Here is a 72089-nt window from a genome sequence, read left to right on the forward strand (position 1 = left end):
CTATTGGAGATAATTAGAGTGATTTATTTTTAAATACTTGTTCCCAGTGACATCATCACCATATTACTGAATATCAAATCTCACTGGCACTAAAAAAAAGACGGCCTTAGATTCAAATGGCTTGATATGTGTTATTTTTCCCCAATATATTTTTAATGAAACGTTCCTCTGTTTTGCATGGTGTCTGATGTAAGAGTGGCACCTTGGATGAAACATTCTGAAAGAGTCAAAGGGTTTAAATCACAGAAGGAGGATACACAAGTTTTTGCTGCTTCTCAAAAGTTTTCTCAAACAGAGAGAGAGAGATGGGAAGCAGCAGGACTATCAGCTGTAATCAGTGTGAACACTGAGCATGTTTCACTGCTTCACTCTTTGTTTCTCCTCAGAGAATCAAGAGCTGTCGCAGGCCTTCCTCTGATCTGAACCTCCGCTGAGTCATTCAGGGCTACGAGAGAGAGAGAGAGAGAGAGAGAGAGAGAGAGAGAGAGAGAGAGAGAGAGAGAGAGAGAGAGAGAGAGAGAGGGAGAGAGGGAGAGAGGGAGAGAGAGAGAGAGAGAGAGAGAGAGAGACAGCGAGAGGGAGAGAGAGAGAGAGAGAGGGAGAGGGAGAGAGAGAGAGAGGGAGAGAGAGAGAGAGAGAGGGAGAGAGAGAGAGAGAGCGAGGGAGAGAGAGGGAGAGAGAGGGAGAGAGAGAGCGAGAGAGAGAGAGAGAGAGAGAGGAGAGAGAGAGAGAGAGAGAGAGAGAGAGAGAGAGGGGAGAGGAGAGAGAGAGAGAGGGAGAGAGAGAGAGAGAGAGGGAGAGAGAGAGAGAGAGCGAGGGAGAGAGAGGGAGAGAGAGGGAGAGAGAGAGCGAGAGAGAGAGAGAGAGAGAGAGAGAGAGAGAGAGAGATGCTGCAGGTGATCAGGACATTTGTGCTCAGGTGAGAATGTGGAAAAAAAGCATCCTGAGATCACAAAGTGACCATAAAGTGAGCAGACCTCCTACCGCTGAGTTCTGTGGTGGCGTGTTTACTTGCCACCAGCATGGAAACACGCCGCCGTAAGGTCCCTGGGCATCTTTCATGCTGCTCACACATGTTCCTGGTTATTAACACGTAGCAGTAATGATTGACAGTTTACATGGCAGACGCTACGCTGGCGGAGGGGGATGTGCCAGACAGATGGAGGGGAACGGGTTCATGTCCATGTGAAAACAGATGTTTTTTTTACATAACTTGTGTTGTTAAGGTAACTTAGGAACGTTCCTTGTGGAGCACCAGTTGTTCTAGTTTTGTGGGTCGCTCCATGGGGCCTGGAGATGGAAATAAACCCTGTGACGCCTGTTGTTCTCCCACTGAAGTCACAGAATGCACATTTTGCGCCAATGAATTTAGATGATTTGATCAGAGGATTCAAGGGCCGCTTTGAGATTCAATCTGCATGACGTGTTTCGTGGCGGTGAAATAAGCTGAAACAAACGAAGACTTTCAGCCAGGAGACAGGCGTCCTGTGACAACTCAGCCTGTTTGCGGACAGAAAACACAACTTTAGACCTTGAAATGACGTGCCATCCATAGACCAAAGTCAAATTTTGCGTGTGTGATGCACAAATCCGTTTCTGTGTTTGCGTTTGGAGTCAGTGGCGCCCTCTAGTGGCTGTGGTTGGAGTCCCTAAAGTAAACCATGTGATACAAACATCATTCAGCTTCCTGCATCATGTTTTTACCAGGCGGAAACCTCCTGGTCTGAGCAGGGAGGCAAACCAGGAAGTGCCTTAAGCTGCATTCTACGGAAAAGCATTTACGTCCATTCATTTCAATACGCAATGAGAAAACATCTCACTTGATTTATTACCTCAGGATTTATTTTAGGACAACACTATGGTCTCAATCGCTAGTAAAAAATGTTCTTCAATTAATATTTTTATTATTTTATTAATTATTTATTTCAGCCTTGTGAGGGCTGGGTGGGATTGATTTGTTGTTTAATGTTAAAGTTCTGTAACCTGAAAAATCTATCAATAAAGTGCTAAAAAAAAAATCTTCTTCAAGACAATTAGATGTTAATAGTGTAGAATAGAAGAAAAGCAATGCGTATCCATAGCACTGTGTCAATAAAGTTATTTCAGCTTATAGATAAGTTTAGCGGTTTGGTCTCATAACTTTGACCCTTTCACTGTATTTTCACTTAATGACAGTTTATTTGAACGTTTTGTTCAGTAAATGTCTTGTTCAGTGTTTGGTTGGACTAACAGACACTCCAAGGAGTCGCTGCTCAGTTTTCTGAGGTCAGAAAGATACATTTTGTTTTTGTTTTTTGCTAGCCAAAACTAACATCCCAGTCAATGCTCCAGCTAATGCTAACAGTAATGATCAGCAGCTTCTCTCAGTCAGGTTGAGGTGTAGAGAGGCTGTAGTCAGTGATCAGATCCCTCTCCTCCTCCACAGTCCAAATATGGTCATGCTTCCTGTATCACAAACAAGATGAAATATCACAAACAAGATGGAGACCAGTATAACGCTGAACTGATGCTTCCAACGGGCCACAAACCAACTGGTGACGTCACCGTGACTACCTCCATTATCCATAGACAGTCTATGGTTTTTACTATATGTCACTTCCAGTAGTCATGTCATAATAATAATAATAATAATAATAATGCATCGGTTTTATATAGCGCTTTTCAAAATATACAAAGACGCTTCATCCTCATAACTACCTCACTTACAGAATTTACATCATTTATTTACTGTCTTTTTTTGTCCTAACCTGAGGGAAGTAGTTTTGTAGCCTAAATTCAGTGAAACTGGATCTTTATGTCCGATGATGTATCGATCTCCTGCGACCATCTTTGGAAACGCTCCCAGCGTATCATATGCACGCAAAATTGGATTTGACTTCATGCATTGCACATAATTTTATGAGGTCTAACCATGTACCTTTTTGCCCTCAGAGGTAGTTTTTATTTGTGAACTGGCCCACATCACCCCGCAGATGAACAATAACATAATAATCATAATAATAATAACTGTTCACAGAAGTAGACATGGAGGCTGTTGGAGTTTAAGGTGGAGACATTGTGAGCAGATAATAACAAGAAGAAGGATCTGTGTATCAGACAGATCTCAGTGTATTAGAGAGGACATGAATGCTCCAACTAGTTTCAATAATCTTATGTTTTGTGGTCACAGCCTTGGAGACATCAACACTACAGTTGCACGGCTGAAATATTGTTGATTTGGCATGAAACATGTTTTGCTGGTGTTTTTTTTGTTATAGCAGTAACTCATGGTGAGACTCACATGAACTTCAGTACTGTGCAGAGTTCACTTTTGGTTTAATTTCTAATTTCTGTCGGTTTATGATAGCAGAAGAGTAAAAGAGTGAAAAATGTTTACAATTGTGTCTCTAGTTTAGTTGCCTAAAGCTACACTGCCACAAACAACAACAAAAAGACTCTTTTTGGTTTTAGCTGCAGCAAATATCCATCTCACCAACTGCTCTGGTGTCTCTGTGTGGTGCCAGGCTGGTGATATACTGCAAGATCAGAGGTCTTATTTCCCCAAAGCTGCTGGAAATGGAAATAGTTATGAGCTTTGAAAATAAAATAAAAAACCCTGTTATTTGTGGTTTATAAAGCCTGAACAATGAGCTGAAATAAAGGACAGCAGAGATGAGAGGAAATGCAGTTTGTCATTCTGAATGACACCTTTCAAATAACATTTTTATATTCATATTAAAATATTGATTATTGCAGGTTGAAATCCAATGAGAAATGAACATATAGTAAAGATAAAAGCATGGTTATATCTATTCAGGTCCTCTCATCCTCTGATCAATAATAAAGGCAAAGCTAAATGGATGAAAGCTTCATTCACAAAAGGCCTGAATGAATCCAACAACAGAAAAAAGGTAACATGTGGTTTTTATGTTGCCTCCAAGCTGCCATCAGCTGCATTTAAGAGCTGCAACAGAACTTATCTTAGAAGAAACTTTGGTCGCTTTGCCCCAATAAACTAACACTCACACAATGGTCCAGGCTCATAAAAGCTGATTTTCCTTAAATGAATGAAGTTTGTTGTTTTCGTTGAATAAATCTGTTTAATTGTGGCCTAAAGGAAGAGGAGGTGGACAGCTCCAACACATTCTGGACTTAAACCTTGAGACTGGTGTCTGTGTCACATTACTGGAAGTTTAGTTTAGTCTTTATATTTATTTAAACAGCGATCGTGACATTTTTTTCGTCTTGACTTGTTTGCAGCATGTTTTTGCAGCTGTGGTCATGTGTCGCCATGGGAACATGTTGCAGAAACCTTCCTATTTAATGTCATTTTGGTTTAAAAAGTGTAGATATTTTTTAACATTATATGTGGTTTGCAGAAACATACAATGCATTACACCAACTCAAACATCCTCTCTATAGTATTTTATTTTATACAGTTGAATGAATAATGGTGCTTACCTTGTGACTGTTTTAGAATCTTGATTTGTTTCCTTTGTGGACTGCAGAACATTTTTTGAATTTGTTGCTATTATTTATTATTCAGGAGAGATTTTTTTTTCTGTAAGAGTTAACACCTGCACAACTTGATTCTTCTTTTGTCTGTTGTTGGGCCTCTTGTTATTATTGTGCAAATAAAATTAGGCGACTGGTTTAAACAGTTTCTTGCTGTAAACAAGAAGTTTTGCACAAATTGAAAGTTTGACCTGATGGTGGTGCTAAATCAAAAGTCAGGAGGTCAACAAAGTCATCACTCCACCACAAGATGATCAATGTTTGTGCCACATTTCACCACAATCTGTTTTACTCAAAACTAAAAATTTGGGGCTGGAGGATTTTTGGATTAAAAATGTAGAGATTTAAGGTTATCTGTGGTCAACATTTATTCTGGCGGCTGTAGAGTCAAATGTTTCTCTCCATTAATCACAAAATACTTTCAATAGCCATAAAACAAAAATCCATTTTCACTATGTTCTAAAAAATAAAATGTCCTATAAATCAGGATGATTTGTTATCAATGATATTTGAACAAACCGCTCTGTAAAAACCTTCATAATGTAAGACAGGAATAAAGAGGAATAAACAGGCACATGGTCCTCAGCGCGTGAAATGAAGGCACAAGCCACAAACAAACACAAACTCAATCAGACACACTCAATCAGAGACTTTCAGCAGCAGAACGACTCAAAGAGTTCCATGTTGTCAGTGTCTCACCTGTTTAACATTAAATGATCTGATCCCGCCATAAACTGTGTGTGTATAAGGAAAAAACAACATCAGACAGCTTACTTTGCTTCTCCGACCGTCTGAGCCCCTTTGATTGATTGATTGATTGATTGATTGATTGATTGATTGATTGATTGATTGATTGATTGATTGATTGCTGATCTGGTGCCCCGGTCATAACATAATGTATGATGTGAAGTAGTTTTAGGCTGCATGAACTGCGTATTGTGTTTTATTTTGAAAGGGGGCGGAAGTGTTTTACGCTGATTCTGAGTCGGACTTCCTGTCTGGTGATCTGCTCTGTTGAGATTCACGCGGTTTGGCAGCGTCTCAAAGCAGAGAAATAGAAGTCCTACCTAATGCTGGTGGAGAGATGACTAATGCCTACCTGAGACGCTGCTGTAACGTTACGCAGCGCCCGGTGGAAACGCTCTCATTGATTAGAGTGTTACCTATTATTGATTAGAGTGTTACCTATTATTGATTAGAGTGTTACCTATTTGCAACGGCCAAACCGCGTGAATTTAAACTAAACCAGTGATACAAAAGTAACAAAAGTCAAGATTTCAAAAACAAACCGACAGAATGGGAGAATCAAACTGTGAGGACATGCCTTCATGATTCTCAGCCTGTAATTTGTTTAATTTGTTGTTTTTTAATTTGTGCTGTGGATTAACAGCTGTTCAAACCATAAACCAGCCACCTGGAGAGAAGAATTCACATTCACGGTTCTGTTTTCTCAAAAACAAACAAAACAAAACCCAAAACATATTTCAATACATTAGTTGATGAAAATATATTTGGAATGCCTGAGCTGCTTTATATGGAGGACAGAATGTCAACAATTAAACTGAAAATGAACAAAATGAAATTATTTTACTCCCCATTTTACTGTTTTCAGCTCTACATAAAAACTACAGGCTCTATTTTCATGAAACTTGGTGGAAAAGTGTAGCAGGGGCCAAGAAAGAGGACATTCACTTTTGACGCAGATGCAAGATGCAATAATAACCTAATATAATATAATAATCCTGCAAAACTAGTGAAAATCTCCAGTAACACATGTTATATAGTGGCAGCCGGTTGAGCACTTGAATGCAAGTTTAAACAGCAAGTACATTTCCGGCCTTACGGTACATGAAAAAAGTGATTTACAGCTCATTTTTAAGGTCATTTAGCAATAAAACTGCAACAACAAATACTCCGAGGGAACGTTACTGTCGTTATGTTGATTCTGATCGATGTGCGTTCCCACCATAGACGAGATCAATAACAGCCTCTCTGACCTGGAGAAGGTTGTCAACAGGAGGAAGGTCTCCAGTTTGTTTTGGAGCATTCTGCTCCTTTAAACTCTTGTCACATGGTAGGGCTGTTATGAAGCGTGTTATCTTTAAAGGTCCACCATTCATCATAGAAAGAAACTGTAAAAACATTACAGACAGTCCTTAACGGCTTATAGGTTACAAACGCTTCCAGTAAAAAAAGTAACAGAAATGAAGCTTAAAATTGTGATATTTCTGTCAAAAATAACTTGGTTCTACATTTATTATTCACCTAATTTCAAACACTGCCAGAAATAAACCGTTTACACGAACCAGATCCTGTTAAAAACATTAAGGATTCTGCAGAGACGAACAGTCACGTGACAAATATTCACTGAAAATCTGTTTACACAGAGCTGAGAGGAGAGGACAGGAGAGGCTGTTTACACAGAGCAGAGAGGAGAGGACAGGAGAGGCTGTTTACACAGAGCAGAGAGGAGAGGACAGGAGAGGCTGTTTACACAGAGCAGAGAGGAGAGGACAGGAGAGGCTGTTTACACAGAGCAGAGGGGAGAGGACAGGAGAGGCTGTTTACACAGAGCAGAGAGGAGAGGACAGGAGAGGCTGTTTACACAGAGCAGAGAGGAGAGGACAGGAGAGGCTGTTTACACAGAGCTGAGGGGAGAGGACAGGAGAGGCTGTTTACACAGAGCAGAGAGGAGAGGACAGGAGAGGCTGTTTACACAGAGCAGAGAGGAGAGGACAGGAGAGGCTGTTTACACAGAGCAGAGAGGAGAGGACAGGAGAGGCTGTTTACACAGAGCAGAGAGGAGAGGACAGGAGAGGCTGTTTACACAGAGCAGAGAGGAGAGGACAGGAGAGGCTGTTTACACAGAGCTGAGGGGAGAGGACAGGCTGTTTACACAGAGCTGAGGGGAGAGGACAGGAGAGGCTGTTTACACAGAGCAGAGAGGAGAGGACAGGAGAGGCTGTTTACACAGAGCTGAGAGGAGAGGACAGGAGAGGCTGTTTACACAGAGCAGAGAGGAGAGGACAGGCTGTTTACACAGAGCTGAGGGGAGAGGACAGGAGAGGCTGTTTACACAGAGCAGAGGGGAGAGGACAGGAGAGGCTGTTTACACAGAGCTGAGAGGAGAGGACAGGAGAGGCTGTTTACACAGAGCAGAGAGGAGAGGACAGGCTGTTTACACAGAGCTGAGGGGAGAGGACAGGAGAGGCTGTTTACACAGAGCAGAGGGGAGAGGACAGGAGAGGCTGTTTACACAGAGCAGAGAGGAGAGGACAGGAGAGGCTGTTTACACAGAGCAGAGGGGAGAGGACAGGAGAGGCTGGAAAGATGATAATACTTCAATATATATAATATGTGTAGGGACAATTTTGTTTTCCAATATTCTTTTGGCATTTGGAAAAGTGTTGCATATATAAATACTATTTTATTCCAATTTTTAAAAAAATTAATCAGAGAAATTCAACTTTTCTTTTTTTTTTTTAAGATTTATGTAATTATAACTGTGTTACTTTGCACAAAGACATGTTGGAGTTGTTCCCACTGCTAGCCATGGTTGTGCTGATTCCAAAGACCTGCAGGACTTAAAGATTTTTATCTAGATTTTATAAATTTCAGTGAAAATGTAAAAAGAGCAAAAAGGCTAGTTGGGGTTTGGAGGGTTAATTCAATTAATAATCATGTTAAAGGAATGTTACATTAAAGGAAAAGAAGAAATTGTTGTAAAATCATGATAATGAGTAAGAAGAAGATTCTGTTTTAAACTCTGTGAAGTCCTTAAATGTTAATTAATTCTATTCTGTCTCTAAATGGTTTTCCCTCCCAGCTGCTTACAACCCAACTCATCCATAAACATGAGCTGACACGTTTGTTCTTCACCACAAGACTGAACACCTCAGTGGAGCTTTATTCTGTGTTGGTGTCCCAGTGAGCAGATGGTGAGGGCTGATCCCTGCTAGAAGTTAATTGGGTTGTTTTCCCTCTCTATGTTAATTCTGAGCGGACAGCCGGACACTTTTGATGTTTCTCTGCTGTCTTTATTGCCTCTGAGCCATCTGATGATTCCACTGATACTGATCAGATGCACACAGCTTTCTGATTTATGACTTTCTTCTCCCTCAGAGGCTTTAAGGCCACCACGTGTTTCAGTCTGAGAGACATTTATTGATGTGAGTGGAAAACTAACGCTGTATTTGGATTGAAGTCAATGAAGTAAAACAAAGGATTTATGAGTTATAAGTTTAATAGAGTAGATTTTTCTTTCCTCAAAATGATCTTTTACTTTTACATCAATGTTGAGCCACCAACAGTTTGACCCTGTTTGGAGTCAGTAATGGGAAAGCCAAAGACCGTTTTTTTTATCACCCGACCGGCGAATTTTGAGATTTTGGGCCGTTTTGCTTCCATGACATGTTCTTCTTTCATACCAGTGGAAAGAAAACTTCTGAAATTCACATTTAGGGTTTTATTTTACAACATTTTGGAGAATGTAGGAGAAATTTGCAGATGGAATTAATCAAAAGTACTAAAGTAAATTACTGGAGTACCTGGACTTTATCTGGATGTTTTGAAAAAAGAATATTGTACTTTTGACTCCACAACATTTGTGTGAAGGTTTTAAAGTACTCGTTCCTTTGAAACCCAGGACTGTAAACTGGAGACCAGTGTTTGGCATCCCATCGCTGGTTATGTCATGTCCAAATAAGCTTTTTCTTTAGAGCCTTAAGCTGTTATTTAAGTATTTTTTTTTAAAACAGCGATCGTCACACTTGCGCCACAGTGCCTTCTCACCAGATGAGGCACCAATCACAATGTAAAAATACATTTTAACCAATTTTGCTCAGTGTTCCTGCAGGGCAATATGTTCAATGTATTCATTGTAATTTCAACAAAAAGGACTGATCTCAACACTCAGACACACCCTTTATTGATTCTACTTTTGGGTCAACAAGCACAGAAACAGTTGGTCATTATCACAGCTGGTACTAGATCATGTTCACTGACGGGTTTCTCCACAAAGGCTTGTTTGAGCCGTCCAAAGAAGTGTTTGCTGCAATTTCATGTGACTTTCTGCTGCAATACCAAACAAAGCAGTAAATTGTGAAAGCTGTCTAGGATCAGCAATACATGAGAAAATATTTTATACTCATGGCAAATGACTACCCATTCATTTCAAACAACAAACCCGAAAAAAGATTTTTGGCTGGTTGCTCCTGTGTCCTTTTCCATCATAGAAAGTACACAACAAATAGCTTTCCATCCACAGGTATTCTGCCTTCATGGTTTAAAAAAGGTAATAATAATAATGGTTTAAATGATAAAAAGTGTTCCTGTGAGAGATGCATGTGACTTCATGTGTCTCGCACTCTACAGCTGCAGGATTAACCTTTTCCTTTCACTTCCTCAAAACTCCCAAGAAAGGAGTTCCTTATCCTCCCTGCCAGCCCAGTCGCTAGCACCAATGTTAGCCATTTATGTTTCTGCAAAACACTGACGACGTTAAAAATTCCGTTAACTTTTTTCTCGCACATTTGCCACTTTAAATCTCACAAATCTGCAACTTTTTTTCTCGTAGATTTGCCACTTTAATCTTGTAAATTTGCTTTTTTTCTCCCAAAATATTACCCCCCTCCCCCAGACCTGTATTTCTTTTCATACTTGGCCCGAATACGCCGTCGTACAGACAAAACATCCAACAACAGGATGCTAAATTCTGCTTCAGTCCTGGGTTTAAAGGTCCTATTAAACATCTTATTGCTTTGTCACTTGATAAAAACAAACATTGGAGAATAATGTATCTATGGAAATGTTCAATGCCTACGTATTGTTGCTGATGACTGGGCTGAACTGGTCTCTTCAAAATAGAAATTGTTCACTAATTTAAAGTCTCAGAATTGTTCATATTTCACATATCTGCAGTAAATCTCGCTGTATTAACCTTTACTGACACTTTATGTAATTTATTTTTCCTACAATATCTGACTGAAACAGAACAAGGATGACATAAACAAGGAAATTAGCTGTATGTAAATGTTATTTCTAGGCGCAGGAACGGTTGAGTAAAGTTTTATTGGTTACATTTGAAACCTTCAAAATGGCAATGCCAATATTTATTCTGGCGACTGGGTTGACAACTGAATTTTTGCAAAATGGCATCATTTTTCTTGGGCACAAAGCTCTGAGTGTCATTGTTCATCTTCCTGATTATGCCAAAGAGGATAAGAGGAGAGATTTTTTTGTCCAAAGAAAGAAAAAAAAAGGAACAGATGCTGTTTGGAAAGTTTGATAAAGATGCATGTTGTTGAGAATTGAACTTTAATTTAAACTTTAATTTAAATATGGTACATATCTGCTGTTTATTGTGAGAAGTAAACAGGGTTTTCCCTAGTTCTGTGAAAGACTTAGGTAGGCATATTTAAAAAGGTTAGGGGTCCTTTCCCAAGACAATGTTTTTTCAAATAGAAAATATTCAATTTCACTTTTGGAGCATTATTACCGTGTGTGTGTACAAAATATTTTAAAAGCTAGTTTAGAGCAGAAAATAACACCCAAAAAAGCTTTAAAAAAACTGCTAGGGACCAACTGCAGCTATAAGATCTTAAGATTAATTCTGCTTTAGTGCTGCACCTCACCCTTAAAATGGGAGAAAAACCCTGCAATAAAAAATACCACAAGAAATACTACAATTATTTTTATTTACTAGAAGTAAACAGAATGTTTCCCTAATTTTGTAAAATACATATTTGGTGAGGGGTCCTTCCCCAAGACAATCAAAAAATTTAATTAAATTAAATTGAAAACATGCAATTTCACATCATTTTGGAGTATTATTATTACCACCATATCTGTGTACAAAAGATGTAAAAGCTACTGTAGAAAAGATAAATAAACATTAGATCCGGTAGAATGATTTCACATTCATTCAGCTCGGTGCTGAACCTCAGGCTTGTTATTTACCAATAAACTGTTGACAGCAAGATTAACCCTGACTAATAAAAGTTTCCAAAAATAAATTATTCAACAGGTAGTACATCTGTTGAATCGGCTCATTTCAAGGTAATTTTGCATTAAAAATGGATGTTGCTGCTGAAAGGCTTCATGAACAGATTGGACCTGGAGCAACCTATCACTGCTGAAAAAAGAGATGATAGCAAGGAAAGATGCTGGAGATGAAGGAAAAATGCAGTTTTCAGGTGTTCAGATGGCCTCATGCTGTGAAAGTGATGATCAGAAGTGAAGGATGTTCATGGCCTGCAGCCTCGGTAATCTTCAGGGTGAGCCGGGTATGAACAGCGACCACATCAAAGATAAATTCTCCGTTAGTTCTGAATCTCTGCCAAGATACCGAGAAGAAATGGCACAGGTGGACTTCAGACGGTGGACAGGATATAACACATTTACACAATGTTTTTGTGTCTACAGCCATGCACATTAAAGGACCTTTAGAGTTCTCCCAGTTCTTTCCAGTTGTTCGTTCCCTGGACAGTTCCCGCCATGCGTCAATGGAGACAATGGAGGGTGAGAAACATTTACCAAATGGAACATCCTTGTTCATTGTGTCATTTTTTCTCTCACTGAACTTGTTTCTCTCTTTTTGGCATATTAAATTAATAAAGGTGAATGCTGCAAAAACGTATGCATAAACCTTTTTTTCTGCCCAAAAACTATCTTATAGGTGTCTCCTTGGTTGGCCGGGTCGCGTGGGTCAGCAGTAGTGTTCCAGACGCCCCTCTCTCCAGAAGTGTTTTCCTGCTCTTCCTGGGGGACCCTGAGGTGTTTCATACCAGATATATAATCTCTCCAGCGTGTTCTGGGTCAACCTCAGGGCCTCTTCCCAGTTGGACATGTGCCAGGAGGTGTCTGGGTCCTGATCACATGCCAAACATCTCAACTGGACCATTTAGCCAAGAAGGATCACGGCTCTCCTCTGACAACTACTACTCATATCAGAAATCCCATTCTTTCAGTCACTACCCAAAGCTCATATCCAGAGATGAAGGTTGGGACATAGTTGGTATGGGCAAGTAGACGCCTACGTTTCCTTCTAGTAGGCCACAATGGTCCGGTGCACCAAACCATCCAACTCCAAAGACACTTTAACTCCTTGGCTCTGGGCAGCATCTCACTCCCGACCTGGAGGCTGCAATCATAATATGCAAACATAGAGGTGCTGATTCTCCCAATTACTACACACTTGGCTACTAACCCCCATTAATGCACGCTTCAGGTCCAGGTCTGATTAGACCAACAGAACCACATCATCTGCAAAGAGCAGATTTGCAATTCTAAGGTCCCAAAGCTGAACACTTTCCTCCCCAACAACTGTGGCTGGTGATCCCGTTGATGACATCACATCTATCCCTGCAGAAGAGGCTTCAACTGATCCAACCTTGGATCCAAAAGGAGCAACACAGATTCTCTCTCTTTTTATATAATGACGTCATTGGGGAAGCGAATACCAAAATATTTCTGGAAGTGAGTTGAATTGAGAATGGACATTAGTGACTAAAACTTTATCATGATCTTCAACACCAATGCCAAATGTCCTCCAATTACATTTAAACTGTCTATGATATTTATATCAGTGATACTCAGGTTACAACTCTGGGACAACAAGGGACATTTTGTTCTATTTTGAATGAAATTAAGATGCCAAAGTCCATAAAAAAACATTCAAACAAAGCTTGCTTATAATTTTTTAAATAAAGGCCTGGGGAGGATACCCTGGTCCCCCAAAAATAGTCCCAGGCTTCAGCCCTGAATGTTCTCAAACCCTAGAAACGCCACTGCACACATGGTCCGTGTGGAGCTGCTGCAACTGGGTTATGTGGCTTTTAATGTTTCTAAATTATATATGACAAAAATGATAAATTATATCTTTATTAATTGGAAAAGTGGCTTGCCTGAGACCAAAAGGCACAGAAAAGCACACCCTAAAGGGGTAAAGCACACCCTGAAGGTAAGCAGGGACAAAACGTCCCTGCTTACCAGAGGGACGTTTAGTGCATTAAAATAATTCAATAGCATTTAAAGTGGCTGAGAGAAGACACAGCACTGAGCATTAAACAAACAGCCTCACTGCACTCACTGCCATATATGTGTAACTGGGGTCAGTCACTCCCATTAAACCAGTTCATCTTTGCCCAGGCTGGAGCACATCTAGTCCAATGCATTTGTAATACCAAACTTGGAAAACAACAGGCGGGAGAGAAGCGGGGATAGATACTGTGACATTTTATCAGGAACTCCCGGTTCTCTCTCGTCACACCATGAATTGTTAATACGACGGGTCACATTTTAAATGTCACAGGCAGAGAGCTCCGGAGGAAACATTTAAACTCTCAAACCTCTCAGTATTTTACCTCATGCAGCAGCATTTAGGCCTCTTTGCTCCCGCTGCAGCAGCAACATGATGTTCAGAGAACGAGTGTCAATAATTGAAGTCAATTTAAATCCCCATAAAAAGAGGAAGTACCATAAAAATCTGAGTTTTCATCATTTACTGGTCCTAGCTTCTAAAATGAAAGGATTTGTCTCTTTTCTTTGTTTAAATGGATCATAAATGAGGAATAGTATGATGGGAGGAGCAGCTGGTGGGAACAGGAGGTATGATGGGAGGAGCAGCTGGTGGGAACAGGAGGTATGATGGGAGGAGCAGCTCAGGGAACAGGAGGTATGATGGGAGGAGCAGCTCAGGGAACAGGAGGTATGATGGGAGGAGCAGCTCAGGGAACAGGAGGTATGATGTGAGGAGCAGCTCAGGGAACAGGAGGTATGATGGGAGGAGCAGCTGGTGGGAACAGGAGGTATGATGGGAGGAGCAGCTGGTGGGAACAGGAGGTATGATGGGAGGAGCAGCTCAGGGAACAGGAGGTATGATGGGAGGAGCAGCTCAGGGAACAGGAGGTATGATGTGAGGAGCAGCTCAGGGAACAGGAGGTATGATGGGAGGAGCAGCTGGTGGGAACAGGAGGTATGATGGGAGGAGCAGCTGGTGGGAACAGGAGGTATGATGGGAGGAGCAGCTCAGGGAACAGGAGGTATGATGGGAGGAGCAGCTGGTGGGAACAGGAGGTATGATGGGAGGAGCAGCTGGAGGGAACAGGAGGTATGATGGGAGGAGCAGCTCAGGGAACAGGAGGTATGATGGGAGGAGCAGCTCAGGGAACAGGAGGTATGATGGGAGGAGCAGCTGGTGGGAACAGGAGGTATGATGGGAGGAGCAGCTCAGGGAACAGGAGGTATGATGTGAGGAGCAGCTCAGGGAACAGGAGGTATGATGGGAGGAGCAGCTCAGGGAACAGGAGGTATGATGGGAGGAGCAGCTGGTGGGAACAGGAGGTATGATGGGAGGAGCAGCTCAGGGAACAGGAGGTATGATGTGAGGAGCAGCTCAGGGAACAGGAGGTATGATGGGAGGAGCAGCTCAGGGAACAGGAGGTATGATGGGAGGAGCAGCTCAGGGAACAGGAGGTATGATGTGAGGAGCAGCTCAGGGAACAGGAGGTATGATGGGAGGAGCAGCTCAGGGAACAGGAGGTATGATGGGAGGAGCAGCTGGTGGGAACAGGAGGTATGATGGGAGGAGCAGCTCAGGGAACAGGAGGTATGATGGGAGGAGCAGCTCAGGGAACAGGAGGTATGATGGGAGGAGCAGCTCAGGGAACAGGAGGTATGATGGGAGGAGCAGCTCAGGGAACAGGAGGTATGATGGGAGGAGCAGCTGGTGGGAACAGGAGGTATGATGGGAGGAGCAGCTGGTGGGAACAGGAGGTATGATGGGAGGAGTTATCTACTTTCACCTCCTCCTCACATGCCTCTTTATGTATTCTCTCTTGTTTTATCATTTTCTTACCTGTGAATCTGTTCATGAGAAGGTTTTTATCCATCCTGCAAAGCTGCTTTAAAGGTGAAATGTAGATTTTTTTTATTTTTGTTGAAGGAAATACTGAGTCCAATCAGGCTGCAGCTGCTTGTGCATATTTTTTTTTATGATTTTCCAAAGAGTGTAAATCTGTCCAGACTGACCTTCATTCCTCTGGGTGGGTGTTTCCCTTTGGCAGTGGCTGAGAGGAGCTACTCACACACATTTTATACTTTAATACATGTTAAATAAATGACCATCGTTGTAAGAGAGCCAGAATGAAACCATTTATAATTATTTTTACAGAGTCTAAATTAAGGGTAAATCTTATTCCAGGTTGGTCATTTGGTCTCTGATTGTAAATATATATATATATATATATATATAGAGAGAGAGTGACTGGCGGGGTCCTTCTGCTTCAGGGAGAGGAGTGATGGAGGGGTCAACATGTTGTCTGATGTCTGTGATGGTCGGGGTCTGAGATCGTTTACTGATCTACAAGCTACTCATGATATACCAGCTACATCTTTTTTCCTCTATTTGTGCCTAAGATCCGCGATGCGAGCGTCTGGTGTGCCCTGAGGTACTCTCCTCCCCACTCAGCTGCAGACGTTGTTATATATATATATATATATATATATATATATATATATATATATATATTCCCCAGATTTTCTCCAACAACTGCAGAAGAGTAACATTTCCCCGACTTCAAAAAGGAATAATAAAAATACCTCATGCTCACTTTTCCAAGAAAAATCCCTCCAGTATTTTGATTGTCATGTCTGAAGGAATTTCTCCAATCTTCTGCTGAATGTTAACACAAGATGTTATATTTCCCATGTTCAGCAACTGACAGAGCCTTTGATTGTTCCCTGGGCCATTTAAAACACCTGTCCCTTCACAACATGAAACATCTGGAAGGTCCTGCAGTACGCCTGTTAACTTTGTGTTCCACTCTGAAAATGGAAACTAGTTAAGCGCAGCGTGCCAACTCCACCTTGGACACCACAAGCTGTTCTGTCAACAGCTGCTGAGCCAGTGGCGGCTCCCACAGTGGTGGTGCTGCTTTACTCACAGCGCCAGCTCTCGTTAGCCTTCAATGTCTCCATTATGGCTCCAGATGTGGTGATGGCAAATTATCCACACATGCCAAAACTCACAGCAGCAAGTACTTGGGATGACTTTGCACTCGTTTACCCCGTGATCCGAATCATGACTCTGACATGAGAGTCTCAGAAAAATGCACAAAGTGCATAAATCACTCTCGATAAAGATATGCAGACTCTGACCGGTTATCTGCGTGTGTGGCCTTTGAAACTGGAGTGATATTACAAACAACTTTAGAGTTTATTCACCAGTAAAACTACAAATGTGCACGGCCACATGGAGAGCACTAATGTCGGGAAAATAACCACCACTGTCTGCAGAACTGTTAACTAAACTTATTTTACTGCAATATCAATGTGCGACACTGTGAATACAGTCAATTCAATGGTGGAGTCTGCTTATTCATCATTTTGATCTTTTTATGACTACTTTACTGTCAACCTGCAACATCTAGTGCTTATTTACTCTCTACTTTACAATTGAATGCACTTTGATTGTTTTCTTATTTAGTCATTATTTGTATCATGCATCACTACTAGCAAAGCTGAGGGAGGAGCCTCTCCACAGCCTGGACTCTGCCTTGTGTTGTTATGATGATGATGATGATGATGATGATGATGATGATGGAGGAGGACCAGTCGGACACGGTGGTCCTTATATTTACGGCTTGGACCGCATTGTGCTTTATTTCTCACAACAGCTGGCGGCTCAACCTTAAACAGGACCAGTAAACAGGACCAGTAAACAGTACCAGTAAACAGTACCAGTAAACAGGACCAGTAAACAGTACCAGTAAACAGTACCAGTAAACAGTACCAGTAAACAGTACCAGTAAAGAGGACCAGTAAACAGTACCAGTAAACAGGACCAGTAAACAGGACCAGTAAACAGGACCAGTAAACAGGACCAGTAAACAGTACCAGTAAACACTGGCTGAGACAACAGGAAGATGATCAGTTTCTGTTACCATGAGGTGTCTGTGGTAGTGAAACAACAATCCCCGTTAACGGGATCATTGTGTCTGGTGCAGGTCTGTGTTATGCTGTTCGTTAACACCTTATCTACTGTTTGGGTTTACCTCTAACTAATGTTGTGATGTGGCGTAGCCAGAAAAAAGACATGTGCACCAGCAATACTGGGTGTGCCAAATTTATTTTCAACAGAGTATTACATCTCCACAAACATTCAAAAGAATGTGTCTCTGGATTACAACATGATTAACACAACAACAACAACAACATATCCAAACATTCTCTTCAGTAATAGTCAACAGTCCACAGCAGGTCTAAACATTCACGTGTGACGTGTTCTCAAATAAATCAAACAAATTAATAGAACAAGCACACTTTGTGTTCTCAAAATAACACCACAAAGACACACACACAGACATTGCGTGCCCAATAGGATGAACATAGTGAAATATAACATTCATGCACGGAGCCATAACGTTTCCACATTACGCGTGATCAGAAACACTATTTAACCACCTGAACACATTGGCCTTAGCAGCAGAGTAAAGGACACTATGCAGCTCTCAGTTTACAGGGCAGGACGGCGTGGCTTGGCCTCGAACGCATTTATTATTTCATCAGTCCAGTTTCTCCACGAGCTCTTTTTCAAACATGAGCAACGAAATGCTGTTAAGTCTCTCTGTGAGCATTGTAGCTCTGCTGCTGGATTAAATCTGGTCACAACTGAAAACAGGCGCTCCACAGAGCAACTAGTGACAGGCAGTGACATCAGAATACGCAGTAAACCGTTCATGTTGGGAAAAACATCTTTGTCACATGAATCCAAGACTTCAGTAAGGGACGGGAACTGATGTCCCCCGTCAACTTTACGCCTGATGAGTTGCCCAAACACAGTGAGTTCAGACCTCCAAACGAAGCCCATAATGCCTGCACGGCGCGCGCAATGCGTCCAGCTGGCACAGCGCGTCAGACGCAGCCAGCTGGGAGGCAGCAGCCTTCATTATTCCATAAGAGTCACTCTGGAAACGGTCGTTCAGTTCGACCAGTCTGTCAAGGATCATAATCCACAAGGAGCGCAAATCAGAATCACTCCTGATTGGTGCACACCTGCCCAGGTGTTGCAACGCATCATCTGATGGAAATTTTTTTGGGTGGCACACCCGTGGCTACGCCATTAGGCAGAAATGATATTTCGGGTGGGCCAGTACAAAAGTGGATGGGCTATCTTTTCCCAGAAAAAGGACTCGTAAAAATGTAGAACTATAAAAATGACAAATATAGACAAACTGGAAAAAAACAGTGACTATTTTACTTTGCAACATTATGTATTACAAAGGAAATGATAACAAAACACTGCCTAAAAAACTGGCTGTACACAATACAACAGTAAAGACAAAACATGCGTATCGGCTCTATCGCACGCCACAATAAATCATTTTATTGCACAAAGTGCCGACTACAGATGAACCCAAACAGTAGATAAGGTGTTAACAACAGCACAACATCAGACAGAATCCTCACATTAACGGCGATTGTTGTTTCAGCACCACGGACAGCTCATGCGTAACAGAAACTGGGCAGATCACAGCCTACGGCAACCAGTTAGTGTGGAAACCAGTAAGGACACAACACCGGCCTTTAATCTTCCTGTTGTCTCAGCCAGTGTTTACTGGTACTGTTTACTGGTCCTGTTGTCTCAGCCAGTGTTTACTGGTACTGTTTACTGGTACTGTTTACTGGTCCTGTTTACTGGTACTGTTTACTGGTACTGTTTAAGGTTGAGCTGCCAGCCGCTGTGAGAAATAAAGTACGACGCGGTCCGAGCCGTAAATATAAGGACCACCATGTCCGACTGGTCCCTCCTCCACCCTTCATCATCATCATCATCATCATCATCATCATCATCATCATCATCATCAACACAACACAACGCAGAGTTCAGGGTGTGGAGAGGCTCCTCCCAAACGGGCTAAGGGGCTCCGTAGCATTCCTATTGTTTTCTTATTAGTTTGTGATTTATATCTTGCATTGGTAATTGCACTATCCCTTTTGTTGTGGTTTCAGTTAACACAGTAACCTATTAAACCGTAACACTGGTCGTTATTTTAACAGGATGAAACACTTTCCAACACTGGCATGCTGTGTGCTGCCAATCACAGCGTGAGCATTAAAAGTTAATGTTCACGCTCATTAGTTGCTAAATGAAGCATGCACGCAATCTTTTACTGCCTTCATCCACATTTAAACACTTACAGGTGGCTTATACTGTGGGAGTGATTATGGAAAACTTGCTGCATAAATGAGGGTTAGGGTTAGTACCGCTAATACTAGATTTATTATTGTTGTTTTATTTTTAAATGTATTAACCTGTAGAAAAACTTTATTTTGATATTTAAATCAGAAGGATGCAAATAGAAAAGAGGCATACGATTTTTATTTATTTTTTATTTAATAAATTAATGACATTGATGTGTTTTTTATTTGAAATTTTATTTTGCATGTCTGCACTATTTAGTTATATATTGTATGTTTATAAGCGTTGTTGGTTCCATATTTAATGTTAAAGCAAAACATGTTTGGTATATATTAAAAGGTTTATTTGTTCAATGTTGGCCCGCGATTTTATTCAAGTTTTAAATTTTGGCCCATTGTGTATCTGAGTTTGACACCGCTGGTCTAGGTCATTAATGGGAAACCCTTATGTCACTACATCAACAAGTAGGAATGTTACCAATATCATGATATGCATTTTTTTAACCCATAAAAAAATATACTGGTATAATTGTGAACGATACGATATGGCACACCCCTACTCTCACATTCACAATAAATGTGAGAGTAGGAGTGATAAACTGTGAATGTGAGAGGTGTTTTGGTGTATGAACGCTAGTTCTTCCGGTCATGTGATGAAAAGTGTCCGGAAGAATACATACAATCAGGAACCAGGCGGCAACCTCCTGGTCTGAGCAGGGAGGCCAACCAGGAAGTGCTTTAAGCTGCAATCCACCAAAAATTCCAGCAGGGGGCGCTAAATTTGGCTGGAAAGAAATCTGCCCATTCATTTCAGTGCAAAATTTGAAAACTTCTGACTTGATTTATTACTTCAGAAATGTTTTTCAGGACAACACTATGGCCTCAATCACTAGTAAAAAATCATCTTCAAGACAATCTGATGTCAATAGTTCTAATAATGGCCCCATTTAGAAGAAAATAGAAGATAAAGAATGGTATGATTTGGGGCGGGGCTACCTTTGATTGACAGGTCACTGACAAGGCGAGCCGTCACCAGGAGAGAAGCAGAACAATGCGTATCCACGGCAACGTGTCAATAAAGTTATACATAACGTTATATAGGTAGAAAAGAGGACGTTTAGCGGTTTGGTCTCATAACTTTGACCCTTTCACTGTATTTTCACTTAATGACAGTTTATTTGATCGTTGTACTGTGATGTATTAACATTCTTTTCTGGCAAATTGCATTGCAAAATACAGTAATACTGTTCAGATTCTACTGTAAATTTACATCTAATAATTACAGTGCAACATTAAGGATACTGCTTGTCAATAAACCACAGGACGAAAAGGATATGGTCCCCAAAACAGGAAAGGCATTAGTTCAGCTCCAGATATTTCTGACCGAAGCAAATCCTTTAAAAATAAGAAGAACACTGTGATCCTTTTCCTCCTCTCTGCCCATTCACTCCCACACACACACACACACACACACACACACACACAGCTTCTCCATTTCCTTCTGCCTAACGCCTCTTTCAGCACCTGCCTCTTTCATGCCAATTGGCATTCTCCATCTCCATCTTCAAAATGTGTTATTCCCCTTTTTTTGTTATTAATTTCATGGATTCTCTGTTCATTCTCACTCTGTTTCCTGTTGCATAATGAGTTAAGTTTAACCTCAGGATCCATTAATGATGCTGATGGTTGACTGGGACCTGAATGTAAATCACACACCAGTGTCACAGTGACTGACCTCTACACATGAGAGGAAGCAGAATATTTAACCAAACCACATCTGAATTCAAACGTCTTCCTGTTGTGTAACTGATCTCATCACAGCTCCAGACGCTTTAGGACGGGACAACATCCAACAACATGCACTGCTCAGTTTTGAGATTTACGGCTATTTTTCTTTCGTCCTCGTTACCGGGGATTTCCACCGGACGCGTTACAGCCGCGGAACGATTGTATGATGTTCCACTTCAACAATCAGTCTCTTGTCGTCCGTGTCTCTGATCCTCTGAGACCCTTTGATTGATTGATTGATTGCTGATCTGGTGCCCCGGGCATAACATAATGTTGATGTGAAGTAGTTTTAGGCTGCATGAACTGCGTATTGTGTTTTATTTTGAAAGGGGCGGAAGTGTTTTACGCTGATTCTGAGTCGGACTTCCTGTCTGGTGATCTGCTCTGTTGAGATTCACGCGGTTTGGCAGCAGAGAAATAGAAGTCCTAGCTAATGCTCGCGTAGAGACGCTGCTGTAACGTTACGCAGCGCGCCCTGTGGAAACGCTCTCATTGATTAGAGTGTTACCTATTATTGATTAGAGTGTTACCTATTATTGATTAGAGTGTTACCTATTATTGATTAGAGTGTTACCTATTATTGATTAGAGTGTTACCTATTTATTGATTAGAGTGTTACCTATTATTGATTAGAGTGTTACCTATTTATTGATTAGAGTGTTACCTATTATTGATTAGAGTGTTACCTATTTATTGATTAGAGTGTTACCTATTATTGATTAGAGTGTTACCTATTATTGATTAGAGTGTTACCTATTATTGATTAGAGTGTTACCTATTTATTGATTAGAGTGTTACCTATTATTGATTAGAGTGTTACTTATTATTGATTAGAGTGTTACCTATTATTGATTAGAGTGTTACCTATTTGCAACGGAGAACGCGGCGCTGACGTGACGCTGCTGTAACGCGCCCGGTGGAAATCAGGCTTTAGGTGGTAATTTTACCACACTTTGTCTATTTGCATCAGATTTTTCCAAAATTCACCAAAATCAGCCCAATAACCAGACAACCAATCAGGATGACTGACATTGAGTTCAACTCATTAAACTCAACTGTCAAACTTGGCAGCGCCGATCAAATATGAATCAACATGCTGTCACTGCTTTGCTCATTGACTGGTAGCTTCCTGAAAACAAAGCAGTTACATTTAGTTAAAAGGCCAGTTTCCTTCAGATTACGCTACAAAACAACTTCTATAGTTTGAGCAAAAACTGCCATGGTAAGGTGTTATGAAAGAAAGGTAAAAAAAAAAGTAAAATAAATGCTGGAAGTTAAGTCTATGACAGCACTAGAAGTGACATAGTTACATGAGTAACATAAACACATAAACCACTGAAATTAAGAGATGTTATTTTAAATAACATTGTTGACTTTTGTCATGAAGGCTGGCCTGTTGCTGAACATCCCAATCCTCCTCCACTCCTGCCCACTAGAGCAACTTCTCAAGCTTTATACTCTGATCCCTTCACTCAGCCGTCACATGTTAATGTAGCATCTTATTGAATGGGCTGATAACAACCTGTTGGAATACCAGCAGGTGGAGCAGGCCCTATCTTTATAAATACCTGTTCATATATGGCCATTCAATCATATGATAACATTTGAATTGGGTGTTAATTTGAGAAAAAGTGAAATGTAACGAAACAGCAACCAGCCTTTAAATGAGCTGATAACAACCTGCTGGACCTGCTAGAAGGTCGTTGGGATGATAAACGCATTCAATAGTCTGATAACGCCCAAAAAAGCTGCCTGATGCACTTGATAATGGATAAAAAATTAGTTTGGAAGAAAAAAAATGACCTTTAAATGTAGCCATTTTCACAGACTGAGGTGTAAGAATATGTGTCATAAAGTATTTCTGAAAAAGCAACATCCTCCACACTGTCTGCATTATAAACTGTTAAATGCAGAAGAAGTGCAGTCATGTATTAAATATTTACCTCCTCCAAGAACTTGTTTATTGGTGTGATCTAGCCTGTTAAGAAGAAATCTTTCTCAACTTTTTATTACTTTAAATACTCCTCTCTTAACTTTTGAAATATAATCTAAATTATATTAATTTAAAAGTGAAAGTATAAACAAATTGCATTAAAAGATTTTGCTTTCCTTCACAGCTTTAATTTGGTTAAACATAAAAGACATCTGCAGTAATCCAGACAAAATACGCTTTTAAACGTGCATAAATATGAATAATGCCTCTGAATGATTAATCGGAGAATAATGTGCATTAATTGAATTTGGAGTCTAATAATAATAATTATAATAATGAGCAGCAGATAAATGGCTCAGGGCAGATTGTATTTATTGCAGCTTCAGTTTCAAAGGACAGTGTCTTCAACATTTCATTGTTTTTTGTGCCAGTGACAAATTTCTGCCTGATGGACAAACTGAAATCAGAAATGTTTGTCTGTGGAAGCAGAGAGCTGAGAGCTGATCTCCTGGTGGCTCCGCAGCACTAAACCACCTCATCAACTAAAAGCTTCGGGGCAAGTTGAAGCACCTGTGGTTGCTGACCATCCAGCCATTTATCCATTTATCCAATTATCTAGTCGTCGAGGCCATAAAAAACAAATGAACTTGATTTTATTATGGCACAAATCTGCAGTGCAGCCAAGATTTGAATGTTGACCGCAGCAGAGAGTCTCAACACTGAACTCCACCAATAACTTCACAGAGCATGCAGATAAAATAACGGATTTATGATTTTGTGCCCTTTGGTTATTTCTTGGTTATAATCTTTAGTTCTTATTAAGGAACATTTATTTTATGACAACAGAGAAGATAATGATATGATATGAAACTGGAAGAATCCCTGACCAACCATGTCTGGCTACCTTTCTCCTTCATCTTGTCAGAAAGAAAATAAAGCTCCAAAGTTAGGCTAAATTTTAGCCAGGGCAAAACTAGCATGGCCATTTCAAAGCAGTCCCTTAATCTCTGATCTCAAGATATTTAAATAAAAATTGCTACTATGAGTACCCACAAGTCTCACCCTAACAAACATGATGCCAATCCCATGCAGTTTGAGGCAAAAACCATGCAGTTTTTCTTATATTTTAACCTGTTGTATGTGAATATTTGTGCATCCTGGAGTCCCTGAACAGTCTGAGAGCTGCATGAATCAGGTCTGACTGAATATTGGATGTGACATTTTATACGTACAGAAATTAATTTACAAATGAACATTAAACAAGGGACAAGCAGCATGTGGCAGCCCGTAAACTCATTCACCACTCCACTTCCAATCAACCAAAAAAAGACATTGTCAGTCTTTATACTATGTTAGCCAACGTTCTCCTTAACTCCCATTATAGATACAACAGCCACAAAGAACTAGTTTTATGGGCTTAATGTGGAAGAACTTGATCAGCCTGCACAGAGCCCTGACCTCAACCCAAATCCAACCAGTGATTTCAGTGGAAATACTTCTCTAATGCTCAGCTGTAGCATGGGAGGAAATACAATCTCCTCAATATGTGTTAAAAAAAATGCTTAGGTTGAAACAGCATGTCAGGCTTTGTTGTGTTATGCATGTCTGAATGTGAGCACAAAGTGTGCAGATTAAGTTTCTCTTTTTTCTGCTCACTTCTAGGGTATTTATGACCTTGGTAACGTTTTTCTCTCTTTCTGTGTGGCTCAAAACACTCTTAACATGACGTATTTGGAGAAAATGTGTGAAAAAAGCCAAACCAAAGACAGACTGTTTTTAAAGCTAATATATATAACAACATAATCCTCCACTTCTTGACACATGACAGAGACATAACCTGCGAAGAAGTACACTGAACCACAAAAGTAGTTCAATATCAACACTTCAAAACGAGTGTTCGTTTGAAGATCACTGGCATGAAAGCATCATAAAAATCCTTAAGCCAAACCACAATAAAAAAACAATAAGCTCAGCTGCAACAAGCACAATTAGCAATGCAAATTCTGCACAGAGAGGCAACAGCAAGGCAACATAATGACACTGCCCAAAAATAATCACTGCCAATTCATCTCAAGCAGCACATACTTGAAGTGAAGTGAAGCAGAAATCCCCTATAAGAGCTCAATAATCCTTTAAAGTGTTTGCAGCTGAAGCTGCTCATGAATGATTTTGCATGAAATAAAACATGAATGAAAACTCTGACTCTGTGGTTTGGAAGCCTCAGGTGCATGGGTTGTGGTGGTCACCATCTTGGTTCATGATGTCACCAATCAGCTGTTATTGGCCCATCAAAGGCAGATCAGTTTGTATAGGAACTGGCTCAACTGTGGTCTGATCTGCACGAATATAAAGAAATATTACTGAATAAATAATGCAGAAAACACTGCTTAGGGTGTTCCTATTGACTTAAATACAAATCGACTTCTTTTTGCAACCAGTGGAGTCACCCCCTGCTGGTGATAGGAAAGAATGCAGGTTTAAGGCTCTTTAACACTGCATTGGTTGCAGGCCTTGAGGTTGCTTGTTCCATCCATTATGCAATCCTTTGTAGTTGGTTCATGGCTATGAGCAGTATGGAAAATAGGGCTAAACAAGGACAACATTCATGAAAATTAGATTGCAGTGTTATCTCAAAACAGAGTAGAGTTATTGGCCATGGCATCTTGGATGCAGCCAGCACAAACCCTGGCGCCGGCGTCCCAGCGGGCTGGTGGGTCTAACCAGCAACAAATTGCTCGTTTGGCCAGGGCAGGCCAGGATCAGACGGCCGGCACTGTGGTTTGTGCTGGCTGGATGTGTGTTGTTACAGTGGTTGCAAAGGTTGCATTGAATACATGTTGCTGCAAATATAAAAATGTGTGAGTAAAGCAGTTTTCTGAAGTAAACTAAAGGCTTGTTTCCCTTGAAGCATCTCACTGACACTGTGGAGTTTTGAGAAGAATCACTTAAAATGAACAAGCTTTGATAATAAACTAGTAGTGTAGTTCTCCATCCACCTGTGATTGAGTCAGCCAGTGGTGGAATGTAACAAAGTACATTTACTCATGTACTGTACTTAAGTACTTGTACTTTACTTGGGGATTTCCATTTCATGTAGCTTTATACTTCTACTCCACTACATTTTAGAAGCAAAAATTACATTTAGCTGACAGCTTTAGTTACTTTTCATGTCGAGATTTAACATGAAAAAATCTCATCTATTGAAAATCATAATGCATGTTTATAAATTTAACCACATAAAGTATATTAAGTACTTAAAATTAGCCCTACCTTGAAGACAGTCAAACACTGCTTACATAAATGCATCAAAAATAATAATACAACAATGTGTTTGGAATATATAAAACAATGGAGCCATTCTGCATAATGAGTACTTTTACTTTTGATACTTTAAGTACATTTTGATGCTGATACTTTTGTACTTTGTACTTTGTATTGAATAAGTTTTTGAATGCAGGACTTTTACTTGTAGTGGAGTCATTCTGCACTGTGGTATTAGTACTTCTAAATCTAAATACTTCTTAAACAACTCAGCTGTTTCATTCAGACTGAAACCTGAGTTTGTCTGCATCCACCCTCCAGTCCAAGAGGTGATTTCCGAGGTGGTGTAGCACCACAGGTACCGTGGTGGGCAGCTGATAGCAGGCTGGAGAAGCCTTATGGAGGCAGGTCACAAAAGGGACAAAGCAGACTGTATTTCCTAAGGAGGCTCAGGTCTTTCAACATCTGCCAACCCAATGTTGTGCCCTGTCTACCATACAATGGTAGACCAGGAAGGCTGGCTCTGAACTAAAGACGGTCCAGCAGGTGGCAGAGGCCAGAACCTTCAACAAACTGGGTACAACCTCACACTCCACATCCCAAAGGTTCAACAGCAGCACCAATGTGCAAATCAGAGAGATACGGGAGGTTGTTATACCACCTGCTATAAGGCTTTATAATGCACAAAAATAACTTTTGACTTATGTCTGTCGTGAAGCTGCTGTGACACTGTAATTTCCTGTAAAGGATTAATAAATGATCCATCCATCCACCCATTCCTCCATCCATCCACCCATCCATCCTTCCATCCATCCATCCATCCATCCATCCATCCATCCATCCATCCATCCATCCATCCATCCATCCATTCCTCCATCCATCCATTCCTCCATCCATCCACCCATCCATCCATCCATCCATCCATCCATCCATCCATCCATCCATCCATCCATTCCTCCATCCATCCATTCCTCCATCCATCCATCCATCCATCCATCATCCATCTACCCATCCATCCATTCCTCCATCCATCCATTCCTCCATCCATCCACCCACCCATCCATCCATTCCTCCATCCATCCATCCATCCATCCATCCATCCATCTACCCATCCATCCATCCATCCATCCATCCATCCATTCATCCATTCATCTACCCATCCATCCATCCATCCATCCATCCATCTACCCATCCATCCATCCATCCATCCATCCATTCATCCATCCATCCATCCATCCATCCATCCATCCATCCATCCATCCTTTCCTCCATCCATCCATTCCTCCATCCATCCATTCCTCCATCCATCCACCCACCCATCCATCCATTCCTCCATCCATCCATCCATCCATCCATCCATCCATCTACCCATCCATCCATCCATCCATTCATCCATCCATCCATCCATCCATCCATTCATCCATTCATCTACCCATCCATCCATCCATCCATCCATCCATCTACCCATCCATCCATCCATCCATCCATCCATTCATCCATCCATCCATCCATCCATCCATCCATCCATCCATCCATCCATCCATCCATCCATCCATCCATCCATCCATTCATCCATCCATCTACCCATCCATCCATCCATCCATCCATCCATTCATCCATCCATCCATCCATCCATCCATCCATCCATCCATCCATCCATCCATCCATCCATTCCTCCATCCATCCATCTACCCATCCATCCATCCATCCATCCATCCATCCATCCATCCATCCATCCATCCATCCATCCATCTACCCATCCATCCATCCATCCATCCATCCATCCAAACAATATGGCCGCCCTATCAGCTCCCTGTGTGTGCTGCTGTGTGTCTTTAGCCCTTCTGGCCTCGGTTTAGTGGCCACAGAGAGAGGAAGTGCCAGGAAAGCTGTGAGTGGCGCCTGGTGTTGATGCAGACGGATCAGAGACTGAAATGCTTCAGTAGTGACATCACCACTGGTGAGTGTGTCCTCTATCAGGTAATAGTGAAGCAGCGTAGACAGCGTGGCTTCTATGACCTGCACCAGCTGATCTGACAGGATAGAACAGGACTTCTTCCTGTCGTGAGCTCATTGTTTTCTCTGGTCCACACTCTCCTCATGTTGCAGCTCGGTACATTTCAGGGATGAAGTGCCTCTTCTGAATCTGCTACAATTACTAAGTCACGACTATTACCAAAATTATCTTTGACAGCCTCTCGGAAACATTTCCTAGCTCTGGGTTTTTATCTGGTTTTCCGGAGAAATTAAATTACACCAGAGGCCTTGCAACCCAGACAACCACACAGCGTTAGAAGCAGGGCAGGGACGCATCCGTCATGGTTTCATTCCTGTACTCAAGTACACTTCTGATTAGCCAGACGAATTAATTCATTGACTCTGTCAGCTCAGTGATAAAAAACTTTACTGGATAATTAGTTGAAAATGTTTTTTCATTGCACCATTATCTAACCAGGCAAGTCTCAAAGAACAACTTGTCATGTTCTGTGTAAACTTTGCTTGTGTGCCTTTAAGGGTCATTTCTTTTTTCTTGCTTAAGTCTTTGATGTGATAGGTGGATTAAGTCACATGATTTGAGGCTTTGATCATGAAAGCTTTTGATTTCTTCATGCCATGAGGTCAGCTTATACTTTCCAGTTTGCTCTATAATTTCAGACTAATCATTATTATTATTGTTATTAATAATAATAATAATAATAATAATAATAGTGCTGTTAAAACAATCATGATAAATGACAATATCTGGTTTCATACATGAATGCTGTAAAACTGTTACATTTAGGAAACAAAAATTCACAAACAAATGATGAAACAACTGCTTATGTGATAGAAAATAGCAGAAAGTTCAGAGGGCCAGCTCTCTGTCACTGAAGGATGAAACTATGTGCTGCAAATAATTACAATAAATTGTAAACAGACACTTTCATTGTGTCCCTGTTGTTACTAATATCCAGTGCATTAAATAAAAACAGAGAAGTGACAGTTTAACTGGACCTTAGTGGAATGACTGGACGCCCTGCAGCCAATCAGAGATGAGCACGATAGAAAGCTCTTATTGACAACAGCACATCTGATTATCTTCACATTAAACGAGCCAAAGGGAAACGAAGCCAGCTCGTCCCTTTAAGGCGCTGATGCCATAATTCATATTCTCACAGCGCCTCGGACCTTTCATGTTGTTATCCTGGCTGAACACATCGTTTGATGCACCGCTCGCCAGTGATGATCTCTTATAACGGCTGTAAACGCAGCGTCTGTCTGCCGTTTGTGGGCTCGTTAGGTGTAATGGAGCGTTTGGTTTCATTATTAAAAGCTGCCACCTGACTCACACATCTGTTAACTCTGTTTACTCACTTTAATACATCACAGCAGGCTTTAAACACTATTTTCTTGATCTACGTATAGGCCTACTATATATTTTTACAAAATATATGCATTTTAAAGCATCACTTTAGCACTGATGAGTTAACAGTTACATGACATAAGTAAGGTCTCCTAAGTCTATTCATTGTTCATTTTCAGGCTGTCCTCATGAACGCTTCCTATAATTTTCTGCATGAAGTAATGAAGTGGAATTCTGAGGTAGTGTCCTGTTGTTTTGTTTGGAAGTAGAGTTTTTAAGCCTAAACCTGTTCCTTTTTCCTTTTTCCTAACATTTGGATAGTGTTTTTTATGGAAAAAATATATTATCTTTATTCAAGAGCGTAGATGGAGGAGGAATAAAATCATGCTCTCAAACTGAAAATCTACGCTCCTGAATAAAGATAGAATATTTCTTCCATAGTTTTTGGTACCTAAACCAAAAAAAAAAAAACCAAAACCAAAAAGTAAGTCTCCATACCTTGTATGTCAAATGCCCAAAATACCTGCTGCAAATAATCACATTTTGCAGCAAGCGTGTCAGCAAACTTTCCTGGCTGTTCTGACCCACAATCCTTTGCACCGTAAATAAAGTTGCATTAAAATGTGCAAACCCTTTGAAATGACCTAACTTTCTGCATTAATTTGTCATAAAATGTGATCTGATGTCTGTTTGTTTCTGCTGTAGAGGAAATGTGAGAGGAACACATTGATCCATTTTTGTGCTTTGTGTAGAGACATTTACACACCAAAAAGGCAACATAATAATAACAATAATAATAATAAGCCCAGAACTGAAGAACATCCCTAGAGCTGAAACCTGATAAGAAACTTGTTATTAAAAATGTCTGAAGCTTTTTATCTCCCTGTCACACATAAACAAGCATATTTATGCAGCAGAATGCATCAAAGCCAATTAAAACAGAAATCCAGTTATTCTCTGCTGTTATGAATCTGCCGAGCAGGACACAAAAGCCTTCAAAGAGGAAAATCTCACAATGGGATTGCCACTACGGGCCCTCAGTGATGTCCCCGTTGCCACGGTTACCAGTGTCACAGTGACATGATGCTGAGGCTCTTCTGGCCTCAATGAGAGCCACAAGTCCAGGAAAAGGAGACACAAAGGGCTGAGCAAGAGAACAGAAACAAGTCAATCAGTGGATAGTTTATATAATATATGAATAAGACACATTTACCTTGAGAACGGAGGAAAGAAATGAGAAAATATAATATGACGATGACTTGTGAATGACTCACAGATATCCACATAAAGATGTTAAATAACACTCATTCTGTTTCTTGAGGCGTGAAAAGTGTAAAATTTGGCAGTGGCTTTTTCCTTTAAAGTTAACACAGCATCTTATATCATCCAGGTGTTTTATTTGCTTGTTTATTTACTGATGCACACTATTATGTGTCATTTGCCACCATAAATTAAGTTTGTAGTTTAATTTGTTTTACCCCTTGACATGCTGCTCTGCTTTTATAGAGAACTGGAGCTGGAGGACAAGTGGGATTTTTAGGGGGAGATAGCAGGTCAACAGTAGATGTCACAGAACTTTAATGCAGATTAATGCAGCTGCAGATCAAAGCTATGTGTCAAGTTTAACAGTTTTAAGATTTAAACAAAAATGGTTAAATATGCCCAAAATATCACAACAAGATCTCGAGGAACACCAGAGAAAAATCCTTGCTGTGATTCGGTTTCAAAAGCTTTTGATAATTTGATTTCTGCAAGAATTACATTTTTCAGCAATTGAATGGGGAGCCCTTGTGTTGTGTTGCTGCTGAGAAATCTCCTTATTGTTAATTAACAATAACTATATTAATATAGTGTAGAGCCATCCATCCTCTGGATGCTCCAGGTTTAGTTAGTTTAGTTTAGCTTTAGTTTGAGGTTGTAAAGTCTCATGAGGCTGTGATTATCTGGAGGTCCCAGCATCACACATACAGGTGAACAGGATCAAACTTGATGAGATCAGCATGTCTGTAAAAAGGAGCCTCCGGACCCATAGAGCCCGTTTTATTTTGTTGTTATTATTTGTTATTTCAGATATCTTGAGGTCTAGGCCCTTTGGGAGGGTTATGGAGCATTATTTATCAGGACGTGGTATTCAGGGATTTCTTTGGTCTTCAGGTTCACGATGCCAGGATCTTCTCTGCAGCTTTAAAACTGTATCTTTGTTTTCTCTTATAGGGTATTATTATTATTATTATTATTATTATTATTATTATTATTATTATGTATAATGCTGTTGGTTCTTTTAGTAAAAGTTGGATACATTGGGAAAAAAAACTTCAATGTAATCTGTGTCTTGTAATTTTCTATATAAGAGGAAAGTGGAGTAAAAATAAATAACCGTTCTGTGTTTGTGTCTGATTTTCTGTCTGTTAAAAGGGGAGAAAAAAAAACAAGTTTTGTTCAACCAAAGGAATATTTTATTTTCAAATGGTTAAAAAAATGTAATTTGACGTGTAAGGTTTCCAGAAAGCAGGTACAAACATTTATATTTTCACAAAACAGCCTCTAAAAGGCATTTTACTGCCAGCTGCAGCTGTAATTACTGTTCCAAGCCCAAACACTCTCTCTGCTCACACACCAATAATAAAAACTGCTCATCACTCCATGAAAGACCATATCTCATGCTCTTAATAACGCATTCACACAACTTTTTGTGCAGAATTTAATTCACAGAGATACAAATAAAATATATAAAGAACTTTAAAAAAAATGAAAGGAATTGTTTTACAGTGAGAAATCTATTTCTGCACATGAAAACAAAAAAGCATATTTATAAAAATGCCAAACTATTCTTTTAAAAGTGAAATGAAGACAAAACAGTTATTGAAATAAATGGATTATGTTCATTTTTAATGTTATGAAGACTATTGTAAATTCTATGGTTATTGACTGATTTGTAAATTGTCTCCATGCATAGCTTATTCATTCATTCATTCATTCATTCATTCATTCTCGGTAACCGCGGGGGGCTGGAGAGGCCAGATACATCCTGGACAGACTCTCATTCACTCCTACGGGCAATTTAGAGTCACCAATTGAAGCTAAGTTCATGTTTTTGGACTGTGGGAGGAAGCCGGAGGACCTTAGCTGTTGCTTCATCGTCTCAGGATTGTTTCCTTGTCAGCAACTTTTCATGCTGTACAGGTTTAAAAATAAAATATAAACAGAACAAACTGTGTTTCTCCACCAGAGGGCGCTCCATCAACGTGGCTTAAGGAAAAGCCTGGCTTTTTTTGATAAGTCTCGCTCATTTAAGTGAGAGATGCGTTCAATCAAACCAAAATGACTTTATTTATTTATTCAGTTAGTCTGGTAGAATCACTTTATATTCTTCATAAAGCGAGGAAGAATCAGCTGTTTTTCCAGCTGGTTCAGTAGATATTCTTCATGAAGCTCCTTCAGCGCTGCTTTTAGTTTGAGACATCTTATTGGCTGCTCCACCATCCATTAATAGGGCTGTTCTCTACTCTGAGCTGGAGCCGGTGCTGCTAGTCTAGCCTGGTTCAGTTAGTTGACTAGTTGACTAGTTAACGGCTGGTTAAAGTTGCTCTTAATTCAACCAGCGTTGATGGAACAGCCCTCAGGACAGATCCTATCAGATCAGACCGTAAACATTAGAACAAATAAATGAATATGATCTTTATGAATAAATAAAATGTCTTGGTTGATGGTTAACATGTTGTCTTGGGGTGAAAGTGACGGCAGTGACCCTTTAATGATAAACCAGCAGCAGTCCCTCCAACGACTGCTAAATAAAACTAAATGAAGCTCAGAGAGTCAAAGGTTTTCTGATGCCCAGACTGTTAATGATGACAGGGAGAGTCTCCATGATGTCAGAGTCTCTAATGAACCTCCTGTTAGAATGCAACATCAACACCTGATAACAGGAGATGATGCTCATGATAACATGCAGAATCTGAGCTAAAAACACACGTATTTGCTCATTGGTAAATCAGATTGTAAGGTTTAATATGATGAAGAGAAAAAAAGTTTTTATGAGTTTTTTTCTCATAAAGTTGCGTCTCTTTTCTCAAAAAATGTACCACTTCGAACTCAGAACTTCTGAGTTATTTTAATGCAATTTTGTGACATTACATTCTAAAAATAGTTTGATTTCTTTTCACATTTCTGAGGGTTTTTTTTTTTTGCAAATTTATTTATGAGAATATTTGAGTCTTTTGCTCCTGAATCTGCCAATTTAATCTCAGAATATCCACATTTTCTTCTCTTAAATGTATGACCATAATCTCAGAGGTTTTTTTCTGGTAAATTTATGATTTCATATTCTTAGAATATTTGAGGGTTATTTTCTTAATTTCAGAATATCCTATTCTTCCCAAAAATATACGCCCATAATCTCAGAGATCGCAGATTTTTTCTGGCAAATTCATGACTTTATAATCTCCAAGATCTACAAGACTCAGAGTCTTGTAAATTTGCTGCTTTAATCTCAGATAATTTGTTTTTTTCTCGAAAAAAAAAAAAAAAATATAATCTCAGAGAATATTTCTTGTTAAAAAATGCTGTAAAAAAAGTTTATTACAACAGTTTTCGTTGTGACTTTAATCTGGGGAAATTCTTGTTTTTCCTCAGAATATTACTTCCTGGTTCCATATTTATTTATTCTTTTTAATTTGAACTACAATGTGACGAGTACTGCTTCTTACACGGCAGCCTTTGAGTCAATATGGATCTCAGAAGTATTGATGAATGTGTGTGTTAAGGCTTTATGACGTTTCAGCTCATGTGTTCCTCTTCTCTTCGGTTCTTCTTCTTTAGCTTCAGTGTTTGTTTCCGTACACACTGAGTCCCTACAGTTCGTCTGGAGGGTGTGAGTCCTGCAGCCAGTCTCTGTAGACCACCAGAGGATCTACGTTCCAGTGCTTGTGGAAGGAGACGGCCTGCTGCAGCGTCTCAGAGTAGTCACACGGCCGCGCCTGCAACACCAACAACAGGCTGTCTGCCTGCCTGCTCTCAATGTGTCATCTTTCATTTAGTCAACATATTTCAACTGTTCTACTGTTCTGTTCTTATCATCTTATTATAGCTGCAACCACAACACAGACACCATGTCTTCTCCCAGCGAAGGGACACACACAGGGACCACACATGGGGACTGTGTGTGTGTGTGTGTGTGTGTGTGTGTGTGTGTCCTACCTGGTGGAACAGGGGACTGTGTGTGTGTGTGTGTGTGTGTGTGTCCTACCTGGTGGAACAGGGGACTGTGTGTGTGTGTGTGTGTGTGTGTGTCCTACCTGGTGGAACAGGGGACTGTGTGTGTGTGTGTGTGTGTCATACCTGGTGGAACAGGGGACTGTGTGTGTGTGTGTGTGTGTGTGTGTTACCTGGTGGAACAGGGGACTGTGTGTGTGTGTGTGTGTGTGTGTGTGTGTGTGTGTGTCATACCTGGTGGAACAGGGGACTGTGTGTGTGTGTGTGTGTCCTACCTGGTGGAACAGGGGACTGTGAGTTATGGGGACCCCCAGCGAGGTGAAGCAGCGTCCCAGCACCATGTCATCAGGAGCGTCATCAGTGTAGCAGCGGCAGCTGCTGGCGAGCAGCCGGGACACGGCCACGTGACTCAGCACCATCCTTCACACAGCAAACACAGAAATACATAAATAATAATAAATACACAACATCTACATGCCCTGAGGGATATGGAGGAGCTGTTTTTTAATCATCACAATACTAAAAATGTTAAATTTCTTGACTTTTAAAGAGGCAATGCTTCTTAAATGTTGTTGTGAATATTTTATCATGTTGATGAATAATATCCAGCCTGTCTGTGCATTAGTGGATTACTAATTACAGTTTTAATTAGGGCCTCGGGGCAATCTCCCCAGCACTGGTCCATACTGGTCCCATCCAGCAATATCTGCAGGGACCAGTGCTGCACTACTGTTATACTGTGGATTTCTTCTTCTTCCTCTTCCGGACGCAATTTCGTCCCGCTACTAGTCCTACAACTTGAAGAGTTGCAGGACAAATTATATATCAAAACGTGCGGTTTGATCGGGATCGGTGTGCTATTACTTTTCTCTACGGAATACGAATTTTTTGCGACGTAAGTAACTCCATTTAAACTTTAAACAGTAGACACAAGTCTTGTGTATCGGTGTATTAATCCACGTTTCGATAGGTCATATAGTTTTTTATCAATCCCTGTTCAATGACCATGATCATTTTTGGAGAAATTCTGAGATTATAATGGGTGTGTATTGCACGGAATGTTCGTGTCACAGTGTGTGACATCATCACCAGAGTGTAGAGGGAGAGAAAAAACTGTCAAAAAATAAATTTGAAAACTGCGCTCCAGGCCGCAAATTCCACTCTACAGAAATAATTTATACATAGAAACGTAGGAAAATTAGTCTTCTCCCTCACAATCCTCTGGTAAAGCTGTCAGAGTTATAGTTTGGGCGTAGGACGCACAGATGATCCACCAACACCACCAACAGCCTCATTGGCTCCCATATTAAAAACGCAGGAAGATTTCGGAAAAAGGGAAGATAGAACAGTTTTTTTAGATCGCTCTAACAAAGCTATTTTTCTTTTTTTTTTTCTAAACACATATGTAGACGTTCAGGAAGCCCTTTCAGAATTTCCCCAGAGGAAATTTTCTAGTTTAGAAATGTATCATCTAAATCAAATTATTTTTTCTCTTAATATAAGAAATGTAACCAAGCGTTGCTGCACCTGCTGAAGCCCTTTGATAAAACCTTTAATAAAACCTTTAATAAAACCTTTCACAGCAGCTTAATTCCCTGTGACTGTGTTCAGACACCGAGCCAGACGGCCGTGTAGAAAGTCAATGGAAAGACATAAAGAGAAAAGTTGAGAGAAACTTGACTGTGCAGGTATCCTCGGGTTTTTTCCACAAAATGTGCTCAGTAAACGTGTAGAATGGAGATGAAGGAAGAGGGACTGGAAGGAAATAATAAGAAAGAAGCAGAAGTTTGAGTCTGTTCCTGCAGGATGAGATCAGAGGTCTGAGGGTTAGTCCAGCCTCACCCGGCTCCTCCGGTGGTGTAGCTGTAGCCGCGGTGCAGCAGGCTGTAGCCGTAGCGCTCCCCCAGCACCACCGCCTCCTCCGGGTCGTAGCAGCGCAGCAGGCGCCGCAGCCTGGACAGACTACAGGCCAGGATCAGGAGATAAGACTCATAGTTTACAGAGAAACAGACAAAAGCTCCTCACCACTATATTATAAGACTCATAGTTTATAGAGAAACAGACAAAAGGTCCTCACCACTATATTATAAGACTCATAGTTTACAGAGAAACAGACAAAAGGTCCTCACCACTATATTATAAGACTCATAGTTTACAGAGAAACAGACAAAAGGTCCTCACCACTATATTATAAGACTCATAGTTTATAGAGAAACAGACAAAAGGTCCTCACCACTATATTATAAGACTCATAGTTTATAGAGAAACAGACAAAAGGTCCTCACCACTATATTATAAGACTCATAGTTTACAGAGAAACAGACAAAAGCTCCTCACCACTATATTATAAGACTCATAGTTTATAGAGAAACAGACAAAAGGTCCTCACCACTATATTATAAGACTCATAGTTTACAGAGAAACAGACAAAAGGTCCTCACCACTATATTATAAGACTCATAGTTTACAGAGAAACAGACAAAAGGTCCTCACCACTATATTATAAGACTCATAGTTTATAGAGAAACAGACAAAAGGTCCTCACCACTATATTATAAGACTCATAGTTTATAGAGAAACAGACAAAAGGTCCTCACCACTATATTATTCACCACTATAAATCACCACAGCAATACTCTCACTAAGAGACTTTACAGCAGTTTAAAACTATTTCACAAGAGTCTGTGCTGCACCAGAACTGCTTCAAGGCTCTGATCTTTCCTCAGAGTTTAACGTTTAACTGAACATGCACTATAATGTTCATCAACTGCTCAATATATATATATATATATATATATATATTACTCACTGTGCAATATAAACACTTTTCCTAATGTCATTTTTCAGCTGTCTATATTGTTTCTATTGTTCCTAATTTTACATTTCTTATTGTTTAAAGTGTTAATACTTGTATATTTCTTGTTGATATTGCTTGTATTGTTTTATTGATGCTTCTTTCTATTTTTGCTGCCGTTACCCTGAAAAGTTCCCCGTTGTGGACTAATAAAGAAATATATTATCTTATCTTGCATCTATCTCTCCCTCCTGCAGGTTTTGTTGGAGATGTCAGTAAGTTACACCTTTATTATTGTTTGCAAAAAAACACAGAAAGAACTTATTCCTTATATATATATATATTAGTAAATATATATATATTAGTAAATCACTAAAATTAAAATCCAAAAATGTATTTGGCTGGCATGATTTTCTTGGTGCTTTAAAAAACTAAAGTTAGCAGTAGTGGAAGAAGTATTTAGATCCTTCAGTAAAAGTACTAATACACACAAAACTGAACAAAACTTACTGAAGTAAAAGTACAAAAGTATCAGCATCAAAATGTACTTAAAGTATCAGAAGTAAAAGTACTCGTCATGAGGTCTCATCACCTCCAGCACCAAACTGAAACCTTTTTGAAACGCTGCCTCCCTCTCTGGACATTTTCTAAAAACTTCTTCATCACTTCACAGAAGCTTCTGGACTCACTCATCCGTCTCGGGGCACCATTATTATTATTATTATAGACATCCTACTGGATTTATTGTAAAGCGTCCTTAGGTTTCTTGAAAGGTGATATATAAATTTAACTTATTATTATTATTTTTATTATTCAGAATGGCCCCACTTAGATTGTTATATATACTCCAAATATGTTATTGTATTGTTATTATTGATTCATTTATGTACGTATCATTTTACTGTCATTATTCATTTTAACTTCTTAAATATTGTTAAATAAAATAAATAAATAATAATGTTTAATTTGTAAAATGCATCATCATTTTAACATGTTAAATCAGGACCTGAAAGGTAACTCAGTAGTAGAGTAAAAGTACAATATTTGCTCTAAAATGTGGTAGAATAGAAGTATAAAGTAATGAAATGGAAGTACTCAAGTTAAGTACATGTACAACATGTTACTGAGGTAGAGTACTGCATAAATGTGATGAAGTTAATCTGATGAGTCAGCGACCTGATCAGAGTGTCATCATCAACGATCAGGATCCAGTCAGCCGTCGGCGCCGCTCGGCTCAGGAAACGCCGCAGGATGGCAAACGTCTTCCCACAATGCCCTGCAGCGAGAGAGACAGGTTATAACGAGTTATAACAGCAGGATGGATGTTATAACAGCAGGATGGATGTTATAACAGCAGGATGGATGTTATAACAGCAGCATGGATGTTATAACAGCAGGATGGATGTTATAACAGCAGTATGGATGTTATAACAGCAGCATGGATGTTATAACAGCAGGATGGATGTTATAACAGCAGTATGGATGTTATAACAGCAGGATGGATGTTATAACAGCAGGATGGATGTTATAACAGCAGGATGGATGTTATAACAGCAGGGTGGATGTTATAACAGCAGGATGGATGTTATAACAGCAGGATGGATGTTATAACAGCAGCATGGATGTTATAACAGCAGTATGGATGTTATAACAGCAGCATGGATGTTATAACAGCAGGATGGATGTTATAACAGCAGCATGGATGTTATAACAGCAGCATGGATGTTATAACAGCAGCATGGATGTTATAACAGCAGTATGGATGTTATAACAGCAGGATGGATGTTATAACAGCAGTATGGATGTTATAACAGCAGGATGGATGTTATAACAGCAGCATGGATGTTATAACAGCAGCATGGATGTTATAACAGCAGTATGGATGTTATAACAGCAGTATGGATGTTATAACAGCAGCATGGATGTTATAACAGCAGCATGGATGTTATAACAGCAGGATGGATGTTATAACAGCAGTATGGATGTTATAACAGCAGCATGGATGTTATAACAGCAGTATGGATGTTATAACAGCAGGATGGATGTTATAACAGCAGCATGGATGTTATAACAGCAGCATGGATGTTATAACAGCAGCATGGATGTTATAGCAGCAGTATGGATGTTATAACAGCAGGATGGATGTTATAACAGCAGTATGGATGTTATAACAGCAGCATGGATGTTATAACAGCAGGATGATGTTATAACAGCAGCATGGATGTTATAACAGCAGGATGGATGTTATAACAGCAGCATGGATGTTATAACAGCAGCATGGATGTTATAACAGCAGCATGGATGTTATAACAGCAGGATGGATGTTATAACAGCAGTATGGATGTTATAACAGCAGCATGGATGTTATAACAGCAGGATGGATGTTATAACAGCAGTATGGATGTTATAACAGCAGGATGGATGTTATAACAGCAGCATGGATGTTATAACAGCAGGATGGATGTTATAACAGCAGTATGGATGTTATAACAGCAGCATGGATGTTATAACAGCAGGATGGATGTTATAACAGCAGGATGGATGTTATAACAGCAGGATGGATGTTATAACAGCAGGGTGGATGTTATAACAGCAGGATGGATGTTATAACAGCAGGATGGATGTTATAACAGCAGCATGGATGTTATAACAGCAGTATGGATGTTATAACAGCAGCATGGATGTTATAACAGCAGGATGGATGTTATAACAGCAGCATGGATGTTATAACAGCAGCATGGATGTTATAACAGCAGCATGGATGTTATAACAGCAGTATGGATGTTATAACAGCAGCATGGATGTTATAACAGCAGTATGGATGTTATAACAGCAGGATGGATGTTATAACAGCAGCATGGATGTTATAACAGCAGCATGGATGTTATAACAGCAGTATGGATGTTATAACAGCAGTATGGATGTTATAACAGCAGTATGGATGTTATAACAGCAGCATGGATGTTATAACAGCAGGATGGATGTTATAACAGCAGTATGGATGTTATAACAGCAGCATGGATGTTATAACAGCAGGATGGATGTTATAACAGCAGTATGGATGTTATAACAGCAGGATGGATGTTATAACAGCAGCATGGATGTTATAACAGCAGCATGGATGTTATAACAGCAGCATGGATGTTATAACAGCAGCATGGATGTTATAGCAGCAGTATGGATGTTATAACAGCAGGATGGATGTTATAACAGCAGTATGGATGTTATAACAGCAGCATGGATGTTATAACAGCAGGATGATGTTATAACAGCAGCATGGATGTTATAACAGCAGGATGGATGTTATAACAGCAGCATGGATGTTATAACAGCAGCATGGATGTTATAACAGCAGCATGGATGTTATAACAGCAGTATGGATGTTATAACAGCAGCATGGATGTTATAACAGCAGTATGGATGTTATAACAGCAGGATGGATGTTATAACAGCAGGATGGATGTTATAACAGCAGCATGGATGTTATAACAGCAGCATGGATGTTATAACAGCAGCATGGATGTTATAACAGCAGCATGGATGTTATAACAGCAGGATGGATGTTATAACAGCAGCATGGTTGTTATAACAGCAGGATGGATGTTATAACAGCAGTATGGATGTTATAACAGCAGGATGGATGTTATAACAGCAGCATGGATGTTATAACAGCAGCATGGTTGTTATAACAGCAGCATGGATGATATAACAGCAGCATGGATGTTATAACAGCAGGATGGATGTTATAACAGCAGGATGGATGTTATAACAGCAGTATGGATGTTATAACAGCAGCATGGATGTTATAACAGCAGGATGGATGTTATAACAGCAGTATGGATGTTATAACAGCAGCATGGATGTTGTAACAGCAGGATGGATGTTATAACAGCAGGATGGATGTTATAACAGCAGCATGGTTGTTATAACAGCAGTATGGATGTTATAACAGCAGCATGGATGTTATAACAGCAGCATGGATGTTATAACAGCAGTATGGATGTTATAACAGCAGGATGGATGTTATACCTGCAGGATGGATGTTATAACAGCAGGATGGATGTTATAACAGCAGTATGGATGTTATAACAGCAGGATGGATGTTATAACAGCAGTATGGATGTTATAACAGCAGCATGGATGTTGTAACAGCAGGATGGATGTTATAACAGCAGGATGGATGTTATAACAGCAGCATGGTTGTTATAACAGCAGGATGGATGTTATAACAGCAGGATGGGTGTTATAACAGCAGCATGGATGTTATAACAGCAGTATGGGTGTTATAACAGCAGTATGTACCTCTGAGGGTGTTGGCGACCCCGAGGCTGACGGAGGGGACGGAGGCGTCCTCCACGTCGCTGTAATACTCTAAGAACGCCGCGTCCTTCTCCCAGGTCGCCTTCACCACCGGGACTGGACCACACACACATTTACAGCTCAGAGCTTAAACTGAAAACAGTTTGGACACACCTTCTCATTCAATGCTGTTTCTTTATCTTTTATTATATTTTCTATATTGTAGATTTATATTAAAGACATCAGAACTATGATGGAACATTATGTAGTAAACAAAAAAGTGTTAAACAAACCAGAATATGTTTTATATTTTAGATTCTTCTTCTGTTCTTCCCTCAGCAGCTTCATGAGCTGCTCACCTGGATGTTTTCATTAAGGAGCATCTTAAAGAGTTAATCTGGGATTTCTGGCCTCCTTCATGTGTTTGAGAGCTCAAAGCTAAAGGTTCAAGGCTGCTGTGAAGAATCTAAAATATAAAACATATTCTGGTTTGGAGAACACTTTTTACATCTTCTTTAGACTTTAAATGATGAACTCAAAACCCACTGGTGGGTTTAAAAAGGATGTTTCCTTTAAAAGAAAATTGCCCAAAACTGGCATTACTGGCAACTGTCATAATGAAAACATTATTATTATTATTACTATCATTTTAACGAGCAGCCGACATCAGGAACACGGTGCCTGTGTCAGATGGCAAAGAAAAGAAAAGAAAACGAAAAGAAAACGAAAAGAAAACTAAAATGAAAAGAAAAGAAACGATCAAAATAAGCAAAAGGTTTTTCACATGGTTGCTTTACGTACATTTGATTTGAGTAAGTTCCAGTAAAATACTCTTTATCAACTCAAGTTTCTCTTCTTTCTTTCAGTTTCTCAAAAAATTACATAAATTTAATTTATTGAGAATCAGTAACTTATCTCCTTCTTTTTCTTTTAACCAAAAAGCTGCTTTTTTTGGTTTAACTTCAGAGTTTTTGATTAAATTTGTAATGATTCGGCTGATGTATCATTGCTCAGAGACGACTCAAGGCCGGCCAACCAAAGGCTGACTGCCAGTTTACTACATGACTTAATATGTTTTCCATCATAGTTTTAATATCTTTATTATTAATCTACAATGTAGAAAATATAATACAAATAAAGAAAAAGCATTGAATGAGAAGGTGTATCTGCATGGTGATAATTATCATACGTGGTGATAAGAAAAGACAAAAACCTTCTTTTGATCAACTGTTATGGTTTTTAGCTCAGCAGAGTCATCAAGTGACTAATAAAAGTCATAAAATATCTAAATATCTAAGAATGTAGTGTCACGTCATCAGAAGTCTTTCCTCTCGGCTGCAGAAATAAAGAATGTTTTAGTTATTGTGTTTCTTATTTTGCCTGTTTCTATTAGACTGATTAAAAGACAATGATGAGTTTAAAAAGAGGAAAGTTCCTCTAATAACAGCTCGTCACACACTCTGCTGTCTGCTTCTCATTCTGTTAATTACTTTAAAATAGTCAAGTAGAAAACTACAGGCTCATTCTGACACTAAAAACAGACACCAGTGTTTTGGATAATTACACTAAGTGAGCAGACAGCAGGTGAGGTTGTGAATTTAAACAGGACCGTTTCCACCTGGCAGGTTAACAGGACTGGATGGACCAGCGCTGGCAGGAAACAAATAGTCTGGGCTAAAATTTTCCCATTTAATTTCCATTTATTATGTGATAAAGAAACTCAGAGAGTTCATTTTGACAACAACATCACCTTGTCTATGTGTTGAATATCGTTTATGAATCAGATTTGGTTTCAACACACTCACCGCGCTCCGAGTGGAACTTCTGGCAAGTTTTCACGGCAACAAATACGTCTTTCTTGGGCACAGGGTCTCCCTACGAATAACAAGAGAGAAAGAAAAGCAACGTTTAAAATGTCTCCAAAAATAAACCCTTGGGAGGAATCAGATCCTGTTCAAACATCCTGCTGAGGCGAACGCTCACGTGACAAATATTGACTGAATATCTGCAAACAATACTTCAATATGTAGAATATCTGGAGACCCATCTGTTCCATGTTCCTGACACTTACACGGTCACTTGGAAAAATCTTTATATATAACTTTCATTCTATTCCAATTTTAAAAACAATCATTTATCAAAGAAATCAAACTTGTTTGCTTGTCCATAGAGCTGTAGGACTTATATATTATATTATATATATATTTTATATTTAGTAATGAAAGATAAGGCTACAGTGATTAAAATGTAAAAAGAGCAAAATAAATCATATTCTTACTGAACGATAAGAGGTGAAGTATTTATATATATATTTTATTTCCTGTGAGAGTTTGTTGAAGAGAGAAATGTTGCTTCTATACTTCAGGCATACAGAATGAAGATGGTTTTATGTTTTATCTACCTTTTTCTTCTTCCTGCATCAAACGAATGCAGCAGCACTCAGTTATGATTCCTGACAGACTCACCAGCTGCTGCTGCTGGAGGATGACTCAGATATCTGTATTCCTGCACACTAAGCCTGGCATAATGTGCTCACTGTTTGATATTCTACTCAGTTCTAAACACTATTTAAGATGATGGATTCATAAAACCACCCTGATAATGTCCTTGATAATTACCTCCATATAAAACTGGTCATGCTGATGTGAGCTGTCGTATTCAGATAAAAACACTTGTCACAATGATGACAAATGTGTTTTTCCACTAAATGCGCCCTTCTGTTATTACATTTTATGTTTTGCCTGTTGTGATTTCCCAAATTTTACTTTTTTTTTACAAATTTTAATATCATCCAAATATGCACCTTATTCTCAGGGCTCTACTAAAAAATGGTTACTGGTTAGAAAGAAAGTAATCCGCCTTCAACTGAGCAAATACTGCTTTGATTTTTAACACGATTTTAAAATGGATAGGTTTTAAAAAAAAAGGCCCACTAATAAATCAATATCAATTTAAATGTGTGCTATATTTGGACTATTTCCACTGCTTCTTCTTGGCCTTTCTGATGGGAATCTGAAGCTTTCTTTAAGGTTTCTTTAAAGCCACCAGGAGTCAGTTTGTTTGTGTTGTTGTGCACCTTTTGTGTTTTTAAAGGGCTTCGGATCAACACAAATAACAAACTATAAGTGATGTAAGTCAGCCTCTGAAAAAAAAATGTCAAAAAGGAAAAAGTGTAACATTAATTTTAGTATTGCCTGTTTCTTCAAGCTGACGTCATTATTCTGTAGCAGCAGAGTGAATAAAGTAGCTTCTTCTGCTGCTCTACATTATCTGAGGCCACTCAGCTTGGGATAAATAAAGTATGTATCTATCTATCTATCTATCTATCTATCTATCTATCTATCTATCTATCTATCTATCTATCTATCTATCTATCTATCTATCTATCTATCTATCTATCCATCTATCTATCTATCTATCTATCTATCTATCTATCTATCTATCTATCTATCTATCTATCTATCTATCCATCTATCTATCTATCTATCTATCTATCTATCTATCTATCTATCTATCTATCAGTAGAGGTGTAACTGAGGTGTTTCCACAGGTTTAGTTTAGTTTAGTTTAGTTTAGTTTGGTTTAGTTTAGTTTAGTTTAGTTTAGTTTAGTTTAGTTTAGTTTAGTTTAGTTTAGTTTAGTTTAGTTTGGTTTGGTTTGGTTTGGTTTAGTTTAGTTTAGTTTAGTTTGGTTTAGTTTCTCCGTCGCTCCATGAAGCAGATGAGCTCACTGTTCTGTTACCATGTTAGTGTAGAAGAACCTTTCCGGTTTAAAATCTGAATCAGAGTTTTATTGCAGGTTTTCATCTGTTCCTTGTTTTCACATACAATGAATTTGCTGTGGTGTATTGATGTATAAGAACAAACAAAGTACTAAAAGTATAACTAGAGATTAATCAAAAACAACAATAAACTAACAGTAGAAACAACATGTACCAATGTCATATTATCTGAATAATAATTATTAATCATTGGGGCTAGGAATGAGGTCAAAGGTCATATCATGTAATATAATAGAGTCGTACATACACAGTAGGGCAGGTAGGATGTAAACGTGGTAGCACAGTTGTTTTTCCTCTCGGTGCAGAACTCTGTCACTGCCGTCAGCTTTGGACCGTTTCCTTCCTCCCAAATATACAACGCAAGCTACAAAACACAAAGAAGACATGAAGAGATCAATATATGTTGATCTTTTTATGCTCGTGGGCTGTAACAGTGAATATATAATAATATATAATATGAACTGTTAATAACTCAGTCATATAAACTAACTTACCCTGTGAATTACTTATTCTGTGAAAGTCATTTGGGGGAAATAAACCTCAAGGTATCGTTGTGCATTTTAAATACATTATTGACTTTTTACGAGGAGTAATGTTCTGAATTAATGTCTTTTCTTTGTTTGGACTCCAGAAAAGTCAAGCAAAACTTTGATTTTACCTTGAATTTAATCTCATATTAGGCCTAATTTAAAAGAACTTTCACAAGCAGCACAAGCTTGATGTCCACATTCAGTCTCTCATTCTTGGACCCATTCAGAAGTCGAGCTTCTGCATTAAAAATATAATAAAAGATCTATCAGCAGGGAAAGCTGCAGGGTCCTTTTCAACAAAAGAGCAGCCAGAAAGCTGTCCGCCATCATTTCTCTCAGCAGGACGTCTGGAAGAGGACATTGCCGAGGCGGGAAGTAGAGCTGAAGCAGAGCTGAACAGCAGTTATCCCGTTATCATGATTTATAATGATGCAGAGAGGAACATGTCTACGGTACCTCGTGCTTCAGGTCGATGGTGAAATCTGACTTCAGCTGCTCGTGTTGGATCCGCTCTGCAAGTCTGAACGATGATGATGAAACAAAAACAACAAGGTAGAAGTAGAAAGTTTATTATTAAAGCATAGATCAGAGAACAGAATGCATTAAATTCAATTCAAGTTTATCAGTTTGAACTTCAGGCTCTTAAAACCCACCAGTCATAGCAGGTTTATAAGATAAGACCCAAAACGTTTTAACGTCACATCTTCTTCTGTCCCAGTGCTGCTGCTCAAACTAAATCTGTTAAAACTACCCGGCAGATGAGCATTAAGAGTTACATTTTCTTTCTTTCTTCTTTTCTTTGTACAGTTTTTAATTTAATATATGTCATAAAGGATTTGAAAATAACCGTATTCTGTTTTATTTAGTTTTTAGACAGCATCCAGACTGTTTCTGTGTCCATGTACATTAGTTATGATTAGTTATGGATCTCCTGAGTCATTCAGCAGTTAATCTGACTCCTGTTTTGTGTTTTTACTGAATAAACTTTTCTTTAAACAGCTGAATAAATCCCTATCAGTATCTCTAAGTAATCTCTGTCTCTACATTCTACTATTGTGTTTTACTTCGGCATACTTTTACCTGAAGACTTCACTAAAACTTTGAACACAAAGTAAATATACATTAAGCTATCAAAACATTTTGCTCTTTAAAGGAAATCAATGTTTGTATGCAACTTTTTTTCTCCCACAGGTAATGCAGTTCAGCTTCCAACTGCACGTTTTTAGCTTTCATGCATTAAAACTTTCACATTTTTAAGACAAATCTGCATTTTGTGATTCATTTCAGCATTCCCAGACTTCTCGTTTAACTTTGTGTTAATTTCCCCTGAAAACAGATTGTTTCTTGCTACCATAGAACAACTCTTCCTTAAACAAAGAAAGGAGAGATGACATCACCTCTGCAGCAGCGGCGAGCTGAGCGCCCAGCCTGCCGCCGGGTCGGGGTAGCTGAAGGACCCGGGGTCCTCAGAGAAGGCGTAGTGGTGGATGATGGAGGCCTCGCGGTCATGGAGAGCTTTACCCAGAAACCATTCCTGGAGCCGGAGGAAGGGAGAACGTTTCTCAGTTCATTTCTTGGCTTTGCATGAGCACAGAGGGCTGTTTGATGCAGATAATCAGTCATCAAGGTGTTTGCAGCTCAGAGTTTGTACCAGTCACCTGTTGGACCTGTTGGACCTGGTACCTGAGGAGAACCTGCAGCAGAACGGGCAGAACCACGCTGGTTTCCTCCTCCAGGAACACAAACCAGGACGCTGACTGGCTGTAAGCAGCTGCAAGACTGGAAGGATCCACAGATAGATTTATGGCATTGATCTCCGCTCCATATCAATCATTACATTACATTTTTATTAAATCTAAATTATTGATTTGTTTATGATTTCCATATTTGTGTGGAAGACTCACAGAGGAATCACGGGCAGGATGCTCCAGTCTCCGTCGTACTCTGAGAGCTGGTGGAGCAGAAGAACCACGGGAACGCCCTGCAGCAACACAACAACACAACAACAACACAACACAACAACACAACAACAACACAACAACAACACAACACAACAACACAACAACACAACAACACAACAACAACAACACAACGATATGATTAAGAAATGTTTGTTTGTGTCCCTGAGGGACGCAAGAGAAGAGAGAAACAGAGGAAACAACGCTGAGATCAAATGTCATTTTAAACACACACAAAAATATGATTCACACTGTTTAAATAAAGTTACATTACATGTCATTCAGCTGACGCTTTGTCCAAAAGGACTCAATAAGAGATCCAACCTGAAGGAACCAAGTCAGTACAGAACTTTAAGAGCCAACTGGGCTTTACGCTGAAGAAGAAGAGCTTTTTATATATATATATATATATATATATATATATATATATATATATATATATATATATATATATAGTCTCCAGCTGATTGGCTGATGGGAGCGGAGAGGACTAGAACCACTGATACAAACACATTTAATCTCAAGTGGTTTGTACAAACGACCTCAGAGATTTATTACAGAATTTACCAACTTTCTAATATTTGGGATTTTCTCTCAGGCAGAAACACAATTTTTGGTCCAAACCTGTTTTATAAGCCATGTGCAGGTTTCCACTATTTTTATTTCATTATTTTGAAGCACTTTAAAATCCTGCAGAAATTATAACTTATAGTTAAGTGAGAGAAAGTTGAGATAAGAATACAAAAATGTTCTTGAATGGAGTCAGATGTCTTGATTGCAATGTTGTTTCCTCAAATATATGGCAAACTTTCTTTGAAATGGAGGAATTACATTTTCAATTTCCATTTCCAAATACAAAGCACTGACACCAAAACCACATCCATTAATTTAAAATAAACTAAATCCTCATCATCATGATCCTCATCACCTCAGTCTGTTAAGGAAAGGCTGTTTACACAAAGCAGAGGGGAGAGGACAGGAGAGGCTGTTTACACAGAGCAGAGAGGAGAGGACAGGAGAGGCTGTTTACACAGAGCAGAGAGGAGAGGACAGGAGAGGCTGTTTACACAGAGCAGAGAGGAGAGGACAGGAGAGGCTGTTTACACAGAGCTGAGAGGAGAGGACAGGAGAGGCTGTTTACACAGAGCAGAGAGGAGAGGACAGGAGAGGCTGTTTACACAGAGCAGAGAGGAGAGGACAGGAGAGGCTGTTTACACAGAGCAGAGAGGAGAGGACAGGAGAGGCTGTTTACACAGAGCAGAGGGGAGAGGACAGGAGAGGCTGTTTACACAGAGCAGAGGGGAGAGGACAGGAGAGGCTGTTTACACAGAGCAGAGAGGAGAGGACAGGAGAGGCTGTTTACACAGAGCAGAGGAGAGAGGACAGGAGAGGCTGTTTACACAGAGCAGAGGGGAGAGGACAGGAGAGGCTGTTTACACAGAGCAGAGAGGAGAGGACAGGAGAGGCTGTTTACACAGAGCAGAGGGGAGAGGACAGGAGAGGCTGTTTACACAGAGCTGAGAGGAGAGGACAGGAGAGGCTGTTTACACAGAGCAGAGGGGAGAGGACAGGAGAGGCTGTTTACACAGAGCAGAGGGGAGAGGACAGGAGAGGCTGTTTACACAGAGCTGAAGGGAGAGGACAGGAGAGGCTGTTTACACAGAGCAGAGGGGAGAGGACAGGAGAGGCTAGAAACATGCAAATAATTCAATATATATAGTATTTATATAGCACCATTTTTTTAATTTGTGACACTTGAAAAGTGTTTATATACAAATTCCATTTTATTCTAATTTTTAAAAATAATTTACCAAATAAATTTAGACGTTTTTTCTTTTTGATGATTTATGTCATTATAACAGTTATTCTGCACTAAAGTAAAATGTAAGAGTAAAAAATGAAACAGCTTGTTGGGGTTCAGTTGATATATTGATGAGTTAAAGTTTTTGCCGGTACTTAGTTCTCATTTTATTTTACTTAAAGTAGTAAATATATTGAATTAATCACTGTTTGTTTAATCAATTTTATAACATCCTCATAAAAACTAAAGTGAAAAGTTGGCAGTCGTCATACGAGCTTCCTGTTTGTTTTATTGTCATATTAATAAAAAGGCTTTGGGAACACCTAAATCTTCCTTTACAGATGTTTAATAGCTGCACAGTATTTATTATACAGTTCAGTCTAATTCTCCTTCAGGTGAACATCGTCTCCGTCCCTCAGAGAGACAACCAGCTGTCAGTTTACCAGCGTGTTCACCTTCCATAAGAGAAACAAACAGACGTCAGTCAACAAACACATGACGCACAACCTGTCAACAAACACATGAGGCACAACCTGTCAACAAACACATGACGCACAACCTGCCCTCACCAGCAGCTCGCTGCCATCAGACGAGATAAACACGTCTAGAGGAAGATTTCTCCATCAGAGACAACCAGACACACACTCAGAGATGATTGCTCCTCTAAATGCTTCCAGAAGCTGCTGGGGCCAACATATCATTTTATGCGTTTTTAGTATTTGACAAAACCTCTCAATCTTTATTTGCACAAAAAAAATAATTCATCATTCAGCTGAGAGACTGAGGTGTTCCTGTGAACCTGCAGAACAGAAATGTTCTTCCCTGAGAATAAAAGTCTGAGTGTTTTTGTCAGGAGGGAAATATCCCTCCAAAGTTTGGCTAAATTTAATAATTCACCATCTCATTTTCAAGTGGTCTTCTGACTTTTAAACCATTATTCTCCTCTTGACAGACATGCTACTTTATGCTTAAACCCATGTAGTTCCTTATATTTCCGCCTAATGCATAAATCTGCATCCTGGGGACCCTAAACAGTCTGACAGCTGCATGAATCAGGTCTGAGTGTAAAGCTGAGACTCTTGTGGACTCAATGAGTCCAGTTTTCTTCATGTGTGATGAAACTTGATCTCAGATCACACAAATTGCTGCAATAGTTGAGCCTGGTAATGGTCATATACTCATGTCATTATGCTCTAAAGCCTTAAACACAATTTAATACAAAGATTAATTCATGAATTGACTTGTTTTTATCACATACTAAAGGCTAAAAACAGCTGAAATTAATCTTCAGAGTATGTTCTCTAACCTAAAACATCTCTAAAAAATGTTTTTCCCAAACAAGACTTGGCCAGTAAGATGATGCTGATTAAAGAGACTGAGTGTTTATAGTGAATTATTACTCATGGAGGAAGTTATGAATAACACAGTGATATTTTGTATATTTTATATTTTGTGATATGAAGCCAAGCTGATGTTCCTCTGCGTTCTCACTAGCTGCATGTTCTCTCTGTTGTTAGGCAGAAACATCTCAAACCACCGACACAAACAGAAACAATCAGCGAGCTGTCAATCACTGACCGTTTCCTCTACGACTCCCTCACTAATGTATTCACAGACTAAGTGATTGAGATTAAAGCTTTTTCCAGCTGCTGGTTGTTTACAGGACTGTAAAACATTATTATTATCAAATCATTGCCAAGATAAAAACACGCCTGGAGCCTCAGAGAAAAGATGATCGTAGACAGTTGATATTTTCAGTAGTTGAGGGAAATAAACACTTTGCCAGTCTGGGACATTGTTCATTAGCTCGGCCACGGAGGTTATGTTTAAGGTTCAGGAGGATTACAGAACATCTACTGGCTGGTTTTATTAAACTGGGAGGGAAGGTTTTATTTCTCACCACTGACAGAGATCTACACCCTCAGAGCTTCTGGTTTATAATATGTTGCTATAAATCATTCCAGCCCTTCTGCTACTTCTCCTATCAGGGGTTCTGGACTGAAAATTAGTTTGGATAAAGAATCAAAAGACTGCAGAACCGATTCCCATCAAAGGAAAAGCATCAAGACTTCTGCAGGCTGTTGGTCCATATTCCTGTCATCTCATTCACTGACTGCTGACACGTTTGTTTCCACAGCGACCCTGCAGCCATGCATCAGTAAAGTTACCCTGCAGCCATGCATCAGTAAAGTGACCCTGCAGCCATGCATCAGTAACAGTCACCCTGCAGCCATGCATCAGTAACAGTCACCCTGCAGCCATGCATCAGTAACAGTGACCCTGCAGCCATGCATCAGTAAAGTCACCCTGCAGCCATGCATCAGTAAAGTCACCCTGCAGCCATGCATCAGTAAAGTCACCCTGCAGCCATGCATCAGTAAAAGTCACCCTGCAGCCATGCATCAGTAAAGTCACCCTGCAGCCATGCATCAGTAAAGTCACCCTGCAGCCATGCATCAGTAAAGTCACCCTGCAGCCATGCATCAGTAAAGTGACCCTGCAGCCATGCATCAGTAAAGTCACCCTGCAGCCATGCATCAGTAAAGTGACCCTGCAGCCATGCATCAGTAAAGTCACCCTGCAGCCATGCATCAGTAAAGTCACCCTGCAGCCATGCATCAGTAAAGTCACCCTGCAGCCATGCATCAGTAAAGTCACCCTGCAGCCATGCATCAGTAAAGTCACCCTGCAGCCATGCATCAGTAAAGTCACCCTGCAGCCATGCATCAGTAAAGTGACCCTGCAGCCATGCATCAGTAAAGTCACCCTGCAGCCATGCATCAGTAAAGTCACCCTGCAGCCATGCATCAGTAAAGTCACCCTGCAGCCATGCATCAGTAAAGTCACCCTGCAGCCATGCATCAGTAAAGTCACCCTGCAGCCATGCATCAGTAAAGTCACCCTGCAGCCATGCATCAGTAAAGTTCCAGCGGGAGCAGAGAGCTCGGCTCCTCTCAGCGATACGAGGAGCTCTATGGTGAGGAGGACACCTATTGGTGCCACAGGAACACCACACACTTCTGATAGTAGTTTTTGTTTTTTTTAATATCTAGAAAATTGCAACCAAATAATTGCATAATTTGCATAATCTGTTATCTTTTTTTTACAAGAACAACAAAACAAAACAAAACAGATGTCATAACAACCCGTAACACTCAAAAGACTTGTTCAATTAACTATTTTATCATTTTTGTTTTTAAACCAAGAACAAAGATAACGTCCTGTTAATAGAAAATAAGTGGAAGTTTAGTCAGAGTTTATCTTGATAACTTTTAATGCTCTCTGCTGGGTGTTACCTCTCTAAGGTCAGATTTAGACCCAGCTTCAGTTTTAATGCTCTGCTGCTGCATGTTACCTCTCTCAGGTCAGATTTAGACCCAGCTTCAGTTTTAATGCTCTGCTGCTGCATGTTACCTCTCTCAGGTCAGATTTAGACTCAGCTTCAGTTTTAATGCTCTGCTGCTGGGTGTTACCTCTCTCAGGTCAGATTTAGACCCAGCTTCAGTTTTAATGCTCTGCTGCTGGGTGTTACCTCTCTCAGGTCAGATTTAGACTCAGCTTCAGTTTTAATGCTCTGCTGCTGGGTGTTACCTCTCTCAGGTCAGATTTAGACCCAGCTACAGTTTTAATGCTCTGCTGCTGGGTGTTACCTCTCTCAGGTCGGATTTAGACCCAGCTTCAGTTTTAATGCTCTCTGCTGGGTGTTACCTCTCTCAGGTCAGATTTAGACCCAGCTTCAGTTTTAATGCTCTGGATGCTGGGTGTTACCTCTCTCAGGTCAGATTTAGACCCAGCTTCAGTTTTAATGCTCTCTGCTGGGTGTTACCTCTCTCAGGTCAGATTTAGACTCAGCTTCAGTTTTAATGCTCTCTGCTGGGTGTTACCTCTCTCAGGTCAGATTTAGACCCAGCTTCAGTTTTAATGCTCTGCTGCTGGGTGTTACCTCTCTCAGGTCAGATTTAGACCCAGCTTCAGTTTTAATGCTCTCTGCTGGGTGTTACCTCTCTCAGGTCAGATTTAGACTCAGCTTCAGTTTTAATGCTCTGGATGCTGGGTGTTACCTCTCTCAGGTCAGATTTAGACCCAGCTTCAGTTTTAATGCTCTGCTGCTGGGTGTTACCTCTCTCAGGTCAGCTGCCTGCTGCAGGATCTCCTCCTTCCTCTGAGCTCCGCGGCGGGCGTGGAAGGAGTTCCTCTGACTCTGGATCACCAACACAACCTCCTCCAGTCCTGAGGAGAGACATGCACAGAGAAGAGACATGATTATAGAAGCAATCGAGAGCAAACATAGGTCCCTTTGACCTCAGGACGGCTGAATGAAAGTGGGTTTTACAAGTCTCACCTTTACAAACATGCCCACTTTATGCAAAACTCATGCACTCAAGTTTTTATTTTTTTTTTGTCTGGTGTATTCGATATTTCTGCATGGGGTCCTAAACAGTCTGAGCTGCAGGAATCAGGTCTGAGTGTAAAGATGAGACTCTTGTGGACTCAATGAGTCCAGTTTTCTTCATGTTGATGATGTTAGTCAGTGAAACTTGATCTCAGAGTATAAAATGAGCTGCTGAGACCTCTAGGAGAATCACAGACTCATGAAACTTCACAACACAATCACCAAAAAATAAAATTCTTGCAGAAATCTCCAAAATGTCAAAAGTTTTTTTAAACCAAATCACACCATGGATTTCTCTGGTGTTTCTCTATGTCTTGGTGTCTTAATGTACAGTTTTGGAGGGATTTATTTCTGTCAAAAACAAAAAGCACCAAATCTGTGTAACAAATTGTATTAGAAAATATTGGTGAAACAACTTTGGATACATAGTTGAGCATGAGAATGGCCTTCATATATTCACATTAATCATTTTTAATTACTGAATTTATTACGAATTAATAAATTAACAAGTTATGCACCACTTCTATGTGGCATCTACTGTTGACCTGCTATCTCCCCCTAAAAATCCCCTGTCCCCTATTCCCGTTCTCTTTAAAAGAGGCAGAATATTAAATAAAGAGCTTCAGAGATGCTGTTAGGGAACTTTAAATAGAACCATGCAAGCTGTTCCCTCCTGTTTCAGTCTGCCTGCTGACTACAGCTTCATATTTACACAAGATCAATCTTCTCATACAACACTGTCAGTAGAGACAATAAGAATATTTCCTAAATGTAGAGAAATTATTCCTTTAACTCCTTTAACTCCTTTTCTTCCCCTGATGCTCCAAATGTTTGACGTTCTGCACTCACCAACAGAGCTGCGTCCTGTTTGCTGCTGATCTGCTGCTGCTGCAACCTGCAGGAGGACAAAGGTTCTCCTTAGATCAGACACACACACACACACACACACACACACACACACACAGACACACACACACACACACACACACACACACACACACACACACACACACACATACACACTCACACACACACACACACACACACACACACACACACACACAGGCAAACTCACACACACACACACACACACACACACACACACACACAGGCAAACTCACACACACACACACACACACACTACACACACACACACACACACACACACACACACACACACACACACACACAGACACACACACACAGACACACACACACACACACACACACACACACACACACTCACACACACACACACACATACACACTCACACACACACACACAAACACACACACACACAGGCACACTCACACACACACACACACACACACACACACACAGCCCTTACCTGAGCTCGGTTTGTGTGTGTGTCTCCACCTGAGAGACGTGAGAGAAGAAGAAATTATTTTCATCAACTGTGCCAATAAATCTTTGATCGTTGGATTAAAAGAGATCAGGAAGAAAACCCTCTGAACCAGCTGTTTCATCACCTGGTGGCCTTGTATTTCACTGGAATATATTAAATCTATATAAAATATTTAAGTTGTGGAATGGAATCAGCGTACTGGTTAGAAGTGGGAACAACTCAAAAAAACTGGGTCTCCACATGCTAAACACAATGAACTCAGCCTCTCCTGTCCTCTCCCCTCAGCTCTGTGTAAACAGCCTCTCCTGTCCTCTCCTCTCTGCTCTGTGTAAACAGCCTCTCCTGTCCTCTCCTCTCAGCTCTGTGTAAACAGCCTCTCCTGTCCTCTCCTCTCTGCTCTGTGTAAACAGCCTCTCCTGTCCTCTCCTCTCTGCTCTGTGTAAACAGCCTCTCCTGTCCTCTCCTCTCAGCTCTGTGTAAACAGCCTCTCCTGTCCTCTCCTCTCTGCTCTGTGTAAACAGCCTCTCCTGTCCTCTCCCCTCAGCTCTGTGTAAACAGCCTCTCCTGTCCTCTCCTCTCTGCTCTGTGTAAACAGCCTCTCCTGTCCTCTCCTCTCTGCTCTGTGTAAACAGCCTCTCCTGTCCTCTCCTCTCTGCTCTGTGTAAACAGCCTCTCCTGTCCTCTCCTCTCAGCTCTGTGTAAACAGCCTCTCCTGTCCTCTCCTCTCTGCTCTGTGTAAACAGCCTCTCCTGTCCTCTCCTCTCAGCTCTGTGTAAACAGCCTCTCCTGTCCTCTCCTCTCTGCTCTGTGTAAACAGCCTCTCCTGTCCTCTCCTCTCTGCTCTGTGTAAACAGCCTCTCCTGTCCTCTCCTCTCAGCTCTGTGTAAACAGCCTCTCCTGTCCTCTCCCCTCTGCTCTGTGTAAACAGCCTCTCCTGTCCTCTCCTCTCTGCTCTGTGTAAACAGCCTATCCTGTCCTCTCCCCTCTGCTCTGTGTAAACAGAATCAATCATGTCTTCAGTGTCTCTGAGGAGAATTTATTGTTTTAACAGGATCTGGTTCGTGCAAATACTTTATTTTTGGAGACCTTTTAAATGAGACATGTAAAATAAAGTGATTTTCTCATTAATATCACAATTTTAAGTTTTGTTTTCATTCATGTCATTAATGAATTAATGACATTTTTTCATTGGGTTAATATCTTACAGATTGAAGATGCTTTGGTTTTGGAATATGTCAGCTGGAGCGCTGGGATATTTTATAACAGACACATTATCATGGAAATAAGCTTACTGTTACTTGAAGCCTGTAAATAAGAACATATTTATCAATGTATCGCCTTAACTTCTAACATTAGAGCTCATCCTGAAACATCTGGAACAGCAACATCTGGAACAGTAACATCTGTAACAGTAACATCTGTAACAGTAACATCTGGAACAGTAACATCTGGAACAGCAACATCTGGAACAGTAACATCTGGAACAGTAACATCTGTAACAGCAACATCTGGAACAGCAACATCTGGAACAGCAACATCTGTAACAGTAACATCTGGAACAGTAACATCTGGAACAGTAACATCTGGAACAGTAACACATGTAACAGTAACATCTGGAACAGTAACATCTGGAACAGTAACATCTGGAACAGTAACATCTGGAACAGTAACATCTGGAACAGTAACACATGTAGCAGCTGTTTCTACAGCAGCACGTCTTATCTGAACAAGATAAACTGAGACTTTCAGTCCAAGAAAAGAGACTTTGAAACTAGGCCAGCTGTGCTTCTGCTCAGTGTGTACGATCTGTGGTTGTAAATATTACTTTTACAACTATAATGTGCATGTAAGCATGTGGATCTATGCCAAGGGGAGAGATACGGAGGGAAAGTGCCATTTGTGGAAATACATTTATTTGACTTGATGAAGCTGTAAATGATTGACAGTCAGCGTGACTCACTTGCTTAGTTTTCAAACTATAAAGAAAACCTGTAAAAATGTAAAAAATATATAGATATAAAAGCATGCGGTTGCTCAACACTCATGTGTTTTGTACTTCAGCACGCTGCGACTCACACAGGTGAGTCACACAGGTGAGTCACACAGGTGAGTCCTGCAGGTGAGTCACGCAGGTGAGTCATGAGTCATGCAGGTGAGTCCTGCAGGTGTTTTCAGTGAGTCTGTTCAGTCTGTTGTACTTTATGTGCAACAGCAAGGAGCAAAACAAACAACAGGTGCTTCATTTAAACGCATAAACCTCCATTACTAGGAAGATTAAAAAAAATAATTTGTTGAAAAACTAAACTTCATTATGGCTATTCTGTATTTCTTACAAATAAAAATCCAATATATTATTAACTATATCAGCCAAAAGTCATCTAACGGCTGTAGATATGGTGCAGAAAGCACAGATTTCATTAACAACATTAATTATTGTCCCTGTAACATGAGGGGAAAAACATGGAAAAAGCTGATATGAAGGCCTGTCAAGACAATTACAATATGGACTTATCTCGTGATAAATGGACATGATATGATAATAACGATAATGATGATAATGATGATATGATAATGATGATATGATAATAATAATGATAATGATGATAATGATAATAATGTCTGACCTAGATATCTCCCTTGTGTTTCCATGCAGGTTTGTTGAATTAATAATAATAGCAACCCTTTGAATATTTTTTTCACATGTGAATACTTTGAATATAAGAATTAACAGTGCATTGCTCATTATATCAGAGGCATAAATTGGTCTTAAAATTACAATAATATATTTCATCGCAATAACTTCTGGGACACTATATCGTCTAAATGTTTTAGGTGCACAAGGACTTCTATGAATATCAAATGACTGCAGGCTGATTTCAATGATACAGAAATATCATGCTGCAAATAGCTTGCACGCTTCATTCAGAGGAATAGGAAACAATTAGGCGAAAAGGAATGCATACAAATAAATATGAAATTTCACTACACACTAAAACAGGATGAGCTGAAATGTCATTAGTCATCTCCATTTTCCCCATAAAAGCTGCTATGTAATTGCATTTGTGCATACTTTTTATATATTTTTTCGGGAGGCATATTTGCAGGTAATCAATTATATTTATCATCATATATTTCACTACCTTGACGTGCACCACAGCAGCATTTTTACAAGCCCCCTGTAGGATCACCTGCATTTCTTTATGTTGCGTCAAGTTAGCCAATATGAAATCACCAATTCCTGTTTGATTTCAAAATAAAACAACAAAGTCAATATTTTTGAGGCAAACACAGTATGACGCGGTCTCTGACTAATATCTAGCGACTTGTTTGCCATTAAGTACATCTATAGATACGATTTACTAGCTTTAATGCCTGCTGTGTCTTGTTACATTTAATCGATAAATTAATTTTGAAGGTGAATTGAAGACAACTTCCGGTTAGCCGTTAGCTCAACCGCTAACTTAGCGCTAGCGGTGTAGCTAGCCCAGTAGCCGTCTCAGCGGGCTTTGACCCACTTACCGAGCCAGAGAAGAAGCGCAGCGACCAGTTTACAAACGTTCACCGCGTTATAACGTGTCATGGCTCCCCTAGCTGCTGCTTTTCCTCTCAAATCATCGTCTTTTCATGGCGAAGTGGAGAAAGTGGTTAGCTACATTCCTGTACTAGCAGGAGTCTTCTGTAGCTGTTGGGGCGGAACTTTAGCGCCCTCTAGCGGCCACGCGCTGTAATTCATCTAGTGCTCCAGAATAACAGAATAATAAAGAAAGAAACAAGAAATACTTTTATTCTGATATAATATACTGGTGGAGGAAGTTTTCACACCATATACTTCAGTAATTACACACTGTAAAAACTCTCTGTTACAAATAATAGCCCTTTATTTATTAACGTTGGGAAAAGATGGGACAAAACAGCCCTGTTTAAGTCAATTTACTGTAAAATTAAAACATATTTGGATATGATTTTAACATGTGCAGGTTGATGATGCATAAACCAACAGTTTGTTAGGAGAAACATACTTGTAGAGTAGCTAATTTTGTTGTTATAGCAGAAAAATTAAAATGCATATTTACACATTATGCCCTCAGTATTTGGGCCCCCAAACAAAAATCCCAACCATGATGGATTATTTAGAAGATTGTAGCCTTTTTTTAATGCAAGTAGTTCTTATTTCAGTACGTATTCCTCCAGTAAGCTTGCTGGGGGTAAGTTTTTATTCTAAAGAGATTCTAAAGGGTTTTATTTTAAATCATGTGCAGGCTGCCTATTTCTTAGAGGGTTTGGACTATGGGGATGTTGTAAAAAAAAAATGCATACCGCGTTTTGAACACTTCTGCTGAGTAAATCTCCAGTCTGCTTCTACATAATGTGGTCAGCAGGTGTAACAGCATGCTAAAAGTAATTTAATCGGGTAAAAGCACCTGTTTAATTTGGTTTTAGTGTCTTCCTTTGGTGTTTGATGTGTTTTTGCCTCTTTTGAACTTTAAGGTCTCACGGGACTTCCTAATTAAATAGGTTAAATTATAACAAAAACAAATGCCCATTTTTGCCAGTTTTGTAGCTAGATAGACCTACTATATGTAGCTATATGTCCTATTTAAAATATGTATATAATGGAAATATTTTGAGGCAAAGAACAATCTAAAACATTTCAACAACTCTCCTCACAGACCCCAATCATCACATAAAAGCTTTAATATGTATCTAAAAAGGTCTATCTACTCATTATTACCGAACAAAAACATGTTTACATAATGTAACTTCACTTGGTTCTGGTGGAATAAATATCAAGAAGGCAGAAATCTTCTCTGTCTTGTCACGTGTCCTTGGCTGAAAACAGCTTGAGCAACTGTGAGGTCAGAGGTTACAAAAACAAAGCAATAGATGCTGAACAACAGAGATAAACTGGAGTCCAGAGCTACAGGGAGTGTTAGTGATGTCATCAGCAGACTGCTGCAGGTTTCCAGAGTTCATGATGAGTCAACAGCCTGCTGACCGCCGAGTCTCAACACGGACGTCTCAGGAATCAGACCGGCTCGTTCTGCTGCAACCACAGCTGTGACTGCTCACATTTTACTGCTGATTGAGTTATGGAAAGAAACCCAAATGTTGTTTTCCACAGCGGCTTGAACTGTCTCTTTATCAAACAGAGTAAAACGTGCAGCTGAGAGCTTTCTATGCTCTGTTTTAGACTCCATGTGGGTCAAATGCTGAACAAAGCTTCAGTAAATACACACATCCATCATATAGACAGAGCAAACAGCAACAGAATGTAATCTGAAAAGGTTACAGGCAGACGTGTTGACATAAACTGCAAATATACAGCACATGAGTGTGTTGTTGCACCAGAGAGGCTCTCAGGTGAGTCATTGTTCTGCTTCAGGTGAGTCATTGTTCTGGTTCAGGTGAGTCATTGTTCTGGTTCAGGTGAGTCATTGTTCTGGTTCAGGTGAGTCATTGTTCTGGTTCAGGTGAGTCATTGTTCTGGTTCAGGTGAGTTATTGTTCTGGTTCAGGTGAGTCATTGTTCTGGTTCAGGTGAGTCATTGTTCTGGTTCAGGTGAGTTATTGTTCTGGTTCAGGTGTTTTTCAGTTCCAGAGTCCGTCACGTGCTGCTGTTGTTCTCACACGAGGTCAAACGCTGCTTCAAGTGGCTGCAAATAAAGTCAGACGTTCCAGCATTATTAACCTTAAAAGTCTCTATAATATGGAAGTTTGACCTCTTGCTCAATTCATTTTGAAATTTATTTTTAAAAAGGATGCTGTTTTGTTGGGAAAGATTGTTTTTTTTTAAAGTTTATAAATGTTTGTTTTGTGTTTTTGTTAATACTGTAATGAGCAAAATTTGCTTATATATATGCTATATAATATGCTTTTGAAAATAAAAAAAAATACTTGAATGGAAACCTCAAGTGCAATATGATGACACTCTTTTGGATCCTATGCAATAACTAATAAATAACTATTTATACTATAAATATATATATATATATATATATATATATATATATATATATATATATATATATATATATATATATATATATATATTCTAGTGTGTTTTTTCAACCATTTAATTTTGAGAAATCCTTTATGTGGGTCAATGGGTTATGTACAATTGCGTTACGTTTGAATGATTTTATTCTTTTTTATTATTATTAGAAGGTGTGTTGCAAGCTGTAATGTCGCTCTAATGTTTAGTTTTTGTTTTTTTCTGTGACTTTTGATTGATCAGTTTGTTTTGTACAATAACAATAAAAGCTTTTCCTTCTGTGAATGTTCCGCCCTGCTTATGTGTGTCAGCGTGTCTGTATGCAGGGAAGGGCTGCAAGCTCAATAAAATCATAAAATCCTCAAATGTTCCTGGAAGAGTCGTGTCCCACCTACAGCTGAGGTCATGCAAACTAAAGCAGGAAGTGCAATACATTGCCTTCAAAATAAAGTTTTAGGAAAGGAACAATATCAATAGGGAAACCTTGGAAATATAAGACTTTTTAATTTTATATTTACTTTGTTATTGTTAGATTTGTTTCCATTAATTATTTTAATATTTAGTCAACTAAATTTTCCTTAGTCAAGCTGATAAAATATCTCATTACAGTTTATAAACAAGGCACACAATCAACTTTTAAAGTCAATGAAAGAAAAACAAAGATTGACTGCTCACATCAGGACCACTAATTAATGCACTTTGATTATATTATAAAATATGTTGCATGTTTAGGTTATTCTGGCTCAGTTAATATTCCTGTCAACAATACAAGAGAAGTAATGTGAATAAATAAGCTTAATGTAGCATTACAGAATTAATCAGTAAATAAAAGATATGCATCCATAGAATATCTATAACAATATAAACATTATACCAAAACACTACCTTATTATAAAATACAAACATATGATAATATACTGAATTATAAATGTGCACATTTGTTTTTCTTATTTTAAAATGATGACATGAGATAATGATTTTGATATTTTATTTAATAATGTTTGTAGCAATTGCAATCTTAAACACAAAGTGCTTTCCAGATTAAAAAAATTAAAGAATAATATGTTTTAATAAAAACCCATGTATGATATACAAAATGATGAACACTGACCCCATAAATACAGATGGAGGTGGTGCAAAATAAAACGTAATAAGAACCGAGAAATAAGAGAAATAAGCTCCACAAAGGCAAGTGAATGATGAGTAAACACAAAGACAATTTAATAAAAAGTAATATAAGAGAGTAAGTTTAAATATGTGTAAATGTACAGTAATAAAGAACTAAATGGTGAATGATTGGAGGTTTATTTTGTCCAGAGGAGACCGGAAGTGTTGGTGTGTAATGTGTAACTTGACGGTGGTTATTAAAGCTGCAGAGCGGGTATAAAAACAGCTGCAGGAGGAGGAGAAGGAGAAGGAGAAGGAGAAGAAGGAGGAGGAGAAGAAGAAGAAGAAGAAGAAGAAGAAGAAGAAGAAGAAGAAGAAGAAGAAGAAGAAGAAGAAGAAGAAGAAGGAGAAGGAGAAGGAGAAGCAGAAGCAGAAGAAGAAGAGGAGTTAATCCAGGAGAAGCAGAAGGAGAAGGAGAAGAAGGAGAAGAAGGAGAAGGAGAAGAAGAAGAAGAAGAAGGAGAAGAAGAAGGAGAAGAAGTAAAGAAGCAGAAGAAGCAGAAGAAGAAGAAGAAGCAGAAGAAGAAGCAGAAGGAGAAGGAGAAGCAGAAGGAGAAGGAGAAGAAGGAGAAGGAGAAGAAGAAGAAGAAGAAGTAAAGAAGAAGAAGAGAAGTTAATCCAGGAGAAGCACCATGACCGTCACGCTGCCCCGCGCCGCGGTCACCGTGACGGAGGTGGAGGAGTTCCTGAGGAACCCTCCTCCCGGGTTCTCCGTGGAGGTTCTCCGCTGCGGGTCCCGGGTCCACAGCGACCCGGAGCGGAGCCTGGTGCTCATCGAGGACTTCGAGTCCTGCAGGAGGAGGGTCGTCTTCCACAAGTCGCTGGGGAGGTGAGGAGGATCCTCCACGTGCTCATTTAAATATAAATATAAATATAAATATAAATATAAATATAAATACTAAAACACACATGACGGCTCTGACGGTTTGATTCTTCCACAGGAAAGTAAAAATGCAGAATTTATGGGAGTACACGAGCCTGAGGAAGAGTCTGCTGTCCAAGAGGATCTACCTGCTGACGTCACTCTGCCAGGAGAACCCCTCAGAGGACCACAGGAAGCCGGCCAGTGACGTCACAGGTACGTCAGACTCACTGCCATCTCACCAATGACGCCTCAGCAGGACCACGTGCATCATTATTAATTATTATTAATTATTATTTATACAGTCTATAAAGTAAATGGTCCTCAAAGGCACCGCGGTGTGTTTGTGCTGCTAAGTAGGTCATGCAGTGTGTTCATGCCTTATAATAATAATAATAATAATAATAATAATAATATACAGTCTGTTCATGTAAACAACCTCCACATGGTCACAAACAACCACTAACTTTTGCTCTGGGGATGTTTTATTTTTTTTATTTTTATCCCACTTACCGTTAATCATACTGATTTTTTTCACAGTATTTTTGGCTGCGGGTGCAGTTCTTCATTTATTTTGACCCTTTTTTGTTTTCTTTCATTTCATTTTTTTATAGAGCAGAAATAAAAATGATTTCACTGTAATTTTTCAGTTTTACAGTTTTGGTTTTTCTAATTTTAGGAAAGGTGCAATTCGGAATTGCTTTTTTAAAATTTCTTAACTTTTATATAGCATATTAAAATGTTATTTATTTTATTTTCTTCAGTTGTCTAGTTTACTGTTGGTTATTCTTTAGAGAACTGTGCTCTTCATTATTTTTTAAAATAATTTTTCATCAACTTTTTTTTAAAACTTCATACACTTGGAGATAAAAAAGATTGTACTTTTTCTAAATTTAAAGTTTTTTCATTTTTTAAAGTCTGGAGGGGTTTGATTGTTTTAGCATTTTGCATTATTTTTCTGTATTTGTAGTAATTTTTTACATGTACTATTATTAATGAGATGCACATGTTAAGCTGTTGGTGATTGTCATAAAATACATTAATAAACACAAATGTATATATTTTATTATTATTATTATTATTATTATTATTATTATTTTTAAATGTTAAGATGGTCCATGTCCAGTATTACACTTTTGTGATTTTCTATTATGCTCAATCTAACCGAAACTATTTACAAACAATAATAATAATAATAGTGTGCTTCCATCATGTGACACAACATGAAGTCACATTACAGCCTGTTGTTGTGCCTCGTGTCCTCACTGTGCTGGTTCGTGTCCTCACTGTGCTGGTTCGTGTCCTCACTGTGCTGGTTTCTGCCTCCTGTCCTCACTGTGCTGGTTTCTGCCTCGTGTCCTCACTGTGCTGGTTTCTGCCTCGTGTCCTCACTGTGCTGGTTTCTGCCTCCTGTCCTCACTGTGCTGGTTTCTGCCTCGTGTCCTCACTGTGCTGGTTTCTGCCTCGTGTCCTCACTGTGCTGGTTTCTGCCTCGTGTCCTCACTGTGCTGGTTTCTGCCTCGTGTCCTCACTGTGCTGGTTTCTGCCTCGTGTCCTCACTGTGCTGGTTTCTGCCTCGTGTCCTCACTGTGCTGGTTTCTGCCTCGTGTCCTCACTGTGCTGGTTTCTGCCTCGTGTCCTCACTGTGCTGGTTTCTGCCTCGTGTCCTCACTGTGCTGGTTTCTGCCTCGTGTCCTCACTGTGCTGGTTTCTGCCTCGTGTCCTCACTGTGCTGGTTTCTGCCTCGTGTCCTCACTGTGCTGGTTTCTGCCTCGTGTCCTCACTGTGCTGGTTTCTGCCTCGTGTCCTCACTGTGCTGGTTTGTGTCCTCACTGTGCTGGTTTGTGTCCTCACTGTGCTGGTTTGTGTCCTCACTGTGCTGGTTCGTGTCCTCACTGTGCCTCGTGTCCTCACTGTGCCTCGTGTCCTCACTGTGCTGGTTCCTCTGTGCAGAGCTGCAGCAGTTTGTGGTGTGTGTGGACGGCAGCAGCCCGTTGATCAGCTGGCAGCTGCAGACGGCGTTGGACCGAACCATCTCGTCGGTGGCGGGGGAGAGCTACCGGCTGGAGGTGAGCTGCTCTCTGTTCTCTGGTTAATAAGGTTAATAAATCACTGCATGGCACCATGCAACTCTTCATTATCTGTCATTTTATTTGTTATTGTTTCACTTTATGCACTGGTACTTAAAAATATATTTAACTTTTCTCTTTTTCAGTTTTGTCATTTTTGGCTCCTCTACAGATTTTTTTCTGTTAATATAATATAAAGGTGTTTTCTGGTATTTAGGGATTATATATATTATTATATATATGTATATTTCTTTCCTCATTCTTTTACATTTTATTTAATTACATTTTTAATATTAATTATATTGATTTCAAATGTTCCTTTTTTATTGTTTAACTCTTTACACTGGTATATTCAAATATATTTTACTTTTATATTTGTCATTTTTGGGTCATATACAGGTTCTTGTTTTTCTTTTCTTTTTCAATGTATTTGTATTGTTTTACATGCCACAAATATATATATATATATATATATAATTTTATTTTTGGGTCATCAGCACAGATTTTTTAAAATCATTTTACTTTCTATTCTGGTATACAGAAACTTTAATTTTCACCAAATTGATGATGATTTTCTATGACACTCAGAGTCCCGTCCGTTATTTAAAATGAATAAATAGATCATTGTTCTTGTTTTCCTTCATCAGCTGGACCTGACGGAGCTGGTGGCGAGCTGGGCAGCAGCTCACCTCCCCGCCATCACGGGAGGAGGAGGAGGAGGAGGAGGAGGAGGAGCAGGAGGAGCAGGAGGAGGAGGAGGAGCAGGAGGAGGAGCAGGAGGAGCAGGAGGAGGAGGAGGAGCAGGAGGAGGAGGAGGAGGAGGAGGAGGAGGAGCAGGAGCAGGAGTGGAGCCCGTGTGGAGAAACGCCTCCTTCACCCTCAAATATTCCTCCGACGCCCTCTTTGACTTCCCTCACTGGTTCGGCTTCAGCAAAAGAAAGTTTAACGTGAGAATCGCTTCATATTCTGGTGTTTGTTTGTTTGTTTGTTGACTTGTTGTTCTGTGTTAGAAACGTTTCTAACGTGTTGACGTGTTCTCGTGTAGCTGAGGCTGATATGAGGAGAGACGGAGGAGACGAGAGGATCTGATGTTGATGTTGGTGGATTCTGAATCTTCCTGAAGAACTTCCTGTCGTCACCAGCTGATGGAGCTTCTGCTGCAGGAACTCATCACCTGGTGGTTCTTCAGTTTGGAAACCAGACAAGGACCTGAAGGACCTGAAGGACCTGAAGGACTTGAAGGACCTGAAGGACCTGAAGGACTTGAAGGACTTGAAGGACTTGAAGGACTTGAAGGACTTGAAGATTTAGGCATTTTGTGTCTAATCTAGAAAAGATGGAAAGAGAAACTTCCTGCTCGGAGCAATAATGTGTCATATTATGTTTTTTCAGCAAAGAAAATGTATAAAATGAATTGTGTCTCCTGTCCAGAACTCACTGGCACAATATGAAGATGCAAAACTTGTTTATTTCTAAAGTTTTTCTGCTGGATACAAGACTTTATATTAATTATTAATATACATCCATCAGAATCAGACTTTCAATAAGAGAAACCTTCACTTCCAGCAGAGTCATTTAAAAACATTCTAACTTTATCTTTCTTTTTACATTAAACTTCTTCTGTCAGTCAACATAATTTCTGCTTGATAAACAGGAAATGACTTCATCTCAATCTATCTAAAGACTATATATATATGTTATATTAAAAAAGGGATTCTTCTACTTTTCTATGATAAAAACATGGTGATGATGATCCTGATTCTTTTCTCCAGGACGAGACAGAAAGAGGCAAAATTCCTTCAAGAAACAAACTTTAATACAATCTGGGAAACATTTCATAATTAAAACGAGGTTAGATTTGATACATGTTTGTAAATATGACACCTTATGTAAATAGTGTATAAAGTGTACTGATGGTTGGATGTTGGCAAGTTTTTCTTTACTCATATTTTTGTAATTTCATTTTCTATCTTTTTTTTAAATAACATTTTTGTATTGTGTGTTGTTGTATTTTGTTGATGTGATGTTAATGCTGCTTGAAAAGTTCAATAAAATGAACCAAATATAAATTTAAAGTATTTTGTCATTTCAGACATATTGCAACTTTACTTTATTATCTGGATTTTAAAATTCCACATCTGGAGATCAGAGTTGATAAATCCCACCCAAATGATATATTTGTCTACTTTTGTGCACGTTTCCAGTCGGTAAGTCGAGTCATGTTGATGCTTATGATCACTAAATAAAATAAAGAAATATTGAATAAATATTTCATTAAATAGGACAATTTTCATTTTATGGGACTCTGCACAGTTTTCCAACTAACTAACCTCTTTAAAACAATTTTTTACATGTATATTTCTATTATTTAAGCAATTTTATGTCATGAAAACTAAAACAACATATATTTTATCATATTATGGGAATAAAGGGAATCCATGCAGTGGCAGGTTAATGTTACATATATATATATATATATATATATATATATATATATATATATATAGTCGTTTATGAGAAGTTTTTATTTATTTACTTTCCCTCCGTTAAAGATAACTGTGCGTTAGGGGAGCAGGAGGAGGTGCGTTAGGGGAGCAGGAGGAGGTGCGTTAGGGGAGCAGGAGGAGGTGGTTTAGGGGAGCAGGAGGAGGTGTGTTAGGGGAGCAGGAGGAGGTGGTTTAGGGGAGCAGGAGGAGGTGGTTTAGGGGAGCAGGAGGAGGTGGTTTAGGGGAGCAGGAGGAGGTGCGTTGGGGGAGCAGGAGGAGGTGCGTTGGGGGAGCAGGAGGAGGTGTGTTTGGGGAGCAGGAGGAGGTGTGTTTGGGGAGCAGGAGGAGGTGTGTTAGGGGAGCAGGAGGAGGTGCGTTAGGGGAGCGGGAGGAGGTGTGTTAGGGGAGCAGGAGGAGGTGGTTTAGGGGAGCAGGAGGAGGTGGTTTAGGGGAGCAGGAGGAGGTGCGTTAGGGGAGCAGGAGGAGGTGCGTTAGGGGAGCAGGAGGAGGTGTGTTAGGGGAGCAGGAGGAGGTGGTTTAGGGGAGCAGGAGGAGGTGGTTTAGGGGAGCAGGAGGAGGTGCGTTGGGGGAGCAGGAGGAGGTGCGTTGGGGGAGCAGGAGGAGGTGTGTTAGGGGAGCAGGAGGAGGTGTGTTAGGGGAGCAGGAGGAGGTGCGTTAGGGGAGCAGGAGGAGGTGCGTTAGGGGAGCAGGAGGAGGTGGTTTAGGGGAGCAGGAGGAGGTGCGTTAGGGGAGCAGGAGGAGGTGCGTTAGGGGAGCAGGAGGAGGTGCGTTAGGGGAGCAGGAGGAGGTGGTTTAGGGGAGCAGGAGGAGGTGCGTTAGGGGAGCAGGAGGAGGTGCGTTAGGGGAGCAGGAGGAGGTGGTTTAGGGGAGCAGGAGGAGGTGCGTTAGGGGAGCAGGAGGAGGTGCGTTAGGGGAGCAGGAGGAGGTGGTTTAGGGGAGCAGGAGGAGGTGCGTTAGGGGAGCAGGAGGAGGTGCGTTAGGGGAGCAGGAGGAGGTGGTTTAGGGGAGCAGGAGGAGGTGCGTTAGGGGAGGAGGTGCGTTAGGGGAGCAGGAGGAGGTGTGTTAGGGGAGCAGGAGGAGGTGCGTTAGGGGAGCAGGAGGAGGTGCGTTAGGGGAGCGGGAGGAGGTGGAGCAGCAGGAGGAGGTGCGTTAGGGGAGCAGGAGGAGGAGCGTTAGGGGAGCAGGAGGAGGTGCGTTAGGGGAGCAGCAGGAGGTGGTTTAGGGGAGGAGGAGGAGGTGTGTTAGGGGAGCAGGAGGAGGTGCATTAGGGGAGCAGGAGGAGGTGCGTTAGGGGAGCAGGAGGAGGTGCATTAGGGGAGCAGGAGGAGGTGCGTTAGGGGAGCAGGAGGAGGTGCGTTAGGGGAGCAGGAGGAGGTGGTTTAGGGGAGCAGGAGGAGGAGCGTTAGGGGAGCAGGAGGAGGTGCGTTAGGGGAGCAGCAGGAGGGCCGAGGAGGCGCTGGTGATGGTCTCCACGTACTCCTTGTACTCGTTGCCGTAGTGACGGACCAGCAGGTAGTTGAAGATGCCGATGATGCACATGAGGAAGAGGAAGAACAGCACGCGCTTCCCGAACAGGTAACCAGGCGTGCTGAGGAGCAACGAGGAGGAACGAGGAGGAACGAGGAGCAACGAGGAGGAACGAGGAGAAATAAATGAGTTTAAACACTCAGAAACACTCAGAAACACAGAAAACGTGTTTGTTTTGTTTGTTTACCTCTGAGAAGTTTGTCCCATGTATCCGACAAAGTATTTCTGCCTGACGACCAGGTAGATGATCCCAGCGAAGGCAGCAGGAGCTGAAAACAGAACATTTAAATAAATAATAATTAAAATATATCCTTATTTTATTATACAATATAAGGACACCACTCTCAAGCTTTTTCTCCGTTTTGTTATTTTTGGGTCAGAACAGATTTTTTTTTCCATGTCAAAGGGATTCTTATTATGTTTTTTTGTTGTTGTTTTTTTAGTTGTTTTTTTTTTTAGCATTTTTCTTCATTATATTTTTTTATGAATTTATTTTTATTGTTTTACATGCATTTTATTATGTATTTATTTATAATGGTTTTACTTGTATGTTTTTCAGTACATGTCAGGAATCACTGTATGGGATTTATTATTATTATATATATTATCAGTGGAGGCTGTAAAACGTGTTGAACATGACAACTTGATCTGTTTGTGCAGGAAACTTCCTGTCAGCTGTCAGCAGCCTAGTGGACAGTTTGTTTTATTTGCTATTTTAATAAGTTGAGACATGGTTCCCAGGAGAACTCTGAGGAAATGGTGAGTAAGTTTTCTTTTCTTTTAGAAATTGTTAACAAAAAGTGTTAAAATGTTAACATTTTCTTTGGCTGAAGAAATGTTCTGAGCTGTTTGGTTCTAAAGTTCATGGTACTTTTTTATACGTACATTTTCAAAACCTAAATATATTATAAGAAAGGAGCAAAATCAAATATTTGGTCAGTTAACTCATGCAAACATACACAGTGTAAATCAAAGTTCAACTAACATCTAATAAACATAAAGTTGGTGGGTCTTTTCATTATTTTTCATCCTGACAGCTGATTAAAGTGTGATTTTCTTTTCTGTGATATAAAATGTAAAAGCTCTTCTGTTAGATACTCGGAGAGTTATAGACTTTAAATCAATCAGAATGTATGTTTTTAATCATACTAAATACAGTGATTAGTGTTTCCATATGTTCAAACGCAGCGTATGGAAGGAAAGATTCCTCATAACAGATTAATAATGTAATAATGTGCTGTTTTAGTCATTTCAACCTGTTTCTGTAAGAAAACAGGAGGTAAATAAATATCTGCATTGTAGCAGTATTCTGCTTTAATTATGTCTTGACTTTATAAGAGTCTGAATATAATAAAGTTACAAACATAAATATGTTAAAATGAGTTTCAACATGATAATAATATGTCAAAAAACTCTGCTGAGACCAACCTAATAAAAACAGACACATCTTATTGGCACAACATGAATATGCAAATGTTAATTTCTAAAGTTTTGCTGAGACCGACCTAATAAAACAGACTCCTCATGAGGCTAAATGGGAACAAATCCCTGCAACAGGTTCTAAAACCTGCAGAAAGCTGTAAAATCTGCACATTAATCTTCATCAGATGCTTTTGTTTCTACAAACTTTGGTGCAAATGTCAATAATTTAACTTCAGCTGAGTGTTCTGCTCCAGGTAAAGAGAGATTTATCATTTATCTTTATCAGTTTACTGCGTGTTCTCGTCCTGTTTACGGGACAGCAGTGTTTTACAGTAACTGGTTAATAATTACCTTGACTGAGATGTTTTTACAGTAACTGGTTAATAATTACCTT

At 39.8% G+C, this 72089-nt stretch overlaps 2 protein-coding genes across 2 annotated transcripts in view; both read right to left on the reverse strand.

The window, feature by feature from the left end:
• Positions 1–33213: 33213 nt before the first annotated feature.
• On the reverse strand, positions 33214–59827 carry b3glctb (beta 3-glucosyltransferase b). Its single transcript, XM_059351438.1, has 15 exons — positions 59671–59827; positions 56134–56162; positions 55634–55679; positions 54512–54621; positions 48537–48613; positions 48291–48411; positions 48030–48166; positions 47089–47152; positions 46350–46466; positions 44127–44196; positions 42325–42438; positions 39199–39298; positions 37071–37190; positions 35504–35648; positions 33214–34993 (listed from the first exon to the last, which is right to left on the reverse strand). Exons 1-15 carry the CDS (start codon positions 59729–59731, stop codon positions 34868–34870), a joined length of 1437 nt encoding a protein of 478 aa, XP_059207421.1. The 5' UTR covers positions 59732–59827; the 3' UTR covers positions 33214–34867.
• Positions 59828–70147: 10320 nt separating this feature from the next.
• The window catches only part of alox5ap (arachidonate 5-lipoxygenase-activating protein), a 3268-nt gene continuing 1326 nt past the window's right edge, over positions 70148–72089 (reverse strand). The window contains exons 3-5 of the mRNA XM_059352180.1: positions 72087–72089; positions 70461–70542; positions 70148–70334 (exon numbers count right to left, since the gene is read on the reverse strand). The exon at positions 72087–72089 is cut by the window's right edge and continues 68 nt beyond it. Of these exons, the coding sequence (XP_059208163.1) occupies positions 70172–70334; positions 70461–70542; positions 72087–72089 (248 nt within the window). The 3' untranslated portion in view covers positions 70148–70171. The remainder of the gene's footprint in view (positions 70335–70460; positions 70543–72086) is intronic.

The sequence above is a fragment of the Centropristis striata genome, chromosome 15 (genome assembly GCF_030273125.1).
Source record: "Centropristis striata isolate RG_2023a ecotype Rhode Island chromosome 15, C.striata_1.0, whole genome shotgun sequence".
Taxonomy (NCBI): Eukaryota; Metazoa; Chordata; class Actinopteri; order Perciformes; family Serranidae; genus Centropristis; species Centropristis striata.

Coding starts and splice junctions, on each gene's coding strand:
- b3glctb (XM_059351438.1), bottom strand. CDS start 59,731: ATGACACGTTATAACGCGGTGAACGTTTGTAAACTGGTCGCTGCGCTT. Junction 42,439..44,126: donor GAAGTTCCACTCGGAGCGCG/GTGAGTGTGTTG, acceptor TGTGTGGTCCAG/TCCCGGTGGTGAAGGCGACC. Junction 34,994..35,503: donor ACAGTCCCCTGTTCCACCAG/GTAGGACACACA, acceptor TTGGTGTTGCAG/GCGCGGCCGTGTGACTACTC.